General features: G+C 40.9%; 1 protein-coding gene across 1 annotated transcript; it reads left to right on the top strand.

The window, feature by feature from the left end:
- Positions 1 to 38,590: 38,590 nt before the first annotated feature.
- Positions 38,591 to 60,975, top strand: LOC148525063 (carbohydrate sulfotransferase 11-like). Its single transcript, XM_088471188.1, has 6 exons — positions 38,591 to 38,864; positions 39,088 to 39,202; positions 47,849 to 48,684; positions 58,079 to 58,155; positions 60,132 to 60,336; positions 60,917 to 60,975. Exons 1-6 carry the CDS (start codon positions 38,591 to 38,593, stop codon positions 60,973 to 60,975), a joined length of 1,566 nt encoding a protein of 521 aa, XP_088327314.1.
- The last annotated feature ends 11,114 nt before the right edge of the window (positions 60,976 to 72,089 follow it).

Below are 72,089 nucleotides of genomic sequence, written 5' to 3'. Positions count from 1 at the left end.
CTAAAATTCCCTGTTGCAATAATCGCTCAATTATTGGAAACACCCCTAATTCTACCTCCTGTTTTAATGGGTATTGGCAAATTTTTGGAGCTTGTCTACTGCTTTTTAAGTTTACCATTACAGGGCTTACGTTTGCCATTAATCTAGTGTCCTGTCCATCTTTTGTCCAAAGGGAATTTGGAATTTGGGACAACATTTCATCTACCTGTGATGGATTTTCTTTTAAAACGGTAGAGTGATACATTATCCTTTGAGGAGTGTCTAACATATCCCGCACCTCGTATACCATTCTCTCTGGGATATCTAAAAATACACCATCAGGGGTGCAATATATAACACATCCCATTTTACATAACAAGTCTCTTCCCAGCAGGTTAGTAGGGGTCGCAGCAGCCAGACGAAAAGAATGTCTGGTATTCAACGGCCCAATAGTAACCTCTGTGGACTTTATTAAAGGATAACGTTACACTTTACCTGTTACACCTATTGTTGGTACTTTCTCGTTGGTCACCTGTAAATTAACGGGAGATTTTATCACTGATGTGGTCACCCCTGTGTCTACAAGAAAAGGATATTCAGTACCAGCTACATCAACCATCATGACCGGTTCTTCTCTAGTTCTTCCCGTTAACCTGACTATCTGTAGACTACAGGTATGACCTGACCCCTAGCTTTGGCTACCATTCTCCAATAAAGCATTTACGGCCACAATTGGAGCTGATGCCTGTTGAACATTTGCTGGTTTCTGTGCATATCCCTTATGGGGATATCCAGATCTTCACTGATTTGGGGTTCCTACTGTACAATTTCTACATAAGTGTCCTGTTTGTTTACAATTAAAACATGTCCATGAATCAGGTGAAAACATGTGTTGTTGTGAGGTTTGAGCAGAGGGTAAAGGTGGTGGATATGGGTAAGGATAGGGAGGGTAAGGATATTGTGGGGGATATGAGTATGGGACCTGTGGTTGTATTGGGTTAGCGGAATAGAGCTGTGTTTGTTGTTGTGTGGGGTTAGTGAGGGCAGGTGTAAGTGTGTGGGCAGGTGTGAGTGTGTCTGTTGGCTGTGATTACAGTCATTCCCTCCAGAGCTTGTATACTGACAGCCATTAGTTTTTCGCTCTGGATCTCCCTCTTTTTTGAGATGTTTTTGTCATGTTCTATGGCAGACTCTATGAGGTTATCTATTGTAAGTCCCCTCCAGCCAGGCTGTGAGGTCTGAACCCGAGTCTTTAAATTTTCTTTCAGACCGTCCATGAGTACCGTGACTGTCATTCCCCTGTGGTGAGTGCTATCTTTAATATCTTCTATCCCAGTGTACTGGGTGATAGCCTGCAGAGCCCGGTCGCAATAGTCTTCTGCAGTTTCACTCTCCTTTTGCTTGATTGTGAAAATTTTGTTCCAGTTAACTACTACTGGAAAATATATACCCAATTGAGTCACAATGCGGGAAATGTTACCTTGGTTTACTTGGTCTGTTAAGGTAACGTCACCATCCAATACACAATCTGTGATAAATTTTGTCACGTCGGTATTGCATGGCAGACAGGCCCTTAACACCAACTGTTCGGAACAGTTATCGTCCGAATGGGATGCAGACCGGTAGCGTTGCTACCGCTGACCTGGTTACCTAACTGGGGGTTTAATCTGCTGCTACGTATGGTATTAACAACTTCCTCTACGGGTGCAGAGTGTGTTAACACTTCCCTTGCTGTTACCGATGTAGATGGCGGCACCACTCGTGATTGTGGAGATGCAGCATCTATCATTTGCACAGCATGGGAAATGGCAGACATTACAATAGGCTCATCATCCACATCATAAACATTTTCTTTATGGTTACTTAAGAGGGGGTACAAATTGCTTGTTACATTTTTATGGGTATTTTTGGTAACTGTACTTGCACCTTCATCCACATAAGGTGGGGGAGATGAGCGTGAACTGCTGTCAATACTCTCCACAATGCTACCTAGCCGCACGTGCAAGCCAATTTGCGGCTCGCCCGTATTGCAATTTAGCGTCGCAGATGTATTTTCTGGCAATGCGCTCGCAACGCTAGTTTGCGTCGCTTGCACATTTTTAAGCCACGCATCCCCTTCATGCTGCCACAATTTTAAACATTCAAAATATTTGACCTTTTTCTCTCGGGAGCGCATCAGACTGATGTGATCCCGGACGTTATCTAATACATCCTTATCAAAACTACCAATTCTTGGAAACGGTCTAACACTCTTCGTCGTCATTTTAAACCATACATCACAATACCTTATTGCATAAGTACCGTACTTAGTATGCATAATACGACGGGCCGATCCCATCGGCGCCTCCATTAGCAGCACATCATTGTCTAACATCTCTACTGTTTGCATAGCTCCCATTCTGAGACAAAATTCTACGCTTTTCAATAAAGCTTTAAACTAGTGAAAGACAATCAAGATACTTTCACTTACCTGTGGACGATTTAAGTCGGCGGCACCCACACACCTGGATAAGATTTGAAAAAGGCAACTTCCACACCCGGATAAGATTTAGTAAGGCAACTTCCACACCTATGGGAGTTTATATGTCGGCCACTCCCACGCACCTCTCTACAACAAAGAGAACATGTACACCTGCTACTGTGTATAGAACGGTAAAGCTACTTACCGAGCGGCTAGACTAACCCTTGCACCTAGCCCTTAAGGATCATACGATACCCTTAACTTTGTCCAACAAATATTCACTGTTACACACTTTTTTCCTGCGCAGAAAAATACACGTTAACCCAGATATTGATAACAATTGAAAAAGGTAAACCTCAACGGCTTTGTTTAAACACATGGCAGTAGAACTGGAAGTACGTATACACTATTGTGCGACCAGCTGCATACACAATTATGCGACTACCACACAACCGTATAATGACTTTTTAACTGCGTACGCAAAAGTGCGTCTTTGCTGTGCGCAAAACTGTGACTCAGCCACGTACTCAATACTGTGGCACCCCTTTAAACGCTATCAACAAAGGAAAACAAACTTTTTCCTTTCTTGTCCCTGGTTTCTAGTCAGCGTCCTTGGCTCACACGAAAATGGATAGCGATTTTTCAGCACAAAGCGGCTACAGGAAAACCCTGTATGTGGCCACTCCACCCTTTGCTGAGATATCGATAGCCGTATGTGCCGTGTGAGTAGGTAAGTGACTTCACTCAATGAGCCCCCAACTAAGGAATCTATATTTGAACCTCTATATAATGCTACCTATAAACCTCTAAGGATGACGCCAATTTGCATACGCAGTCATACAGTAAATAGAGACTCCAGACTCAGAACATGTGGTTCCGAAGCACAAAGTATTATTCAAGTAAAAGTACAGTCAGTTACACGCTATGATCTGTGTACAATTTAGCGCAAAGGAATTATACAGACCCAAGTACAGTATACATACGCAGCGCCTCTGGTCCAGATGTTAGGTATCAGCAAGAAACCCCGTCGTCATTCAGCATTCAGCAAGAAGACTAAAAACCCAGCATTTGAGCACACATATTTATAACCCCCCAGAATAGACAGGACAATAGAGACGTTTGTTGCTGATATCATTGGTTCCCAGGGGAGAAGCATCTGTTACAGTGCATTTAACAGGCTGGTTCAAATAGACTCGCCCAACCTCCAACAACTGGGGGTCTCCGCCCCCCCCCACCCACATGCTACATCCTAACAGTTGTTCCTAAAATATACATTTTGTTGCTTGTAGTCTCTGCGGTCCATAAGTTGGGAATGCATGATGCGATCTCCACACCGATAGTACCGGAATTCTGTTGAAAGAGTACGCATCAGTATGAAACCAAACACGGCTGTCTTAACATGTATAAAACCTTAGTTATCAAATATCTTTATTTCACAGCATTTAAACTAACTGAACCAACTTAAATCTTATACTTTAAAGCTTATTAAACCTTATGTGTGAATATGTAATGTGTAAGTGTGCGGGGTTTGATATAAGGATGCTAGTTAAATTGGGGCACATGCGTGCGCATAAAGCTAATAAAACAGCGGTTTCATACAAAGTCCTATGCATTCCTTAATATGCGACTAGTTAATAGCGCAATTGTGCGTATTAATGTGTGTATGAGAAATGATGCACTTAAATCTCACTAAGTGAAATGTGACATGCTGAGCCTGATAGTTCCACATGCCCTCTCTGTCAGCAGGCCCCCACCTTTCCCAGGCTTCAAAAGAAAAACTCTTTATTCTCCCAGTCTGTTGTGTTAATGCAAATAGCCCAACTAAAAGAGACAGACCTAAGATAACACTCTAGTCTTTGAAGTCATTTCATTGCAGGAAGCTTGCTAATGTAAGGTGTGTATTCGAGCCAGACCACCTGTAGTGAGGGCAAACACTATCCAGGAAGCTTATCTGCACAAGCTAGTTGTCACGTGGCCATTTGCTCTATTCATCTAATGCAATCAAATTTTGACATACTGTAAAGCCATTTCTGAAATATATCCTTTATAATACGTAAAGTCATGAAATAGGCTTTTGGTGAATCGCCGTAACTTATGGCGATGGTCACAGATGCATTCGCATGGTGCTAATAGTATTATCGCCACATGTACTAAAGTGTGAGTTTTTCTAAAATGGCGCTTAGGTGGCCATTTCGCAAAATGGCGTCGCTGCGATTCAATTTTAACCTGATCTTGTCTTAGCCAATAATCCAGTTTCGACAGAATAGAACCAAAACACACCAGTGGAATAAGACTCAAACACACCAGCAGAATGGAACCCAAACACACCAGGAGAATAGAACCCAAACACACCAGGAGACTAGAACTCAAGCACACCAGCGGAATAAGACTCAAACACACCAGGAGAAGAGAACCCAAACACACCAGGAGAATAGAACCCAAACACACCAGGAGAATAGAACCCAAGCACACCAACAGAATAAGACTCAAACACACCAGGAGAATAGAACCCAAACACACCAGGAGTAAAAAGCCTAAACACACCAGGAGAATAGAATCCAAACACATCAGGAGAATAAATCCAAACACACCAGAAGAACAAGACCTAAACACACCAGGAGAACAAAACCCAAGCACACGAGGAGTATATAACACAAACACACCAGGAAAATAGAACCGAAACAAACCAGGAGAATAGAACCCAAACACACCAGGAGATTGAGACCCAAACAAAAATCCAGGGCAAGCAGATGAAGTATAATTATAGTGAGGGAGCAAAGAGTACCTTGTGGTCTCACACAGGCCAAGGCAAAACATTTATGAACATGATATATAATAGCTGAAACACAGTTGACAGACTCAGGAAGAAGTATGGGGATGGGCTCTAGACTGCACACCCTAATAGTAATGAAAGGTGCTATCATGCAGATTTTAAAGTAATATACACAGGAAAAGAAATTGCAGATGCACTATGTGATCATTACTGTTCTAATTTAAATGTATTTTGAAATTAAATATAATTTCAGAGGTAGTTAGCCTATCAGTGGCCAATGATATGGGCCTGCCCACCAGCGTCAGGTCACCTAGTCGAGCTGGTCACTAACACTCTGGGGTTCACATCTGGGGTGCAGGGCACCAAAAAAGACAGCCCAGCCACACCCTGAGGAAGCCCTATCGGGTAAAATGCCCACCCTATTCACCAGTCCATCAACCAATGCCCTAAAACGCTGATACCCGGAAATAGCCCTCGGACTGGAGCGCGAACAGCTGCAGCCTGCACTCGTGAACAGGACCCACAGGCTGGGGAAAAGGAAAGAAGGCAAGCATCCAGCAGCGCCGGGAAACGGTAATGGAGCCAAAGACGCAGCACAGTGCCAGGAGAAGACCAATAGCGGCACCCTGTATAGCACTCCTGCAAGACAGTACTGTCAGCGCCGGGACCCACAGGCTGGGATAAAGCAAGACCGCAGAAACGTCCATCGGTAAATCCACCTCTCATTAGAGAATTTTCCACCTAAAGGACTGTGACTGGTTTGGGTGAGTGCTATTCACATTTGTTTTCAGAAGCTTCCACATGCCCAGACATTGCTAAAAAACTTGTCATAAGGTTTAGACACTCTTCTGATCATTGCAATAAGCACCACATGAACTATGCAGTATTACTGAGTGTGATATTAACAACATCATCTCATTTGGACAACATAGGGCGGTGTTCAATTAGTTTCGCGTCCACAATAAAGTTCCACCCGCCTGACTTTTCGCCTACATTGCGTGTTTTGGACACAGAAACTTATCGTGTGCGACCATGCTATACACCGTATTCAATTTCAAAACAGTCAGAAACAGCAAGTGGCGAATGTAAAACAGGCGGAAAGTACTTTCAGAATTGGGGTAATCACTCTGTACCTCAGAAAGAGATGGGCAGACTTTGGAAATCATTATGGTAGTTTAGTATTAGCCCTATTTTAACTAGTTAGGGTACATAAGTGATGGTAATTGCTTGCTATTAGCGTCTTGGTAAAAGTGGTGAAGAATGGCATAAAGCAATGTTTTTTGGAGAAAATAAGTTCCATCAAATTTGGGGTGCTGGAAAATGGTTAGTAGCATATTTTAATGTCTCGAAAGTGAAGTTTTATACAAAGTAAAATTCCTCCTGCACACAAGTACCTGCAATCCCCAAAACACTTGGCCCCTTCTTAGAGCACCCCTAGAACCTTATTTTGCTAGTTTTTGAAGTTGTCCCCCCACTTTTTTCATTTTAACCCCAAATTTCAAAGGCATTTTTGGGTGTTTCTGTTACCCCACCCTTTTTGTTTTGTTTTGGTGAATTGTCCTTTGGGGGGGGGGTGTATCAAGGGTTCTGAATGGTTTCCCAACTTCTGCACCCCAAAATAAGAAAATTGCACTTCTTTTCACCTGCTTTTCTGAGGCAAATCTTTTTCGCCTATTACATTGCATTGACTGTCCACGTACGTGAAACCCGGATGGAAATGAATTTGGAGATAAGTTCCAACCACGAGAAAAGCCGAAATCAGCAATACTAATTGAATACGGACCATAGTCTGAATCATCCCGGACGAGCATATATTATTGCTAATTGTTGCTGGCATCTTAATTACATACATTGTTTTTTGTACATATGTATATTTCTAGATTTTACTATTATTATCCAATCAATGTATTTATTTGATGTTTTTATATTTGCATATTTATGCTAATTTTAACATTTAAAATAAAAAAATATTTATCACCGATCCATAGTCCTACACATATTCATAATCAGTGCGCCGGATAAAAACATCTATTTATTAAGTCCTATTTATACTTATATAATGTCAGTTTATTTGGGGTGAGCGTTTGGGCGTGGGGCCCCCTGAGCTGTTCTGGCTGGGTCTCTTTATGGCATCACCACTTAATAAAGCCAAACAAAAACACACACTGGACTTGCACTACTAGGAAATGATGACAATATTTAATATATATGTATATATATTGTGATAGGATCACTGGTAAAGTGGTCTGTGGCAGGGACATTTATCCCAGATTCCTGTCCTATGTGTTTAAAATCCCCAGGAGAAAGTCTGCAGTGTAGCAGGCTTGAGTTTCGGCTTTTTAAAAGCTGGTTTGGGACCTGGGGGTTCTGGGTGAGAGGAGAGGGAGGGCTCCACCCACGGCCACTCCAGGTTTTGGTTCTCGCAGCCTGGTAACAGGTTGTTAGGGTTTCCACCTGAGAGTGGCCAATATAAGCCTAGTGTGTTGAGGGCTGATTGTCTCACCTGGGAGAGCAGACAGGGAGTTTGCTCAGAGACACTTGAAAACCTAACTGTAAGTGTTGTGCTGTGCTTTTGTTGCTGGTGAGGGCATTAGGCCCTGCCAGGTTCTGGTAGTGAGGGAACTACCTGTGAAGTTAGTGCCCCGACAGGGCTAGGATTTACGTTTATATTTTCTTTGTGTTATTTCTGACATTGCACAATAAAGACTGGCGCCGACCAGCTTGTACTTGCATACAGTCTGGCGTACTGTTTCCCAGCTGCTGTGTGTGAAAGGAAGGAGTCCTCTACCCAGGAGAGGGACCCCCTAACCTAACTGTGTCACAACATGGTGGAGAATGCGGGCAACCACACACACTGAAGTTGCAGCGAGAGGAAAACTTTCCATTTAAAAATTAAAGGGACAGACACCCAATTGGTGAGTGTGGAAATAACACTGTGTCCTTGGAGTCCCATAGAGGAGGTGTCAGCCAATGCTCAGAGAGGCAAGGTTCAGCTTCCAACCTACACCCCAGGACAAAATGGAGGACATTATTAAGGCCTTGCTCCAAGCTACAGCAGCTCAGCAGGAGACAAACAAACTTCAGCAGGAATCTACCAGAGCTCAGCAGGAGACGAACAAACTTCAGCAGGAATCTACCTGGGCACAGCAGGAATCCACCAGGGTGCAACTGTTGGCCTTGGAGACAGCCCAGAGGCAACAACAGGTCACCATCGAGGAAACCTGCCAGGCCATAAAAGAGGTGCTAAAGCACCTGGTCGCCCGGCCCAGAGATGTTGCTACTGGTCCTCCCACCCCCACTCACTCCGTACGAGCCAGTCACTTCCTTCAAAAGATGACTTCGGGCGATGATGTGGAGGCCTATCTCGCCGCATTTGAAAGAACGGCCGAAAGGGAGAGTTGGCCCCAGGAGCAGTGGGCAAGTCTGGTGGCACCTTTTTTGTCTGGGGAGCCACAAAAAGCCTATTTCGACTTATGCCTGGCTGATGCCAAGGACTATAAAAAACTAAAACAGGAGATCCTAACTCGCTTGGGAGTCACCACCTTTGTTCGTGCCCAACGGGTCCACCGCTGGGAGTTCCATATGGACAAGCCTCCACGTTCACAGAAGCATGACCTCGTCCATCTGTCCTCAAAATGGCTACAGCCCAAGACGCTGATGGGACCACAGATCGTGGAAAGGGTCGTGATGGACCAGTACCTGCGATCATTACCCGCGACTCTGCGCAAGTGGGTGAGCCATGCAGACCCTAAGACCGCGGACCAGTTGGTCGAGCTAGTGGAGAGGTACGTGGCGGCTGAGGAGCTGAGGAGTATGCAACACCAAGCCCCGATGGCGCACCGGCAAACTCCCACAGACACTGGTAAGACTGTTCCAGGGGAGAAGGGTGCTGGGCGGTGGGATGTACCTAAGACTGAGGGTGTAGAACCTGGAGACAGGCCTGCCAGGCCAGGAAGGTTCTTGCCCCGTAAACGACTAGACATTAATATGATTCAGTGTTTCCGGTGTGGTGACTTCGGCCATATTTCCCCTAATTATTCACTTACAACTGAACCTATGCAATGTGATACTGCTCATGTCTACCGCAGGGGGTCTTTCTTTGCACAGACAGCCTGTATGGCTGACCGGCAGGCTTAGTCTGATAAGCACATGTGTGTACTCACTGTAGATGGCAACCGAGTAGAGGCACTGTTAGACTCTGGTAGCTTGGTGACACTTATAAAAGCTGTGCTGATGAACCCCTTGAAGTATAAGGGGAAAACTGTTGGTGTGACCTGCATACATGGGGAAAATCGATATTATGTTACTGCCGAGGTGAACATCGAGACACCATGTGGCTCTGCTATAGTTTCTGTGGGTTTGGTGCCTGGTCTGATGTACGATGCAATATTGGGGAGAGACTTTGCTCACTTCTGGAAATTGTGGGAAAGCTGTTTTGTTCCAGAAGTGAACAACCCCGGTCCACTTGAGAAGGTTGTCGATGTAGTGGAGGAGGGAGTTTCTTCTGAGTCAGAGTTATTCCCTTTTTCTACTATGATTGGCAAACTAGAGAATGCGGAGTGTGACGGTGGCCCGCCAACTGATGTGCCTCCCATTGAGGTGGGAAGTGTTGTTGGGCCAGTTGATCGTCTGCCTGATTTAGAGGTCAGAAGAGAGGTCTTTGCCGTGGAGCAGTTGAAAGACCCTACTTTGGTAAAAGCCAGGAAGAATGTAAAGGTAGTTGATGGTAAACCCGTAGACCCTGATAGTCCTTTGTCCTATCCCCACATGGCCATGTGTCAGGATTTATCCTGCCCTGAGTGTCAGTATCATGCTCCCAGACCACGTTTTAAGGGTCCACTAGTTCCATTGCCTATTGTAGAGGTGCCAATAGTGAGAGAGCACCTCAAACAGGCGCAACAGGCACAGCAAAGGGTATACAACCGCAATGCTCGGTTACGCAGCTTTGCTCCTGGGGACAGAGTGTTAGTGTTGGTTCCCACTGTGGAAAATAAACTTTTGGCTAAATGGCAAGGGCCCTTTGAAATCTTAGAAAGAGTGGGACAGGTCAATTACAAAGTTTACCAGCCGGGGAAAAGAAAACCGGAACAGATATACCATATAAATCTGTTAAAGCCCTGGAAAGATAGAACGGTTCTGTCGGCCGTCCGAGCCCCTCCAGTAAGTCCAGGGCCCTTAGTTCCCGAAGTGACAGTGGTAAAAACCCTGTCGGCAATTCAACAACGAGAGGTCAAGGAGTTTCTGGTTAGAAATAGGGTGCTGTTCTCTGACATACCTGGGAAAACCTCGGTCGTTAAACATGACATCATCACTGACCCAGGGGTTAAAGTTAATCTAAAGCCCTATAGGTTACCAGAAGCACCAAGAGCATCGGTGTCGAAAGAAATTAAAAATATGCTAGAGTTAGGGGTTATTGAAGTATCATATAGTGAATGGTCAAATCCCATTGTGTTGATTCCAAAGCCCGACGGGAGTGTGCGTTTCTGCAATGACTTCCAAAAGTTGAACAGTGTTTCAAAATTCGATGCCTACCCGGTGCCACAGTGGAGAAGGAGGCGTTGGCCATAAAGTGGGCATTACAAACTTTTAAATTTTCGGTGGAACACAGGCCAGGGGGCCTGTTGTTTAAAGCAGACGTGTTGTCACGCGTTCATTGTTTGGGGGCTTCAGTTGTTCCGCCCCATAGGTCAAAACAAAGGGGGGGGATATGTGATAGGATCACTGGTAAAGTGGTCTGTGGCAGGGACATTTATCCCAGATTCCTGTCCTATGTGTTTAAAATCCCCAGGAGAAAGTCTGCAGTGTAGCAGGCTTGAGTTTCGGCTTTTTGAAAAGCCGGTTTGGGACCTGGGGGTTGTGGGTGAGAGGAGAGGGAGGGCTCCACCCACGGCCACTCCAGGTTTTGGTTCTCGCAGCCTGGTAACAGGTTGTTAGGGTTTCCACCTGAGAGTGGCCAATATAAGCCTAGTGTGTTGAGGGCTGATTGTCTCACCTGGGAGAGCAGACAGGGAGTTTGCTCAGAGACACTTGAAAACCTAACTGTAAGTGTCGTGCTGTGCTTTTGTTGCTGGTGAGGGCATTAGGCCCTGCCAGGTTCTGGTAGTGAGGGAACTACCTGTGAAGTTAGTGCCCCGACAGGGCTAGGATTTACGTTTATATTTTCTTTGTGTTATTTCTGACATTGCACAATAAAGACTGGCGCCGACCAGCTTGTACTTGAATATAGTCTGGCGTACTGTTTCCCAGGTGCTGTGTGTGAAAGGAAGGAGTCCTCTACCCAGGAGAGGGACCCCCTAACCTAACTGTGTCACAATATATATATATATATAAATATATATATATAGCATAACCAAATTCCACATCACCACTTAATACACAGAGTCACTTTCTATATCACATTTTATGTTTGTTTAATATTATATGTATTTTTTCACATATATTTTTTACCTTTATTACTATTTCCAACACTTATTAGCTACCTTCACACACCTGATACTTTATAACACATCACTGTCACACTTTTTTTCATGTGATGCCTTGGGGAGGTCTTTGGCTGGGCTGTCTTTTGGGGTGCCCTGCACCCCAGATGTGAACCCCAGAGTGTTGGGGATCTGCTCAACATGGTGACCTGAACACTGGTGGGCAGGCCTGTACTATTGGCCACTGTTAGGCTAACTACCTCTGAAATTATATTTAATTACAAAATACATTTCAATTTGAACAATAATGATCTGCAATTTCTTTTCCTGTGTATAAGACTCAGGAAGAAGCAATGGACCTGGGTTAACAGCAGAAACTTCAGCCATTTACAGGGGCTGGTTGCCAAATTTTAGCCTGGGGGGCAAGCAAACAGAACTGGCCCACGAGGAGTTGCCTGTCCTTGAAAGGTAATTTTAGTTACAGAACAGAGGGGCTGATATATAAAAGGGGGTGGCAATCATGCAAATGGCTTGGCTATCATATTTGATTGTGCTAAACCATCCTCTATCTCCTTTAAATACACAGGTAGTGCTGCATGCACTGCTGTGAGGTGCATGCAGCTCTGCTTTCAATAGCAGAACGATATGAACCATTTCATACCTTTCAACTTTCAACACAGTTGATGCAAAGTCCTGACTGGTTGGGGCAGTCAAACAAAATTCTGATTACCCCAACTGAATCAGGACAGTTGGCAGAATGTCCTGCTATCTCCCACCTGTTCTTGCAGTTTCACTACTTGTTGCTGCTGCCAGTGCAGGATTAACAATGGGGCAGGTGGAGCTGCATATCCAGGCCCCCATTAAAATAGGCCCACGGCTACAGGGTCTGTTTTGCTGCTGTAGATAGGAAAAAATGTACTGCTGCTTCAGCAGCCTGCCAGTGGCCGTCCGACGCCCTACCCCCAATCCTGGGCCATGAGCCCCCGTGCCCTGGCGAGCAAGGTATTAAACACAGTCGTAAATCTGTGACACTCACTTGTGCAGTAGAAAGTTTCCCTGTGCCGCACACACAGTGTCTAGACGTCTATTCCGTGCCATGTGATGACACGATGTGTGATGGTACAAAGGTACCACCCCATCACCGATCTGTGCCGAAAACCCGGTGCGAACAGTGAGCTCCGTGAAGGCCAGGGTGACTGATTCTCCAGATAGGTGCCAGTCCTACTGGGTGCATAGCTGCTGCTGATTGGCACAGAGTTGTTTCCTGCTGGCTGATCACTCACTGGAATCTTGATACTGACAAGAGTTATTTATATATATGTGTATATATATATATAATATATATATGTGTGTATATACACACAGAATGTCTGTGGGTCCATGGCTGCCAGTGTCTTCGGGAAGATGGCACTGTGCAATGAAGCAAAGACCCCCTCGCAGTGTAGCCAGTTCTCCCAGCAGCATGTGCTGTTCTCTGCAATCCAGTACAAACACAACCTCTCCCGCAGCTATGGCCAGTAACTCCCAGTCACAGTGACAGCAGCCTCCACACCGCAGTGTAGCCAGCTCCCTCTGGCAGCAAGCGCTGACCTAGGCAGCCCAGTCAAACAGAACTCAACCCTGGACCCACCGGCAAGGGGTGCCGGGGATAGCCCCGGTCTGTCAGCCTAGGCCTGGGATACCCTGGAGAGGGGGACCCTGACTGGGCTGACCTGCAATCAGGGGTAATGCTTTGGACGGGGTACCCATGAAAGGGTTTCCCTGGCTGTGGCCTTAACCCCACGCTAGAAAGTCCAGTGCTGTTTAAGGAAATTACAGGGGCCCCCTACTCGTTTTGTCCCCTGTTTTTCCACAACCAGGACAAACTCAGAAAAGCCCTGTGCTGGTACTTAATACACAGGGGCCCCCTACGCATTTTGGCCCCTGTTTTTTTTGAGCCAGTTCAGGCTGTACAGAGCCCGAGGCTGGTTATGCTTCTGGGGAGGGGGTGCACGGCTTTTTTTTAAAAACACACAGACGCCTTCACAGATCTCACTGATCTGTGATGGCTTGTGTATAACTCACACCTTTTAATGCTAGTCACATTAAAAGGTGTGTTTACATAGGGAAAAACTCGCACAGATTTGCATAGTGTAGTAGCCTCGAGCTGAAAAGTTTGCAGGCTATTACACTTGCGAGTCCCAGCACCAACTCGCATCCTAAAAAAATGCAAGAAGGTGCAAATTGGATTTTTACTTTAAAACGCAACCTATTACATTTGGCCCTATGTGTTTATACAGACTATATATATATATATATATATATATACAGTATATATATATATATATATATATACATATATATATATGTATATATATATATTCACCAAGTAACTAGCTTTTATGTAGGTATTTCTTTTCTCATCTGATCCTCCACCTTCAGTTTTCTCCCTGTTATTCCCTTTTTCCTTCTGTCTCATCATGTTCTTCCCCAAATTCCTCTCGTCCCCGTCCCATTTCCTCCTATTTCCTTCTGTCTGCCCCCCTTTCCTCCCATCCACCTCTGTTCGGCCCACTTTCTTCCAATCGCGCCCTATTTTTCCCACTTTCCTACTGTCTCTCTCTTTGTCCCCCTTTCCCATGTATATATAAATATATAGATAATATAATGTGATCTAACAACACCTACTATAATAATAATTGTGCATATATTACAGTAGGTGTCCCCTGGAGCAACATATACAAATCATATTACTGTGTATCTATCTATCTATCTATCTATCTATCTATCTATCTATCTATCTATCTATCTATAATGTATGTATATAATATGATGTGTGTATTTTGCTCCAACAAAACCTACTATAATACACAGTATGAACAGAATTGTTTATTGGAGGGGGCCCCCAAACTGGTATCTTGCCTAGTGCCCCATGAGGTCTAAATCCGGCTCTGTAGTGCACATTTTCCTGAATATCACTGGGAAGATGGTGCCATGGAGGAGGAGGGACCAGCTTGCCATAGCAAGTGAAGATGCATGGTCTGGGGGTGGACACTGCTGACATGAGACAATCTTTGTCTTTTAGAAGATGTAATGTCTGAAAAATCCAGATTGCTGTCTGTTTTCCTGTTTAGTGTTCTCAGACATAGTGTGTCTATAAATATGATTAGAAACACTAGATCACATGACTTTGCATTATTTCCCAATGACTGCACGTCTCACACCTGATCTACTTTCTGCTGTCACCTAACCTCATTACAAAGCCACAGCTGTATCACTCCACAAGTATAAACACAAAAAAACTGCTCACAGAGTAGTAGCACATCACTGCCGGAAATACACATCACTGCCTCATTGCCAGATATACACATCACTGCCTCACTGACATAAATACACATCACTGCCTCACTGCCAGATATACACATCACTGCCTCACTGCCAGATATACACTAACAATACTGCCTTTGAACCTTATAAATATCGCTGCCTATACCTTCTAATATCCTTCCTATAAACCTCTAAGGATGATGCTATTTTGCGTACGGAGTCATACAGTAAATAAATACTCCAGACCTAGATCCTGTGGTTCCAAAGCACAAAGTATTATTCAAGTAAAAGTACAGCAGTTACACGCTATGATCCTCATATAATCTTAGCGCAAAGAAATTATACAGACCCAAGTACAGTTATACATACGCAGCGCTCTCTGGTCCAGATGTTAGGCATCAGCAAGAAACCCCTCGTCAATCAGCATTCAGCATGAAGACTAGGAACCCAGGGTCAGAGCACACATATTTATACCCCCCAGGAATAAACAACACAATAGAGAAGTTTGTTGCTAATACCATTGGTCCTAAAGGAGAGGGCATATGTTACAAGGAATTTAACAAGTTGGTTCAAATAGACACAGTCCAGCCTCTAACAACTGGAGGTCTCTGGTTTCCCGCCTCATAATTTGAGAATGCATGTTGCGATCTCTCGATCGATATTACCGGAATACTGTTGAGAGAGTCCGCATCAGGACAATACCAAACATCGCTTACTTATCACGTATAAAACCTTAGTTACGAAATAATCTTTATTTCATAGCAATTATAGTAAATGTGCATACTTGAATCTTATACCTTAAAGCTTATGGAACCTTGTATGTGAATATGTAATGTGTGAGTATGTGGGGTTTGATGTAAAGACGCTAGTTAACTTGGGGAAGATGCGTGTGCATGAAGCTAATATTCAGCGTTTTCATACAGGATCTTATGCATTCTCTAATATGCGACTAGTTAACAGCGCAATTGTGCTTATTAAAGTGTGTATGAGAAATGGTGAAAGATGCAATCGCATGATGCTAATAGTAATATCGCCACATGTACTAAAGTGTGAGTTTTTCTAAAATGGCGCTTAGGCGGCCATTCGCAAAATGGCTTCTTGCGATCTCATTTCCAAGATGGCATTTTGCTGACAGTTGCAAGATGGTGTCACTTCAATCCAATTTTAAACTGATCTTGTCTCAGCCAATTATTCAGCTTCGACAGCCCACCCTTTGATAGCGAACAGCATGCTATCACAATCTGATTTTAAAATATAATTTAGGCTTACATTTATACACTATTTAGTGTTATTATGGGATGGCACAAGGTGGTTCTTAATCCATCAATAATGTGTCTCTGAGTGGGGACATAAAACTACTATTATACGCACACCGCGGATCTTGGAAGATCATGCGAAAGGTGTGGGGATACACCAGTCCTATAAAGGCAGTCTTGAAGGGGAAATTTGAGACTTTACATTATCTCAGGTGTTCTGAAATAACATTTCAATAATACATCCTATGCATGTCTAAATATAATACATTAAATGATGGTATGTCCTAGTTCAGGGTTGTAATGCAGTTCTGTATTTACCTCGGTATTCATACTGTCCACCATCATAATTTTGTTCTTTCTTTTTACTCTATATTTACATTTTCCACACTTCAACACAATAGGAACACACCGGACACATATGCCAATTATCATGATGACAATCAGTATAAGGATCAAGAATTTGCCTATGCTGGCGATTACTTCCTGGACCCATTCCCCTAGACCTGAGAACCATTTCACAAGGTTCAGCCATGAAACTCATCCTTCTATCTTCTCCCTTACTTCAGCCACTGAAGCATTATGGTTCTTACGAAATTCCCATTTTAGCTGCAGAATTTCATCCATCTTCCGGTCTATCACTTCCTTAATGTCGCTGGTATCATTGGTGACATAGGTGCAACATTTTACTCCAAATTGGGTGGCCAACCTTACACAATACCCTCCAGTAACAGCAGTTAAATAATTTAACACTAGCCTGTGTTGCACCAGTTCTTTCTTGTACACTTGCAATTCTCTCCCTGTATACTTGAATGTGTCATCGTACATCTCGGTGATATTATCTATCAATTTAGCAAGTTCCTGAATATATCTAAAATTTAATGTACCCCGAGTGATCCTGGTGGGATCCAATGCGACTAAAACTTGAAAGCCAGTTGTCTCACTAATTAACTGAGTGGCTTTGTGCACGTCACCAGGTATGCCTCTGTGTTCATATTGTGTGTGGTGTGTTTTTATGTATACCAAGCATTTCAACATGTGTGAGGGTCATAACTTCTGGGACTACTCTTCCCAGGTAACAGAAACATTCGGAACTCGGGGAGAGCCACTTATACCCTTTTCTTCCACATATAAAATATACATTATCAGGGAGAACATAAGGAATGGTATGCATCTTTATCATTAAGCACATTTCCCCTGCAAACAATCTTATTTCTGGGTCTTCCATCTGGTACATGCAAGTTTCTGGCTGTATTATTTTAGAACAATAACCATCTGGCACCTTACCAATAATTTCTTTGGTGGAACTCAATGCATACCGGTACCTAAAATGTCTCCCACTAGATTTAATCGAGCATAACAGATCATGGTTTATAGACTCATTATCAGCTCTTTGTGAGAAGGTCATCATCTGATTATTCCTTGTCACTTCCCAACTCCCAGGTTTATTAGGGTTGGTTATGTTTAAACACAAAAGTGATGTATCTACTTGAAATTGATAGAGTTTGAAATGAGGTGGTTTGGATGAGAGGAATTTTCCATCCAATGTTTTCCCTTTCTGTAATTCTAAAATTTCTGTGATTTTCAGCGGAAATGGCACCAACCCTACATTATGTTGTCCCTGTGGCACATGTGAACACACCCAGCAATCAGTTTGATTTAACACTTTGCCTACCATGCTATGATAATCCTCTAAAGGATACCCACCCCAGTATGGGTTATATTTAGGCTGGCACCACTGGATACAATTCTCATCAACTAGGGACCCACAAAGCTCACAAACACAGGAATCTTTAGACGATAAACCTCCACACCATCCCCGAGTATCCAGAATAACAGCTCTCTTAACAATAACAATACTAAGATTGGTCAGACACTCCCCTGATTGGCATTGCACTCCTTCTGACTCCACTCCATCAGCGCTGCCATCAGCTCCCATCTCCTCTATCGGTCCTCCATCACAGAAACTGGGTATCCCCAAACAGATCAGCACGACAAAAACTCTGGAAGAAAGAACTAGGATGACCACAGCAGACCACTCCATTGCTGGAAGCACTGATCTACACATTTCTTTAGCTCAGGTATCTCATCATCACCTTTTTAATCCTTCCGACACAAGCTCACGATTGACAGGTCCACGTTATCGGCCTCGTCTCCGCCTTGTATCTCCACCGGTTGGTTAACCTCCCTATAGTGAGTGGAATGGACCCACGTATTTTCCCCGGCCACCCTTTGAGGATGTGGTACTTTGTCAACAATCATCAGATATGGACCTTTCCACCAATCAGTCAAACGACCTAAGCTAAAGAAAATTCGGATCATAACAAATTCCCCAGGTTTGACATCATGACAGTTTGCATTAGACATGTTAGTTAATAACACTTTCAATTTCTGTTATTTTTATTAATCTTCGTATCTCAAAGGGGGGACAGATAAAAGAAATGACAGTCTGGAACGATCTTGGTTTTATTACCCATCACCTTACACATGTTCTGGGAAACATACCTGTAAAATGAGTCCCCCTATCACTTTGAATAATTCTAGACATATAGGCCCTCATTCAGAGGTGGTCGGAGGATGCAAGCGGTCGCTCAGAAACTTGGCGGCCGCTTGCATCCTGACCAGCCGCCTCTGTTTCGTTCATTAGGCTGTGGGTTTACACCCACAGCTCTATCAACCACTAGGGTGATGGTCGCGATGGTCATAGACCATCGCGACCATCGGGGCTTACGACGAGACCCTAGGGTAGGGTCTCACTTGTCGTAAGCCCCGGAGAGCTTCTGGCTCTGTCAGAGCCGGAAGCTCTCCACTGACATCACTAGTGATGTCTGTGGTGCCTCCCCCAAATGGCAGGCGTTCCCATAGGAATGCCTCAGTTTGGGCTGCCACCCCCCCGGGCCGCCTTCCAAATGGGGCAAGCTGTCAACCAACATCGACAGCTCACCCCCTTTGGAAAGAGACCCACTACGACCGGCGCTGTCGGTCGTAGTGGGTCTCATGCATGTGCATGAAGGAGCCGGCTCCCTCGTACGCATGCGCACTGGACAAACATCGAGGCGACCGTGCAGTCGTAGACCGTACGGCCGCCTCTGAATGAAGCCCATAGTATCTGCATACAGGTTCCTGCAATTAAATCTTGTTATTAATAGCTACTGTTATTAATATCTTGTTAATAATGCCTGGGCCCCTGGGTTGGATAGTATTCCGAGTATTTGACCTTAGCCTGGCATGGCTGCCATTTATCCTTAGCAACCTTGTGTCCTGTGTGTGAGAGATAAAGCACAACAGTTAAATATCATTTAAACATTACCTAAATACAACAATAAATCGTCCACATTTTACATTAGAACAGATCCATTGGCAGGTTGAAAAGATTGTAAACAGTCATATAAGGCCTGGGAGAAGATAGTGGGATTGCCTATGAACCCATGGGAAACCCGTGTTCATGTGTGGTGTTCTTCACTTTGCAGTACTTACTTATGTGTCCCACTTGGTGACAGTTAAAACATCTTTTTGAATGGGGTGGATGAAAGGATTGTTGTGGGAGTTGAGCAAGAGGGAAAGATGGTGGGTATGGGTAGGAATATGGAGGATAAGGGTATGGTGGGAGGTATGAAATTTGTGGGTAGCATGGGACCTGTGGTTGTGTATGATATGTGGGGTAAGGATGTGTTTGCTGTGGTGTGGGATTGGTGAGGACGTGTAATTGTTCAGGTGCAAGTGTTAGTATAGTGCAGGTGTGTCTACTGGCTGTGATATTACAGTCATTCCTTCCAGAGCTTGGATACTGACAGCCATTAGTTTTTCGCTCTGGGTCTCTCTTTTCTTTGAGATGTTTTTATCATGTTCTATGACAGATTCTATGAGGGTATCTATTGTGACTCCCCTCCAGCCAGGCTGTGAGGCCTGAAACCGGGTAATATTATCTTGGTTTACTTGGTCTGTTAAGGGAACATCACCATCCAATACACAATCCATGACAAATTTTGTCACATCGGTATTGCGTGGTAGACAGGCCCTTAACACCACACGCCAATCTTTATTAGTTGACTCATGAGAATTACCCAAATTCCTCAAAAATCTCTGACATTTGGCTAGTTCCTTTTTGGGATCGGGGAAATCATTTATGATGAAATTTAGTTCTGCTCTTGTCCAAGGACAATGCATTACCACTTCCCTTGAGGGCACTACACCGTTCGCATCTGCATTTCCATTCGGAACAGTTATTGTCCGAATGGGATGCAGACCGGTAGCGCTGCTACCTTTGACCTTGTTACCTGGCTGGGGGTTTAATCTGTTGCTGCTACGTATGGTATTAACAACTTCCTCTACGGGTGCTAAGGGTGTTAGCACTTCCTTACTGTTACTGATGGAGATGACGGCACCACTCATGATTGTTGTGATGCAGCATCTATCATCTGTACAGCATTTGAATGGCAGACATTACAATAGGCTCATCATCCACATCATGAACATTTTCTTTATAGTTGCTTAAGAGAGGGTAACTGTACTTGCACCTCCATCCACATAAGGTGGGGGTGGTGTGCATGAACTGCTGGCAATACCTTCTACAGCGCTACCTTGCCGCACGTGCGCGCCATTTCGTGGCTCGCCCGCATTGCAATTCAGCATCGCGGATGTATTCTCTGGCAATGCGATGGCAACGCTAGTTTGTGTTGATTGCGCATTTTTAAGCCACGCATCCCCTTCATGCTGCCACAACTTTAAACATTCATAATATTTGACCTTTTTCTCTCGGGAGCGCATCAGACTGATGTGATCCCGGACATTATCTAATACATCTTTATCAAAACTACCAATTCTGAGAAACGGTCTAACACTCTTCATCGTCATTTTAAACCATACATCACAATACCTTATTGCATAAGTACCGTACTTAGTATGCATAATACGATGGGCCGATCCAAACGGCGCTTCCATTAGCAGCACATCATTGTCTAACATCTCTATTGTCTGCATGGCTCCCATTCTGAGACAACTCCTATGTTTTTCAATAAAGATTTAAACTGGTGAAAGACAGTCAAGATACTTTCACTTACCTGTGGACGATTTAACGGCAGCACCCACACACCTGTGAAGATTTGAAGAAGGCTACTCCACCCACCCGGATAAGATTTAAGAAGGCAACTTCCACACCTATGGAAGTTTAAGTCGGCTACTTCCACGCACCTCTCAACAACAAAAACAACATGTACACCTGCTACTGTGTATAGAACGGTAAGCTGCTTACCGAGCGGCTAGCACTTAGCCCTTAAAGGTCATACGGTACCACTAACTTTAGGGAACAAGTTACCCCTACCAACAAATACTCACTGTTACACACTTTTTTTCCTGTGCAGAAAAATACATGTTAACCCAGATATTGACAACAATTGCAAAGAATGTAAACCTCAACGGCTTTGTTTAAACACGTGGCAGCACGACCGGAAGTACGTATATGCTATTGTGTGATCAGTCGTTTACACAATAATGCGACTACCACACAACCGTATGACAACCTTTAGCTGCGTACACGAAAGTGCATCTTTACTGTGCGCAAAACTGCGACTCAGCCACGTGTTCAATACTGCGGAACCCCTTTAAATGCTAGGTTCTATCAACAAAGGAAAACAAACTTTTTCCTCTCTTGTCCCTGGATTCTAGTCAGCGTCCCTGGCTCACACGAAAATGGGTAGCGATCTCTCAGCACCGAGCGGTTGCAGGTAAACCCTGCATGTGGCCACTCCACCGTTTGGTGAGAAATCGATAACCGTAAGTGCCGTGTGAGTGGGTAAGTGACTTCACTATGAGCCCCCAACTAAGGATACTGCCTATGAACCTCTATATACCCCTGCCTATACCTTCTAATATCCTGCCTATAAACCTCTAAGGATGACACTAATTTGCGTATGCAGTTATACAGTAAATAAAGACTCCAGACCTAGAACCTGTGGTTCCAAAGCACAAAGTATTATTCAAGTAAAAGTACGGCAGTTACACGCTATGATCCTCATATAATCTTAGTGCAAAGAGATTATACAGACCCAAGTACAATTATACATACACAGCGCTCTCTGGTCCAGATGTTAGGCATCAGCAAGAAACCCCTCGTCAATCAGCATTCAGCATGAAGACTAGGAACCCAGGGTCAGAGCACACATATTTATACCCCCCAGAAATAAACAACATAATAGAGAAGTTTGTTGCTAATACCATTGGTCCTAAAGGAGAGGGCATATGTTACAAGGCATTTAACAGGTTGGTTCAAATAGACACGATGCAGCCTCTAACAACTGGTGGTCTCTGGTTTCCCGCCCCATGCAAATCCTAACAGTTGTTCATATAATGTGCATTTTGTTGTTTGAAGTCTCTGTGGTCCATAAGTTGAGAATGCATGTTGCAATCTCTCCATCGATATTACCGGAATACTGTAAAATAAGTCCGCATCAGTACAATACCAAACATGGCTTACTTATCACGTATAAAACCTTAGTTACGAAATAATCTTTATTTCATAGCAATTATAGTAAATGTGCATACTTGAATCTTATACCTTAAAGCTTCTGGAACCTTGTATGTGAATATGTAATGTGTGAGTATGTGGGGTTTGATGTAAAGACGCTAGTTAACTTGGGATAGATGCGTGTGCATGAAGCTAATATTCAGCGTTTTCATACAGGATCGTATGCATTCGCTAATATGCGACTAGTTAACAGCGCAATTGTGCGTATTAATGTGTGTATGAGAACACCTAGCAGTGTGGAATGCTGAGCATTATAGTTCCATGACTTGCTCATGCCCCAGCAGCCCCCACCCTTTTCAGGCTCCAAAATACTGGTCTTTGTTCTCCCAGGGCCTGTGTGGATGCAAATTAGCACAGCTACAAGACCCAAACCTCAGATAACACTCTTGGCTTTGACGGTATTTTATTGTAAGAAGCCTGCTAATGTAAGGTGCTACAAACAACCCTCTTGCTGTATTCGAGCAGGGCCACATGGAGTGAGAGCAGACGGTATGTCCATGAAGCTTGTCTTCACAGGCTAGTTGTCACGTGGCCATTTGCTCTGTTTAGCTAATGCAATCCAATTTCAACATACTGTACAGCCATTTCTGAAATATATCCTTTAGGGGAATTATAATAATACACACATTTTATCCAGAGCACCCAAACTACGTAAAGTCGTGAAATGGGCTTTTGATGAATCGCCGTAACTTATGGCGATGGTCACAGATGCAATCGCATGATGCTAATAGTAATATCGCCACATGTAATAAAGTGTGAGTTTATCTAAAATGGCGCTTAGGCGGCCATTCGCAAAATGGCATCTTGCGATCTCATTTCCAAGATGGCATCTTGAGGCCAGTCGCAAGATGGAGTCGCTGCGATCCAATTTTAAACTGATCTTGTCTCAGTCAATAATCCAGCTTCGACAAACCATAGAGGGACTGTAATTGTTATAGCAGCCTGGTATCAAAAACTATATACCTTAGTGGAGTGTTGTGTAATGGTAGGCGCTGAATCCAACCAATAAATGGTGCTGTGGCACAGGCGGGTAGGACAAGAGCCGGATTAAGACCTCATGGGGCCCTAGGCAAGATACTGGTTTTGGGCCCATCCTCCCTCAAACAATTCATATACTTTGTTAGGTTCTGTGAAAACCTTGCGGTGCCATATAAATGAATGATCATAAACACACACATATATATATATATCACAATATGCCCCATGGCGGTGGGTGACAGGGGGAGGCAGAGGGTGACAGGGAGAGGCAGAGCATGACAGACAGAGAGAGGAGGACAGGGAGAGCCAGAGGGAGATGGGGAAAGGGTGACTAGCAGTGAGTGACAGGGAGAAGCAGTGGATGACAGGGAGAAGATAACAGGGAGAGGTAGAGGGTGATGGAGAGTGGGTAAAAGGGAGAGGGTGAAAGGGAGAGGCAGAGGATGACGGAGAATTTGTGAAAGGGAGAGGGTGTCAAAGAGAGGCAGAGGGTGACAAGCAGAGGGTGAGAGGGTGACAAGGAGAAGCAGTGGGTGACAGGGAGGGGGGGACAGGGAGAAGGTGACAAGCAGAGGGTGATAGGAAGAAGCAGTGGGTAACAGGGAGAGGGTACCGGAGAGAAAGAGGGTGACGGAGAGTAGGTGAAAGAGGGTGACAGGGAGAGGCTAGTGAAGAACTGACCTTTCATGCAGTCCTTGTGAAGCTACAGCAGGTAAGTATTATCCCCTGGCCAACACAGCAGGAGCCCAAATAGAGACGGACCGGCATGCCTGACTTTAGACCTAACGCTGGCTGTAGAACTCCTCTCCTCTGGTTTTTATGCCAGTGCCAGTCAGTAGATTGTGACATCGGACCCCTGGTAACAACAGTCTCAGAAGCAGTGGTCGAAGTGAAAATTTTGAAGTGGGGGTATGGAAATATTAGGGGGGCTTTACTTAGGGAGGCCCAAATCCTGAGCCCCTCTTATATTACCATACCCCCACTTCCTCCCCTCACAGAACACCTCCCCGCACCGTACCTCCCCACACCACACAGAACTGCACCTTCCCACACTGCACAGCACTGCACCTCTCCACACAGTACAGAACCTCTCTCCACACCACACTGCACCTCCCCACACCACTGCACCTCCCCACACAGCACAGCACTGCACCTCTCCACACCACACAGCACTGCACCTCCCCACACCACACAGCACTGCACCTCCCCACACCACACAGAACTGCACCTCCCCACACCACACAGCACTGCACCTCCCCACACCACACAGAACTGCACCTCCCCACACCACACAGCACTGCACCTCCCCACACCACACAGAACAGCACCTCCCCACACCACACAGCACTGCACCTCCCCACACCACACAGCACTGCACCTCCCCACACCACATAGAACTGCACCTCCCCACACCACACAGCACCTCTCCACACAATACAGAACCTCTCTCCACACCACACTGCACCTCTGCACACCACTGCACCTCCCCACACAGCACTGTACCTCCCCACACCACTGCACCTCCCCACACAGCACTGTACCTCCCCACACAGCACTGTACCTCCCCACACAGCACTGTACCTCCCCACACCACTGCACCTCCCCACACAGCACTGTACCTCCCCACATAGCATTGCACCTCCCCACACCACTGCACCTCCCCATACAGCACTGCACCTCCCCACAAAGCACTGCACCTCCCCACACCACTGCACCTTCCCACACCACTGCACATCCCCACATAGCACTGCACCTACCCACACCACTGCACCTCCCCATATAGCACTACACTTCCCCACACCACTGCACCTCCCCACACCACTGCACCTCCCTGCTTCACAAAGCACCACTACAGGCACACACAGGCTCACCTCGCTGTGCTCCAGTAACCGCTTGCACACCGTTCCCTTACCAGCATAACTGGCTGCTCCTCAGGCATTCTCATTTTAGCTCCGCCTCTGTGACAGCTCACGGACTGACAGCCAATTAGAAGCAACCTCGTGGCCGCCGCTGATTGGCTGCCAGGCTGCGAGCTGTGATTGGCTCTCGTAGAGGATGATGTAAGAGGAGGTGGACATGATAGGGGAGAGGAGGCGGGCCAGACCGCCCCTCCTTCTTTGTTGTTATGGCTGTCCGCAGTGTACTGTAATGAGTCAGTGTGACTCATTATTAGCACGGCTGTCAGTGTCGCTGTGGGCTCCTTCATCATTTCCGCGGGCACCGGTGCAATGCACCGCCAATATGTCTACCGGCGAGATGGTCAGGGCCGGATTTCAGGGAGCCTGTCTGCGGGCCGCATGAGACCTACCGGGCCCTAGGCAGGTGCCTAGGTTGCTTGCGGTAAATCCGGGCCTGGGTAAGATACATAGGTTATGACAATGTACAGAAGCTTCAAAGTGATATGGCAAATGGGATGTCAATTCACAGTCATGTAAGACCAGCATGTGAGAGCTATGTGAAGTGAAAACAAACACATTGCACCTTTCCTAAATTTGCATCCAGAGCACAAGTGCTATTGGAGTTAGTGCATACAGATGTGTGTAGATCAATGGAGGTAGAATCCATGAGTGCGAAACATTAATTCATGACACTCATTGATGATGCTACAAGGATGACCCGTTTATTTCCTAAGAAACAAAAGCGACGCAAGAAATAAGTTCAAAGTGTACAAAAGCCTCATAGAAAACCAAACGGAAACTGATCGTACCAAGATCTGACAATGATGGAGAACATGAGAATAAAGATCTAGCCAATAAAACATCAGCTAATTAACACCACTACACTGGAACACAGGGCCATAGCTAGGGTAGTGCGGCCGGTGCCATCGCACAGGGCACCACAGGACAGGGGGAGCTGTTTGGGCCTGTAAAATTTCTGTTTATTATCATTCTCACTTGTAGCTTCCTCTTATTTCATCCCCAGCATCTCCTGGCCTACCCTACCTCTTCCCTGGCCCCTCCCCATGAGGCCATTCCCCTTTTTTGGCTGCATTATGTCCCTTTGAAAAATGAGGGGGGCGTCAATGCTCTTTCTGGCACAGAGCACCAAAAAGTCTAGTTACGGCTCTGCTGGAACATAATGGTGTAAGTGAAGGAACAAATAGTACAATAGTTGAAAGAACTCAAGCTATGCTGAATGATTCAAGTCTTGACAAAAGATTTTGGGCCAAATCAGTACAAATAGCTGTTTACGTTTAAGTGAGTGGCAGTCAATGACAAAACACCACTGAAGGCATGGACTGGTAAATTGCCAAATATCAGTCTCCTACGTGTATTTGGAAGTAGAGCTTATTGTCGAAGACGGATAATTGGCTGAGACAGGATCATTTTCAAATTAGATCAGGGCATTGCCATTTTGTGAATGACAATGAGGCGCCATTTTGCGACTGGCTGCCCAGCGCCATTTTAGTGAAATTCGCCATTATAAGTACATACGGCGATGCTATTATTTAGCGTCGTGCGATTCCTACGCAATAGAAAGAAGTTAAAAGGTCCTCACCATACATATACAGTCATTAAAACATATAAAATGATTATCCCTGCAAAACACGTACCATGGTGTACTCCACAAAACACATAGTCTTACAACGCTAACTAGCGTCTTTTCCCAAATCCCAATACTTACACACTGCACACTTACATAAAAGGTTCCCTAGCATTAAAGTGTAATATCCAAGGTTTATGCAGTAATTATTAATGTTGAGTAATAAAGGTTATTTGATATCTAAAGTTTAGTACATGGTAAGCTGACCGTGTTTGGTGTTGTACTGATCCACTGTGTCTCCACATATTTCCGGTATCATCGGTGAGAAGATCGCAACATGTGTCTGCAAACTATGGACTATAGAGAGTTAAAACACTAAAATGTACTCTGTAATGTTAGCAGCTTAGATTAGCATGCAGCGGGAAAAAGGACACAAAGGGTTGTTAGAGGTTGTTTGTGTCCATTCAAATTGACCTATGAACTATCCTGTAACAGAAGCACCTTTAAGAAGAACCAATGGAATCATGTCAAACTTATCTATTGTATTGCCTATCCCTGTAAGCGTATATATGTGCACTCTCTGACCCCAGTCTTGAGTCTACTTGCTGTGCTGTTGACGGAGGTTTCTAATGCTGATGCCGGTATCTGGGCCCAGAGCGCGTGCGTATATACCAACTGTACCTTGGGTCTGTATGATTTATTTGCGCTAATTGTCTTTAGAGCACAGCATGTAACCATCTGTTTTTATATTGAATAATAACTTTTTTGTGCTTTGGAACCACATTCAAAGTCTGAAAGCATTTATTTATTGTGCGACTCATTACGCTAAATAGCGACAATTTTAGAAAGTATAGGCAGGATTTTAGAAGGTATAGACAGGATTGCATAGAGGTTTTAATTAGGAATTGATAGTTGGGGACTCGCAGTGTGAAATCATGCTACCGGTCACTAGGTAACACTCGGTAGCGATCTCTCAGCAAAAGGGTGGAGGCCCTAGCAGGAGAACACTTAGGAGCGCTGATTGAGAATCCAGGGACGAGGGAGGAAAAAGTTTGTTTTCCTTCATTGATAGTTTTTTTTGTGTTAAAAAGGGGAAGTCGCATTATTGTGTATGCGACTAGTCGCACAATAGCGTATACATATGTCCTGTATTGCTACCACGTGTTTTGAACAAAGCCGTTGAGAGTGCACGGTGATATTGAAAGATAGCATTGTTGTAAATACATTGATCAGTGTTGCCATATTCTGGGAAAATGTGTATTTTTCTGCAGAGTAAAATGGTGTGTAACAGTGAGTATTTGTTGGTAGGGACAACAGTTCCCTAGTTAAGGGTATCGTAGGACCCTTAAGGACTAGGTGCAAGGGTCGACCTAGTAGCTCGGTAGTAGATACCGTTCTAACACATAAGCAGGTGTAGTTGCTGTCTTTGTTTTAGGTTCGGCTCCCAGTGTGATTACAGTATTCAGTGATCAGTTAGGGTTATTTGAGCATTGTAATTGAACCGCACAGTTTTGGCTAAATTGTGATTGTGAACTGGGTAGAGGGTGGACGAAATCACTGAAAAGGGTAGGTGTTATTGGAATTCCTACATGCTAGCAGTTGAAAAGTAGTCAAAAAAGGAATAGGTGAGTGGAGACATCTACACTTTCTTCCATAGGTGAGTAGAGGCATCTCGACTTTCTTCCATAGGTGAGTGGAAGCATCTAGACTATCCTTCCATAGGTTTGTGGGCGCATCCTGTTAAGATGTCCACAGGTAAGTGAAAGTATCTTGATTGTCTTTCACCAGTTTAAATCTCCATTGAACAGCTTAGGGTTCTCCCAGATGGGGGCCAAGTACGGTAGAGATGTTAGATGATGTGCTGCTGTTGGAAGCGCCACTTGGTTCAGCACACCATATTATGCATACTAAGTATGGTGCTTATGCAATTAGGTACTGTGATATATGGTTTAAAATGATGATGAAGAGTGTTAGACCGTTTCCCAGAATGGCAGCTTTGATAAGGAGGTATTGAACAATGTCCGAGATAGCATCTGTATGGTGCGCTCTCGAATGAAAAAGGTAAAATATAACGAGTGTTTAAAATTATGGCAGTGTGAGGGGGATGCGTGGCTTAAAGGTGTGCATGCGATGCAAACTACCGTCATGAGCATATTACCGGAGAGTACATACGCAGTGCTAAACTGCGGTGTGTGTGCGCCACGAGATAGCGCGCATGTGTGGCAAGGTAGCATTGTGGAAGGTATTGCCAGTGGTTCACACACACCACCGCTGCCCTATGCGGATGGGGGTGCAGGTACAGTTGTTGAAAAAACCCATAAAAATGTAACAAGTAACTTGTACCCTCTCTTAAGTAATCATAAAGAAAATGTTTAAGATGCGGATGATGAGCCTATTGTTATGTCTGCCATTTTCCATGCTGTACACATGTTAGATGCTCCACCACAACAAGCACAAGTGGTGCCGCCATCTTCATCAGTGATAGTACAGGAAGTGTTAACATCCACTGCACCCGTAGAGGAAGTTGATAACCCTATATGTAGCAGTAATAGACTAAATCCCTAGCCAGGTAACAAGGTCAAAAGTAGCAGTGCGGCCGGTTTGCATCCCATCCGGACAATAACAGTTCTGAGTGGGAATGCGGATGCGAACGGTGTAGTGCCCACAAGGGAGGTAGCAATGCATTGTCCTTGGACAAGAGCGGAGCTAAATTCTATAATGAATGATTTCCCTGACCCTAAAAAGGAATTAGCCAAGTGCCAAAGATTTTTAAAGAATTTGGGTAGTGCTCATGAGCCAACCAATAAAGATTGGTGAGTGGTATTAAGGGCTTTTCTTCCACGCAATACCAACGTGACAAAGTTTATCACGGATTGTGTATTGGATGGAAATGTTCGCTTAACAGACGAAATTAACCAAGGTAACATTTCCCGCATTATAACTCAATTGGGTGTATATTTTCCAGTAGTAGTTAACTGTAGCAAAATTTTCACCATAAAACAAAAAGAGAGTGAATATGCAGAGGATTATTGTAACCGAGCTCTGCAGGCTATCACCCAGTACACTGGGTTAGAGGATATTAAAGATAGCACTCATCACAGGGGAATGATCGTCACTGTACTTATGGATGGTCTAAAAGAGAACCTAAAGACCCGAGTTCAGACCTCACAACCTGGCTGGAGGGGAGTCACTGTAGACACCCTCATAGAATCCGCTATTGAACACAATAAGAACATCCTTAAAAACAGAGAGACCCAGAACAAGAAGCTAATGGCTGTTAGTATTCAAGCTCTAGAAGGAATGACTATAACATCACAGCCAACAGACACACATGCACCTGCACAGCTACATGTTCTCACCAATCCTACACAACCCTATCCCACTTATCACACACAGCCACAAAACCCATACTATCCACAACCACCATATTTCCCTCAATATCCTTACCCACACCCACCATCTTTCCCTTCCGCTCAACCCACAAAGCAATCCTTTCACCCACCCCACTCACAAAAATGCTTTAACTGCAACCAAGTGGGACATGTAAGTAGGAACTGTAGGGTGAAGAAGGTAGGACCGCCTATCCAGGGAGTACCTGGATATCCCCATAAGGGATATACACAGAGTACAGGAAACCCACAACAGTCACCAGTTCCAATTGTGGCCGTAAATGCTGTATTGGAGAGTGAGTCAACGCTAGGGGTCAGGTCATACCTGTAGTCTACAGATAGTCTGGTTAACGGGAAGTACTAGGGAAGTACCGGTGATGATGGTTGATGTAGCTGGTACTAAATATCCTTTTCTTGTAGACACAGGGGCGACCAGGTCAGTGATAAAAGCTCCTGCTAACTTACAGGTAACCAGCGAGACAGTACCAGCAATGGGTGTAACAGGTAAAGTGCAACATTATCCATTAACAAAATCCACGGAGGTCACTATCGGGCCATTGCATACCAGGCATTCTTTCCTCCCTGCGGCAGCGGCTCCTACTAACCTACTGGGAAGGGATTTGTTATGTAAGATGGGATGTGTCATATATTGTACCCCTGATGGTATATGTCTAGAGATCCCAGAGAGAGTTGCGCACGAGGTGAGGGATATGTTGGACACTCCCCAAAGGATAATGTATCACTCTACTGGTTTAAGTGAAAATCCATCTCAAGTAGATCAAATGTTATCACAAATTCCAGATTCACTTTGGACCAAGGATGGACAGGATACTGGATTAATGGCAAACGTAAGTCCCGTAATGGTAAAGTGGTAGGCAAACTCCTAAAATTCCCCAGTGCCCAATAAAACAGGATGTAGAATTAGGGGTTTATCCCATAATTGAGCGATTGTTACAGGAGGGAATTTTAGTTTGTACAGCAAGTGTAGCCAACAGTCCCATCTTTCCTGTAAAGAAGAGTGGTGGGAGGGGTTATAGGCTGGTACAAGACCTTAGAGGGGTTAATAAGGTGGTAGAGAGCCAATTTCCCATAGTGCCAAATCCTTATGCAGATGCCACCCAATGCAACCCATTTCACTGTCATTGACCTCTGTTCTGCTTTCTTCTCTGTACCTCTTCATCCTGACTGTCAGTACCTATTCGCCTTTACATACAGGGGTGTACAATACACATGGACACGATTGCCCCAGGGTTTCATAGACAGCCCCAGTATCTTCTCCCAGGCCTTACACGACTGTTTACAATCTTTTCAGCCTACCAATGGATCTGTTCTAATACAATATGTGGATGATTTATTGTTATGTTCTGATTCGTTTGTCATGTTTAAATGACACTAAACTTTTGTTGCTTCATCTCTCACAAACAGGACACAAGGTTGCTAAGGACAAGCTACAGCCATGCCATTCCAGGGTTAAATATTTTGGACACTGCCTAACTCAGGGGTTACGACATCTCACAAATGACAGAATCCAGGCCACACAGAACATGACACTGCCGCAGAACCAACAGCAAATTCGTACCTTCTTGGGAATGTTTGGATACTGCAGAATGTGGATCCCATTCTATTTTGGCCTTGTCATTACAGTACTTAGGACCTCATTCAGAGTCAGTCGTTGCGGCCGCACAGTCGTACGGGAAAAGGGGCCGGATATGCAAATGATGCACTCGCATGTTGCCTCCCTAAGTTCGGATCGTTAGCCGCCCGTCCAAGGGGAGGAAGCGGCCGGAAGATAAAAAATACGCCCCCTTCTCGTATGCATTACACGTCATCTTTGGCCATATAAGGATTAATCGAGACCATCGGGAACCATCGGAACTGGTCATAGAGCTTAAGGTTGACCATACCCTCTCTCAAGCTCTACGATCATGTCAGTGTAAAAAACACCCATGTCACGTGTGCCATGACACTACTTTGTTAATTATGCACTCCCATAAAACGCCGTTTGCATAATTAGGCATGCCTGCATTTGGATCTCCACTCCCCCGTTTTCAAGCACCTTCCCCTGTTACCACCCACAAACGCCTCAATCTGTCACTCAAACTACCGACCTGGCTGTGTTCAAGGAGAGAGAAATTTCTGATCGTAGCGGCTAGTTTGCGCACGCGCATTGCAAACTTTACGCATGCGCAGTTTAGCGAACATAGGTGGCGTACGACTGTGCGGCCGTAACGACTGACTCTGAATGAGGTCCTTAGTCTCTTCCTCAAAGCCCGATCGTGTAATACATACAGAGGAATCAGAGCAGGCTTTCCTTAATCTTAAGGATAGTCTGACAAGAGCACCTGCATTGGGAATACCTGATTATGAAAAACCTTTTGATTTGTATTGTATGGAAGCCAATGGTTGTGCAGCAGGTGTCCTCACACAAAAACATGGTGATGCCAGTAGGCCCATAGCATACTACAGTGCACAATTGGACACTGTGGCAAGATCACTCCCAATGTGTTTAAGAAGTGTAGCAGCAACTGCTCTATTTGTCAGTAAGAGTGAGGATGTGGTACTAGACCATGATATGATTGTCTATTCACCCCATGCTGTATCTGCTTTGCTAAACACTGCCCAAACCAGACATGTCTCCTCAGCTAGGTTCACAAAATGGGAACTAGCCTTAATAGCACCTGCAAACATCACCATCAAAAGGTGCAGTACGTTAAATCCATGTACGTAGTTACCATATGTGCAACATAATGCACAAAGTATGGAGAGAGGTGAGCCGCTGGCAACAGGTGAGTTCGGCAGGTATATTGATGCACATGATTGTATGGAAAATCTGATTCAAACCTTTACTGCAAGACCTGACATACGGGATACACCTTTAGAAAATGTAGATGTGATATTTTACACAGGTGGGAGTTGTCATAGACAAACTGACACTGGAGAGTTATGTACAGGTTATGCTGTGGTAAATGACGAGGACGTTATAGAAGCCGAACCTTTAGGCCCACCACACTCGGCCCAAGTGGTGGAACTGGTGACACTAAAGAGAGCGTGTGAATTAGCGGAAGGTAAATCTGCTAATATCTACACTGACTCTAGGTATGCCTTCAGGGTAGTACACGTGTTCTGTGCCTTATGTCGTCTGAGAACATTTATGACAGAAGCAGGCACACCAATTGCACATTCCAAACATATAAAAGGACTACTAACAGCAATCCAATTGCCAAAGGCAGTGACAGTAATTAAGTGTAAAGCTCATACATGTGAGGATGATCCGGTGTCACTGGGCAACAACAGGGCAGATGAAGCTGCAAAATGGGCAGCAGGGTTAAAAATTAATGTACCAACTGAACAAATGATGACTTTCCAAACAACTGATATGCTGAAATTAATTGAGATGCAAAGTTTGTGTTCTATCCAGGAAAAGTCAGTCTGGAGGTCCGAGGGATGTGGGCAAGAGTCCTCTGGACTCTGGAGAGATGGACAAGGTAAGCCAGTGGCTCACAATGTATACTAAACAAGCCTGACTGAGGCAGCACATGGTCTGACTCATATGGGAAAGCAAGGTATGTGTAAATTGGTGAGAGCATACTGGTTTTTCTTCTCAAGCGGAAAAGAGAGCAATGTCCTGTCTGACCTGCTTGAGGAAAAACATTGGGAAAACGATCCCTACTGTACCATCCCACATACCTCCAACTGACAGACCTTTCCAGGTAATACAAATTGATTTCATCCAATTACCACCTTGCAAGAATCTCAAGTATGTATTAGTGTGCACTGATGTGTTTTCCAATTGGGTTGAGGCATACCCAGCTGCCACTAATACTGCTGCGTTTACTGCCAAGAAAATTGTTCAGGAATTTGTATGCAGATACGGTATCCCTAAAATTATCGAGAGTGATAGGGGTACTCATTTCACAGGTGATGTTTTTCAAAATATGTGTAAACTGATGGGTATTAACAGTCGACTTCATACCCCCTACCAACCACAAGCCAGTGCCAAGGTGGAGAGGATGAACGGCATTATTAAAAACAAATTAAGTAAAATCACGGCAGAAACTGGACTAGGATTGGCTGAGGCATTACCGTTAGTCCTACATACCATAAGGACCACTCCTAGACCCCCCTCTAAATCTGTCCCCTTTTGAAATACTGTTTGGCAGACAACCTCATTTGATTATAAGTCTGCAGGAAGATTTGAAAGGTAACAACTAGGTAACTGTAAGGTATCTTCTAACAATGAGTAAACAGTTAAAACAGCAACAGCAGAAACTGAAATTGTTGTCCCATGATATGCCTGAAACAAACTGTCATTAAGTTGAACCTGGAGAATATGTTATGATCAGAAATTTCTTGCGTTCAGGTTGTTTGACTGTTCGTTGGGAAGGTCCGTATCAGGTGTTGCTGACGAGTACCACATCTTTGAAGGTGGTCGAGAGAGATACCTGGGTCCATTCCACTCACTGCAAGAAGGTCAACAAACCAGTGGAGAAACAAGGCAGAAACGAGGCTGATAACGTGGACCTGTCAATCGCGAGCTTGTTCCGGGAGGGTTAAAAGGTTGCAGTGAGATATCTGAACTAAAGAAATTTTCAGGTCCTTGCTACGGCAATGGACTGGTTTGCTGTGTTAATTTTTGTATTCTCTTCCAGAGTTTCCATCATCCTGGTTTGTTCAGGGATCTCTGGTTTCTGTGATGGGGGACCGATAGAGGAGATGGGAGCTAATGGCAGTATTGATGGAGTGGAGTCAAGAGGAGGAGTGCTATGCCAATCAGGGGAGTGTCTGACCAATCTTAGTACTGTAAATGTTAAGAGATCTGCTATTTTGGATACTCGGAGACAGTGTGAAGGTCTATCATCTGAGGATTATTGTATGGGTGAGTTCTGTGGGTCCGTAGTCAACAAGAGATGCATCCAACAGTGTCAACCTAAGTAATCAGTATTGAGGTGGGTATCCTTTAGAGGACTATCACACCATGGTGGGCAAAATTTTGAACCAACCAATTGTTGGGTGTGTTCTCACGTACCCCAAGGACAGCATAATATAGGATTAGTGCCATTCCCATTAAATGTCTCTGACATTATAGAATCACAAAGAGGACATGCACTAGATGGAAAATTTCTTAATATCAAACCACCCCATTTTCAACTCCACCAGTACCAAGTAGATAAATCACTTTTATGTTTAAATATCACCAACTCAAATGAACCAGGAAGTTGGGAGGTGACCTGGAATAATCAGACGATGACCTTCTCACTAAGAGCTGATCGTGAGCCTATAAATTATGAACTGTTGCGCACTATTAGGGTAGGTGGAAGACACTTCCGGTATAAATATACACTAAGTTCCACCAAAGAAATGATTGGTAGGGTACCAGAAGGATATTGTGCCAAGATATTACAACGAGAAACTTGTATGAGTCAAATGGGAGAACCTGAAGTAGGATCACTTGCTAGGGGAATGTGTGGGTTACTGATGTTCACTATTCCTTATGTTCTCCCCGATGATGTATATTTTATATGTGGAAGGAAAGCGTATAAGTGGCTCTCTCCGAGTTCCAAAGGTTTGTGTTATTTGGGAAGAGTAATTCCAGAAGTTATGACCCTTACACATGGTGAAAAGCTTGGTACTCATAAAGACACACCATCACCATATCTTCACACACAGTATGAACACAGAGACAAAAGAAATACCTGGTGATGTGCATAAAGCCACTCAGTTAATCAGTGAGACAACTGGCTTTCAAGTTTTGCTAACATTGGATCCCACCAGGATTGCTCGGAGTACACAAAATTTTAGATGTATCCAAGATCTCGCTAAATTAATAGATAATATCACCGAGATGTATGATGACACATTCAGGTACACAGGTAGGGAATTGCAAGAGTACAAGAAAGAATTGGTGCAACACAGACTAGTCTTAAATTATTTAACAGCTGTCACTGGAGGGTATTGCGTGACTTTGGCCACCCAATTTGGTGTAACATGTTGCACTTATATTACAAATGATACCAGCGATCACAAGGAGATGATAGACTGGAAGATGGATGAAGTTCTGCAATTAAAATGGGAATTTCGAAAGAACCATAATGCTTCAGTGGCTGAAGTATAGGAGAAGGTAGAGGAATGGGTTTCATGGTTGAACCCAGTGAAATGGTTCTCAGGTCTAGGAGAGTGGGTCCAGGAAATTATTGCAAGCATAGGTAAACTCCTGATCTTCATACTGGTTGTCATCATAGTAATTGGCATATGTGTCAGGTGTGTTCCTACTATGTTGAAATGTGGAAAATGTAAGATAAGGTAAACCAGAAGAATTAAATTATGATGGTGGTCAGTAGTAACAATATGAATACTGAGGTAAATTAAGGACTGCATTACAACCCTGAACTAGGAGGTACCATCGTATAATGTATAAGATTTAGACATGCATAAAATGTGTTATTAAAATGTTATTTTTAAATAATGTAAGTCCCTATTCCCCCTCAAGACTTCCTTTATAGGATTGGTGCATCCCCACATCTTTCCCATGATCTCCCAAGATCCGCGGTGTGCGTATAGGGGTAGTTTTACGTCCCCTCCTAGGGACACATTATTGATGGATTAAGAACCACCTTGTGCCATTCCATAGTATAACATTGAATAATATGTCATAATGTAAGCCTAAATTAATTTTCAGATCACAGTATGATAGCATATTGTGTGCTATCAAAGGGTGGACTGTCGAAGCTGGATAATTGGCTGAGACAGGATCGGTTTAAAATTAGAACAGGGCAACGCCATTTTGCTAATGGCAATGAGACGCCATTTTGCGACTGGCTGCCCAGCACCATTTTAGGGAAACTCGCCATTATAAGTACATAAGGCGATGCTATTATTTAGCGTCGTGCAATTCCCACGCAATAGAAAGAAGTTAAAAGGTCCTCACCATACAAATACAGACAGTCATTAAAACATATAAAATGATTATCCCTGCAAAACACGTACCATGGTGTACTCCACAAAACACATAGTCGCACAACGCTAACTAGCGTCTTTTCCCAATTCCCCAATACTTACACACTGCACACTTACATAAAAGGTTCCCTAGCATTAAAGTGTAATATCCAAGGTTGATATCTAAAGTTTAGTACATGGTACGCAGACCATGTTTGGGTGTTGTACTGATCCACTGTGTCTCCACAGATTTCTGGTATCATCGGTGAAAAGATCACAACATGCGTCTGCAAACTATGGACTATAGAGAGTTAAAACATTAAAATGTACACTGTAATGTTAACAGCTTAGATTAGCAGCGGGAAAAAGGACACAAAGGGTTGTTAGAGGCTGTTTGTGTCTATTCAAATTGACCTATGAACTATCCTGTAACAGAAGCACCTTTAAGAAGAACCAATGGAATCATGTCAAACTTATCTATTGTATTGCCTATCCCTGTAAGAGTATATATGTGCGCTCTGACCCCAGTCTTGTCTACTTGCTGTGCTGTTGACGGAGGTTTCTAATGCTGATGCCGGTATCTGGGCCCAGAGCGCATGTGTATATAACAACTGTACCTTGGGTCTGTATGATTAATTTGCGCTAATTGTCTTTAGTTCACAGCGTGTAACCATCTGTTTTTATATTGAATAATAACTTTTTTGTGCTTTGGAACCACATTCAAAGTCTGAAGGCATTTATTTACTGTGCGACTCATTACGCTAAATAGCGACAATTTTAGAAAGTATAGGCAGGATTTTAGAAGGTATAGACAGGATTGCATAGAGGTTTTAATTAGGAATCGTTATTATGCTCACATACCTAAAGAGAAAATGCAAAAAACTTGATCATAATTCCTTTGAGTTGGGATACTGTAAACACAGAAAAAGCTACCATCTATGGGACCCTAACAACAGGAAGCTCATACTATCACAGGACGTTTTGTTTCATGAGACTACTTTAGCTAATGTCAACCAGAGAATCATACAGCTACAGAGACATGTGTTGCTGGATATGCCTGCAGCTGAAAGCATGTTAGAAAGTGAGACAACAAATGTACTCAGTCATTCTAGGAACAGGAGTTCCACGAGGAGCATCAAGGGGAAATCTCCAAGAAAGTAGTGAGAAGTTTGCTGGACTCATTCATTATGCACCCCAGAACCTAAACCAAATTGTGATTGGCAAGAGTGGAAGTCTACTATGGGTCCTGAAATTCAAAACAAATGTAAAAAACAGCATGAAGGAATCAAGTGTTGTGTACCCAACTGCAATGGAAGAAATAGGAAAGAAGAAACTTGCAGTTGCACAACTTACTTTTGGGACTAAGTGTAATTTAAAACATTACTAGTTCAGAGAGGCCCATCAACATTACTATTAAATACCTCTTTATCGAGGAACTTATAGAGGATGCTTTATCTTATGTATCCAGTTAAATTTTGACCGCAAGTCATTTTCAAGCTCAAAATGTTTTCTTGTAGGAATGTGGACAGGAAGATATTTCAATTATTAAATATTGTTATGTTTGCATAATCTTCCATTTTCTGATTACAGGTGAGATGTCATTGTGTATGATGCTCACATTATGTCGTGTGATGAGAGGCAGTCTTGAGCAAGGGAGGGGGATGGTGTTGGATGAGGAGTTCTCTGGTGCAGCCTCCATCCTCAGGTATACTGAGCAGGTTGTCTCTAGGATATGTTGGGGCTCAGTGAGAGGTCTATCCTCTGACAGGCGCTACTGTCTGGGGACTACTACATCTAGCATTGCTGCTGTGCACTGTACTGTTACACAGTTATACTAATACAGTAGGTTATGGGCCAAGTAGTCTCCTGCTAATAAGCTCTGCATCCCCCATAACCCAACCGGTACTCTGCTAATAGTGACAATATTATACCATGTCAGCATTGTTTGCAGGAGTTGGGCACTTATTCATGGAGCTGGAGTACTGGCAGGCAGCTGTGGTGGCTGTGACTTAGTTCTGCAGCTAGATGGTGGTCAGTGAGTGGCATGGCTGGCACTAAGTCAGTTGGAGCATATTTGGCCTGTGGCTACATCAACCGCTACATAGCCGACAGTGTGGCAGTCCTAACCACTGAAGAGGGGTCTGGCCCAGGCCACCTGGCCTAGCCCACCCCTGTCTGTAGTACTGTCAAGTAGTCATGTATTAACTCAATAAAAAGTGCAAGCGCTTAACAGTAAGAAGGAAAAATGTCCATTATAACAGTGGTGAGACCATATTGTAGCATTTGTTACAAAAAAATTGACTTGTCAAAACTTAAGACAAGCTTCATCAACATAAAAAGATAATTCTCTTCCTTATGTGTGTTTGGAAAAGTACAGTTGTTTCTCTTTGTCTGCTCTAAATAATGGTACAAATCTGCTCTACAGGTACAGGTGTGTTCAATGCTTCAGTTCAGTGCAGCTGGGCTGTGTGATGTTTAAAGTTGGTGAGAGGGGAAGGGAATCTCCACACAGGATTCCAGTATAATATATAAGAAATTCATAAGATACCAACAATATAGAGAAAGTGATATTTTTATATAAATGCATCAAAAACAATCTTATGTGTTGGTGATGCACCCCGGAATCAAAAATGTACATCAATTATAGACGTTAGGTTTTCTGCTAGGGCAGAAAGAGGAGAGTGATTCCTTTGTGGGGACACTCTTTGCTAGTTCATTTACATTGTATTTAAGACATAACTTTAATAGTATAATTAAGAGTAGATTACAACATTATCCCTCCATGTAACATATACAAAAACATATACAAAAGACATCAGAAAAATACATTTGTTTCTGTGGAATGCTGTTCTGTTCTGATTCCAGGGAACAATAGCTTTGGATTTCCAATGATAAAGCACAATAAACACACAGTGACATTAGTGTGAGTTGTGGGTGAAGGCACTGCTGTCACCTATCTGTGTAGGATGCAGAAAAGGAAAAAGGATTTGTTCTTTGCGGTGCACAGGAGAATTGGTTATTAAAATATAACTTTTATTGGGTCTCTTTAATAATAACAAATTGGTTAAAATCGGTGATATAAAATAAATAAATAGCAAGTGGGGCAAGTAGGAAGGTTGCAAAAATACATAGAGATTATTCCTCCATAGCGAATAGTCAAATTGTAACAGACTTCATAAATATAGAGTCCGATGTGTATAAACCTTGTTTTTATGTAAATAGTAAAGCAGCAGTTATCCTCAATGATACTCATTGACTTCGGACCTCAATAGAAGAATCACCCCGAGGTACATATTATGAATATCCGTTAGCTGTACAAGCGTGCCGGGTGTTATGGAAGTCTGGGAGAAAGGACAGGACTCCAGTGGGTATTCAAACAAGCCATGACTTGGCTGGTGATCAAAAAGTATCCACAGTGAGTTAAGCCAAGTGGGCCATCCAGAGGTAATACGACTGTAGTAGTGGTAAATGTTGGAGGGCCAAAGAGAACATCCAAATGCAATGGCCATCCTCAGTTCTTGAAAAATTGTGTTCCCAGGCACATTCGCTATGGTGGACACAAGACAAAGCACTAGAAATAGCACCTGTAACTTCAACGCGTTTCTACATATAGCACATCTTTCTCAATAACTTTACTATTTACATAAGAACTGTTCCCTTGGAGTTGGCAATCTTCACAGGTTGCTGCTAGTTGGCAGCTAAGGAATCTATATTTAGCACATTTTCAGGGTTGGTGCTTGGTATATCTGCCTCTTGCTTATTTTCTATCAGATGTAGCAAGCATAAAAGAACAGCTGGCTTCACTTTTGTTGGGTGATTGTGCCATTCATGCATTATGATTTTGCGTATGTAACTCCCAAAATAAAATTTTGACCTTGTAGTACCAGTACTGTCCAATTGGACTTTTGCACACATTTAATGTAAAGCTAAAAGCAAAACAGCATGTCCCCTGAGTCACTCAACTAGCCCCAGTGGCATAATGGTTTTGTCTAATTAACTATAAACCAGTGAGCATAGGGTTCCATTGGTTTAGTGAAATCTAGCCCTTGACTGGCAAGTGCAAGACTGGCACCTCCATGTGGGTAGGGCTCCCTGCTAGTGACGGTGCTGCCCACAGAGGCCTGCACTCTCTTCGGGAGCACCGGTCACACAACAATAATTACGGCTATGCTCGGATCTAAAAACCAGATCTTGTGTATTTTAGATTTGATTTCAGGTGCTGTGAGGTGGTCAAAACTGTCTGGAAATGACTGGAAATTAATGTTATTGGTGTTAATAACACTATAGGAACAAAAACAGGTCCAAGTTACATGATTTTAGCTATTTTTATCAATTTTAAAGCAATCCAAAATCAAAACTGAATCCGAACCTAAACATGATAATGATTTGGAAGTTGAGCACTGCTCGGATATGCAAAGAAGAGATGTGCGTGGACCCCCATTGGCAAAATCACTCTCAAGTGAAGGTTACTCAGATGCCCGATGTCCACGCAAGTGATCCGATAGCTATGCCCTCGGACGCAGCAGCAGAGGCGGAGAGAGGTGCAGGGCCAGGGTACTATAAGGGGCATGGCCTCATTGTGGAGGTGTGATCTCACCCACTACAAAAACAAAACATGAAAAAAAAAGTATTGATGCACCTCTCAGCCTGGGGCAGATCCAGGGGGAGAATCAGTGTTTTTGTTCCCCCCCAACATCATTCAAGCAGAGGAGCAGTGTGAGCTGAGTCGGGGAAAGAGGTTGCTGGTGCTGCCACTGACAGGAATGGAGCTGACCGGCCCATGTATTTCTGAGCCGCGGGCTTCAATGTCCCGCGGTGTGTGGTGAAAGTAGAGAAGCACACGCTGCTGCTCAGCATGGCATCTAGAATGTGTGTGGAGAGTCTCTGGGGACAGCCCAGCATCTCCGGGAGAGCTGGGGACGCCGCCAGAGTGATGGAATGGGGGGCGAGGCCAAGATACCTTTACGCCCCCTTTTGGGAGCGCACGCCATTGGCACGCAAGTTATCCCTCTTCCAGGATCTATAATGTTGGGCGGTATACAATAGTGCCAGTGTATGTAAGATTTCCTGGTGTACATGAATGAGAGAATCCTAATACTACTATGTGTCAGCATGTGGATGTATCTGATGTGTTTAAATCCCCAGTGTCCAATAAATGTCTCTTGTAAACAGAAATTATTACTTAAATGGCTTTGCACTGTACAGTAAACCTCTTGATGTACTCATTATGTTGTAATCATATTTCTCGCTCTCATACATTGTTTTTATACTCTCGTGTGTGTTATTTTGCATTTTCTCCAAGTAAAAACAGCATTTACCATATGCCACTTCTAAATTTCCACTTTGACCACTGCTTATAGCCATGCACAAATATGCCTTTGCATCCCATGCGCCATCTTGCTGCTGCGTTTACTGGAAATGCATTGACTATGCGCCCTGGTGTAGCACACATCTTTTCTGGCACTCTCATTAACCCTTCATACCACCTGGTAAGAGAGCTATCAGTAGATGTTGGGGTGTTTGCAGACGGGGCTCTTCTTTAATACAACTGTCCATTTTGTGCAAACACTGATAATCTGCACAAAATCCTTTTTGGTAGAATGTTTTTCATGGGACTAAAGCGATGGTAATTCAATGCAAATTGGGCGAGATGCATCAAGGGTAAAAATGCAGTCAAGTGAATAAATACAAATAGGACTGTGCTAATTTATTAGAACCAAGTTGTGAAATGGCAGAAAATTATATAGCAGTCAGGTTTCCTAATAATAATAATAATAATAATAATAATAATAATAATAATAATAATAATAATAATAATACTAATAAAAATAATAATAATAATCACATATAAAAATAAAATACAAATATACAACAATACACTTCCTTGTATAATATTAGGAATATTCGACTATAATTCATAGATCAAAATAAAGTGATCTATATAGTGTAAAATTCAATACATTTTATAATAATGTCCCATAAGAACACCTAATAGAAATAGCACATACTGTACTGTTCATCAATGAATTAATAGTGCTCCACCTGAGAGTATATCAAATCAATAGGAAAATCCGTGAGAGATGTTCCGTAAAAGTCATATATGGTCTAACTGTCCCAAAAGGTATAAGACCGTAATGGTGATAAGTGAATAGCTTAATTGGTGTCACAAGCTTTGACCGCACTGGATATACCTGGTCAGCGCAGTTGCTCTGGAAAGTAGCCTAATTGGGGCAGCTCTGCTCCAGCAGTCTTGTTTAGCTCCTGTGTGTTCCAGCATGATTCGGCCGCATACATCCACCGGGTCCACTGCATACACCGTGGTGTTATTGTGTGCACTTGCTGTGCCTCCTCTGCAAGGTTTGTATTAGCAAGACATTCCGGTGTCTCCGTCACAGATCAAAGTGCTGCCAATATGGGGGTCCTCTGATGTGTTTCACTCTAGCATATGAGAGCTTTATCAAAGAGTAATGATAGTTAGAACTTACTGTTCTTATATATCAACATCAAAGGGCAGTGATTGGAGCAACCATTCTTAATTATTAGTTCTATCAGGTGAGTGACACCTGTTGTTCCTAATCACTATATGCATCCAAAATACATGGGACAATACTCAAGACGTTTTGTCTATATAATTCCTATAGCATTAAAAAATGTATAGCTCAATATGCTTTACATATATAAAAAATATATAAATAAACAAATACATATATAAAACATATGCATAGAAATCGGGAAACATCTAACTGCTATAATAAAACCCTTACTATCTATGTCAATATTACATACTGGAATTAATCAATTTCCCATCTGGAAATCGAACTCCTGACTCTAAACATATCTACCACTCTATCTTACTCTACACTACAGGAGAGTCAGATATAATTGCATATCATTAAGTATCTCATGGCTTAAGAAAAATAAATTTTAAGTTTAATAAATTTCCCATCCGGGAATCGAACCCTTGACTAGGTACATCCATCACTCTATCTTACCTCTACACCACAGGGGATTCAGAAATGTTCATACATCATAAGTAACTCAAAACTTATCTGTGTTTCCACCATTATTTACGAGAAAGGATGAGGAATATTGTTCTAATATTTTTCTTCATACAGAAAGAGATAAAGAAATATATAAATGATGATTACTCAAAGTCCACACTTATAAATGGGCACACTAAGGCTCACAATCTATATTATTCAAAATGAATCTCTATTTTTCTGTAACTAATTGTTTTTTCACCTATTTTGCGAAGTTTGATACTCCTATTGTACACCGATATCAATAACGCACCTCAGCTATGTTGCGGATGTGTGACAAATTAATAAGAAAATAAACTCACTTCTAGACCAAGTATACACCCCTAATTATATATAATCCTTAACATTATATTTAGATTTTATGATAGTGACCACATTTATTGCATAATTACTGTTAACATTATTTGTGTTCATTAAAGACTATAATTATACTAACGAAACACTCTTCATAAGCTTCAAACTCCCTATCTTGTATTAGTTCGAGCCTATAATGATGTAAATATCTTCTGTTGCTATTATAATATTAGTATTGGATAAATCCTGTTATATAAAGACACTTAATACAGCAAAATTATGCAAATCACAAGTTATAAAAGTGTATTAAAAATGTTCCAAAATCAGACAAGGAAGTTATAATATATCTGTATCTCTAGTTAACAACTTAGATACCTCTCAGTCCAAGAAAGCTCCATAATTCTAGGCGTATATATTAACTCACTTATATGGGGCAAATCCCCAATAAACATACTGTACATGTATTAATAGGACCATAAGGCACATTTGGAGTTACCTTTACATAACCACCAAAAAAATATAATTATTATTTTTTTTTAATATAATGGGACAAAGGATCCTAATTTCAAAAATATGAGAACAAAATTATTCATCCTATACATCTATTGATCACTAGGAAAATAAGCTGACTATAAGTCCTCAAGCAAAAGATTCAAAATCAATGTTCTCATTGAGGCCGCTGGGGTAAAGAGAATGTAGCCGAAAGATCCAGATTGCAGGTTTGACCGCTCTTTTCATATGCACCAATCCCCACTCCGGGACTTGGCTGCGGTGGGTAACCTGATGGCTTTACCTATAGAAGCCTATGAGCTTCTATAGGTAGAAGCTGATAAAGGGATCCAACCGGATCCCTCCCAGCAGCCCCCCCCCTGCCGAATGCACACCCTTCCGCGCATGCACAGAAGGACGCCGGAGGGGCTTTTGGGTCATAGATCTGGAACTCTCAACCGCAAAGGGCTGCTCTTACCGACAGAGAGGTCCGTTGCGGGGATCATCATGCATACCGGCGTTACCAACGCCGGCATACATGCAATGACCGGCGGAATGCATTGCATCACGAGTGAGATGCGTTATGCATCCCGCCCATTGAGTCGTTATGACCATAAAATGTGATATGATTTGATCCTAAAATTTGTGCTGAAGTTTTAAGTGCAGATATTACTCTCTCCCACGCTTTTTGCCTCCTTACCTTTCCTCTGTACTCTCACTGCCTGGGACCCTCACAGCCATCCGGACCCCAGCCAAAAGCAGATGCAGGACTTTTTACATATTACTGCACAATCAAATTGGCCCTCTCTTTGGTCGTCCAAGGTCCATTGACAAAAAGACCAAAAGTAGACACCAGATTTTGCACTATATGTAAGCTCCTTTCCAACTACTTTTATACAAGGAAAATTGATACATTTAAGTGAAGCTATTTATAGGAGGAGTTTGGAAACATTTGATGTGAGGCTGAATATGTAATTGTGATCAGGCAACTATACAGCTTGAGTGTCATTAAGGGTTATCATGAAATTAACCTATTATTGTGCCACTATTATTCTTTCTGTGTTTTGTGAGTCAAGTTTCATATTATTAAAAGTTAAGTTAAGCCCCAGCAACAAGAGTTTTCTTTTTATGTTTGAATTTTGATGTTAATTTAACTCTCGGATGCACCACCGGATATGATGTGAATTCTCTCCCCGCTGTTTTCCTATATGCCGGTTTCTGTATGTATATATCTACATCAGTGCACCATCCTAAAACCCGCTTTCTGCAATTCTAAGCTGAGGGTTACTCAGCTGGCTGGTGGCCCGGTGCCGTCCACTATTGCGGCCTTTGACCACCGATGGTCGCGATGGTGATCCCAGTCTGTGACCTCCGTCACAGTGCTGGGATCGCAAATGCAGCAGGGGATGTCATACATCTTCTGCTGCATTTGTATAATAGCAAGGACGTAATTACAAAGCTGCCTGCGTGCATACATCATATATCTATAGCCTGCGTGCAGCTTTGCAATTGCGATCCTTGCTAAATTACCTCCAATTTGCAACTTCCTTTCACAAGACTTTCAAATATTTGATTGTTAATCATTATGCAGTAGTATGAAACCATATGTATACATTTCCTTATAATATAGGTATATTATATATACAAACACATTCATGTAAACATATAGTTAAAAACTATATGCATATAATTTGTATCTGCTCCTGGATTAATTATCCATTATCACAGTTGAGCATATAATGGAAAGGCTACTATTGTACATTTGCCATTGATATGATCTGTAATAGCATTGCTCCTATTAACTTAAAACAACCTTATATAAGGCATGTGGTTACATTAAATACAAATCTGAGAATAATAAATTAAAATTTCAAAATAATACATCCATTACAAAACCACGAAAACAGGTGCCTGAACTCACCTAAAGCTACACATTGAGGATGTTCAAATCAGCGGCACAGACTGCAGGGTGCCTGCCAGGAGCATTTAAAAGATGCTTCACCGGCACCACAGTACATATCCTTGCTGGAGGGTACCATTCTAGGCACCCTGCTAGCCAGAAACAAAGGCTGTGGGGTGGCGATGGTGCCGGCCACTGACCTCTGCTCTCTGAGTGGTGGCTCCGGTCACACACCCCTAGTTAGGGCACTGGTCAGAAGCTTAACAATGCGTTTAGATTACAGGCACTCTGCTACAGCAGGTAAGACTATAAACATAATTCCATCAAGAGATGCCGTTATGTTTGGATGAAAAAATAAGAGAAGCTTCTGTCAGCCATTCCTGGAGCTACAGGTCATTGAGCGGTGCTGTTACTTATTGGCTCTTACAGAAATTGTTTTAAAATCTCACTGATTGATTTTTCCCCTTGTACCATCTGTACTGTACATTGTACATTGCCCTGTTTGTACGTACAGTAAAATTTTAATTTTCTCTGTAAGGCTCGGTGGACACTTGGTGACATATAAATAGAAGAAAATAATACATGTTTTAAAATAAGTACAGTACAGTATGTCTATGTTTATGTTTAGTTACATTACTGACAATGAATATCTTTATTTTGCAGCCAGTTTTCAAAACGAAGTTGCTCGAGAACACCGAAAGTCTATTGTGAAGTCTTTTTGTGAAAGAAACAATCTCACCAAGTCTGACTTTTCACTGGACAGTAGAGTCGCTGCTCAGTTGTACGTGGAACACAGCCACAAATTCATATATTGTGAGGTGCCAAAAGTGGGCTGCTCCAACTGGAAGAGAGTAATACTTCTATTAAACAAATCTTTAGGGCTCACAGTAACTGAGCTTAAGCATTACCAGGTTCATACCTCTAGTTTACTAATGAAGTTAAGCTCGTACCCTCGTTCTATGCAGAGACAGCTTCTTGCAAATTATACCAAAGTCATGTTCACTCGAGATCCTTTACAGAGGGTAGTTTCGGCCTACAGAGACAAGTTCCTCCATGAAGATGACACATACTATAGTAAAACGATTGCACAGTCAATTAAAAAAGCTGTTAGAAAGAATAGCAACTCCACAGAACAAATTACTTTCGAAGAGTTTGCTCGCTTCATTGTTACAAAAAAGCCGCACTATAGAGATCCTCATTGGAGACCAATGTATAACCTCTGTGATCCATGCAATATCCATTATGACGTTATCGGCAAGTATGAAACAATAAAACAGGATGCAGATTTTGTTTTGAAGCTCATTGGGGCCCCCATAAATCTGACTTACCCCAGCATGAAGCATCATTCTAGTGATGCACGTACAAATTATGAAATAAGCAGAAGCTATCTGGACTCCATTCCTCCGAATCTGCTTACACAACTTGTGAATGTTTACAGTGAGGACTTCTCCATGTTTCAGTACAGTCATTACAATTATACAAGTCTAGAATAATTTGGTTGTTTTAATTTTGTTCTATGTAGAAGTTCCATTAACACCACAATAATTCTTCAGCACTTTGACAAGAGCCAAAAGCACTATTGATGTTACAGTAACACTGAATGCATAGATTTGCTACATGTTGCCCAAGCCCATCATGCTTCAAACTTTCCTACATCTGGAGATGAAGCAGTTTGTGTCAAGATACTATAATATGTTATAATGCAGTGATTGGCTGTATGCTATTTTAGTCCTGCCCCTTCCCATCTTCTGCTGTCTGCGTGCACCTAGACTTGAAGAACGACTACAGTAGCTGCTCTGATCCTAGTGAAATGACACCAACAAAGTATAATCTTTGCATGACCTGAACTCAATCCTATTTCATATTCTTCCTTGCAAATATTTGTGTTAATATAGTAATGTATTTGTAAATTCAATTACTTATTTATGGTTATGACGAGACTTTGAATAAAGTATATTTTTAAGAAAGCTATTTTTCCATGCATACAGTATGGGGTGCTAAATGTTAGAGAGATGCCCTAATAACGTTTTGCCAGATGCAGAGCAGAAATAATGCAGAGCACACTGCAGTCAATTAATTCCATCAGCTCAATTCATGCCATTCAAGTAAATTAATTTCTTACCACCCTCTCACTCACTTCAGTTCTCCCCCTCCACCGTCCCAATTTCTTCCCAGCACCCTCTTCTTCAATTCATTTTCTCTCATTACCCTCAAATTATTTTTGACCAGCACCTTCAGATCCTCTTACCTCCACCGCCCTCTGATCACTATATTTCTCACCATCAGCCATCATTAATTTCTCCCCACCACCATCACTTTTTTCTCCCTCAGCACCCTCTGCTACAATTCATTGCTTTGTGTACCCTCAACATATTTCTCTGTCAGCATTTTCAATTAACTTCTGCCCTAGCTCTCACCCCTTGATTTATTTGCCATGTGCATATCCACCATACTTACCTACTTTCATCAAACCCCTCCAGGGGGCAATGGGCAAGGCCCCTGCATTCTCATCATTCTGGCCCTGTCTCCAGCTGTTTAAAGCCACAATTTGTGGCATGTTACTGCCAGGTTTGGGGCTACACAGCATTATGACACCTCGTCCTACTGTTCAAAGTCGCTATTTATCACAATTTTCAAATTGTGTCATCAAACCACCTGGCCAGCCACTTTAGTCAGGGAGTGGACGGCACCGGGAGACTGGCCAACTCTATTGTTAGGCCAAGAGAGCAGCTCCAAATTTGTGACTCTTCTGGACCTTCCAGGAGAGTTGGCAAGTATGATACACACACAGGGGCTCATTTAAAGATAGAAGTAAATCCACTGAGAAGCTGTAATTTGGCACCTGGTAAACCATGTAATACAGCAGAGGGGTAGGGATTTAAAAGGGTTGGATAAGGGATCCCGGCGGTCTGGATTCCCGCAGTCACAATCTGACAGCGGTATGCCGACAGTCAAAATCCCGACCAAACTAGGTAAGTACACTAACCCTCCCCTGCAGCCTAACCCTAACCCCCCTGCAGCCTAAACCTTACCTCCCCTAGTGCCTAACCCTAACCCTCTCCCCCACAACTTAACCCTAACTCTCCCCTTAGTGCCTAACCCTCCCCCTAACCTTCCCTCCCTGCAGCCTAACCCTAACCTTCCCCCCCACAGCCTAAACCTAACCCCCCTGCAGCCTAACCCTCTCCCACACAGCCTAACCCTAACCCTCCCCCTAACTGTAATACTTACCATTGGGATGCAGCTTGGCGCCGGGATTCCGACTGCTGTCTGGATTCTGGCACCAGTATTTTGAACGCTGGAATTTCAACCGCCAGGATGCTAACTACATCCTATTTAAAATGTGTGGACAATTTAGAAAAGATGGTGGTAGTAGTGGGGTGTCCTAGCTCCACTATAAGTCAAAGTTGTACAATACAACTACATGGGTGTTTTTTTCTGAATGTGAGATAGCATATTTATCCCATATGCAATAGACAAGATTTAATTTTGCAGGATAATATTTAAAAAAGATTCAAAGGTGAAGAGTATACATTTTAGGGGCTTTCCCTCCTGGTCACAGAAAGGCTTGATTGCACATGCTATCAGTGATGAATACTAGACCAAAGCCTATATTTTTAATGCAATAAATTAGAACCTCAAAACACGATGCATGATAATATATCCCTTTTACCGATGTACAAAGATGCTGTCATATTTCATACAGTCATATTCCATACAATTATATTTCATAAAATTCTTTATATATATATATATATGTGTGTGTGTGACAGAGCAATGCCTACAGTGTACCAATCTTAAGTTAGGATCTCTGTGGCAGATCTTTCAACAAGTGTCCACACAGTCTTGATTATCCCAAGGTATCTTCATATACCAGTCCCACGATGTTTATCTAAAAAAAAGTGAAAAACAAACAGAAACATAGTGTAACCTGATAAAAATATATATACAGTGTATAGACATTTAGCAGTGTTCTCATGCAACAGAAAGGTGATTGACAAAAATAATAAATAACTGTGTAAGAAGCACTCCACTCATGCTATTAATAGATGTATTAAAAAGCACCAGCACCCATTTATAAAAAAAGCCTCATACCAGCTGTATTCTTTCTATGGGTCAGCATAAATGAGATCTTTCCATACAGGTTTCCATTAAGCTCCAATTCATAGAACCATACGTATATGCCATGTAGAAACAGAAAGAGAGAAAACAAGCCTCCAATAGTGTAGTACTTTTTAAAAACACATACACTTTAATTAAAGACACAAAAAAGACTTGTACAATGTTAAAGTAAACAGTAAGCTTATCTATCCAAACGTAATGGAGGTATATCATGAGGTCCAATTCTCTGTCTCAACGCGTTTCGTCCCTCTGGGTCTCTGGGGACTTCTTCAGGAGTTGAATTAGCGATGGGGATAGTCCAGTGTGACCCATATATTTATACCCATATCTATGAGATTCATGATCCATTCCAGGTGATTGTCAACGGTCGTGAGCGCGATTCACGCATGCGCGGGAGTTCTAAGTTCCCACGTGAATACGATAAGCATAGTGCAGTCTTGCACTTTGCAGACCATGAATATGGCTTCACCTTTCTATATTAAATTGTGTCTGAGGCGTCACTTTAGCCTCTAGTGTGACTCTTTTCTCAGGCACTCATATCTTAGATGATGTGAAGCCGGTGGCCATATTTGTGTAGATCATGGAGGCTGCCATTTTTGATAAGTTCAAAATAAATATAGGATTATTGCTGGGCAGCGCTATTCCAGAATGGACAAGAATTTACATACGGAATAAAACGATTGTACAGTTAGTGTTCAAAAGACACAAAATTGACTAATGCCAGTATTAATAAATATATAAAAGCAGGACTAGTGTAATTAATAAAACATATAGTGAACCCAGGTTATTTCATAAAGGTAAATAAACAATAAAGATAAATACTTATGAACCTACAATTAACAAATCTGGTTTAAAATTGCCATCCAAATTCTACCCCTTGGAATCTAAAAGTAGCCAAATAGAAATGTTCTATAAGCTAGTTAAGAAGGATATATGTAAGGACTTGGTATGTCCAAAAATAAGAGACAATCTCATGAATTTTGAAAAACAGGCTCTTAAACAGCTGAGACAAGATTTATCCATAGTTATAAAACCTGCTAACATAGTGGGGTGGACTTGAAGCCATGAACCGTGCTGATTACGAGTTAGAAGCACTGAGATTATTGAATGACAAAAATTGATATAGAACTCTTAGGAAAGACCCCACTCCCGAATTTATATCAGATCTCAGAGATTTACTTTTAGAAGGACTCAGAAACAGTATTCTAAGTAAAGATGAATTTCAGTATCTTATTATTAATAATCCGAACATTCCAATTTTCTATTTCCTGACAAATATACATAAGACCCTCGAGAAACCACAAGGCAGACCAATTATTGCCGGCATTAATTCTGCTACAACCCATATATCAGAATATATTGAAATCTTTTTGAATAAAATGTTAAGAGTTTGAAATCATATGTAAAATATATGACAGCTATTTTATAAAAATTAGAAGGTTTTATTTGGCAGGATGATATTAGCTGGGTTACAATTGATGTACAATCCTTATATACCTTATACATACCAAAGGTATAGAATCTAGTCGGGAATTTATGAGATTGGATCCAGACTTAGAGGAAAATCATAGGAATTTTATTGGTCAGTTGATGGAATTCATTTTAAAGCATAACTATTTTAGATTTTTAGAAGAGTTTTATCTGCAAACATGTGGTACCACAATGGGGACAGTTTTTGCACCTAGCTTTGTGAATTTGCACATGGGAAGTTGGGAGAATGAAAATATATACAAAAATAGCCCTTTTCTGGAACACATAATACTGTATCAAAGATACATAGATGATATCCTAATTGTTTGGAAAGGTCATAAAGAAGTTTTTGAGAATTTTATCTTACATATTAGTAATAATACATACAACCTCACTTTCACTTATAAATTTGACAGTGAAGAAATAAACTATTTGGACCTAGTATTAGTGGCCCAGAATAATGTAATAGAGACCAAAAATTACATCAAAAAGTTCAACAAAAATAGTTACTTACACTATAAAAGTGGTTACCAGAAAGGTTGGAAAACCAACATTCCCTATTCACAGTTCTGTAGGATTAAAAGGAACTGTAGCAATCAAGAATCATGCAAAGATCAATTGGATATATATGCATCCAGATTCATAGAAAGGGGTTATCCTCAAGATCTTGTCCAGCAGGCTCTAATCAAAACTGATTCCACAGAGAGATCAGACCTTCTAATTTATAAGAATTAAAACACACAAAACAACAAAGAGAATTTTTGTTTCATCACTACATTCAGTCAAGGAGAAATAAAAATAAAAGCCTAATTTCTCAAACATTGGAATGTTCTACAAATGGACGAAGTCCTGAATACTACATTACCACCAAAGCCAAAAATAGTTTTTAAGAAAGCTAGGAACTTGAAAGAAATACTAGCCCCTAGCATGCTCAGTACTGTTCCCAGTATGAACGAATCAGGTTGGTTAGTAAAACCGAAAGGGTTTCATAAATGTAACAATTGTATCTGCAAGTTCTATAGTCGAGAGAATAAACTCTTTCGTAGTAAAAAAGGTGAAGAATATAAGATCAAAGAAATCATTAATTGTTCCACCACGTATGTAGTTTATATGATTGAATGTTCCTGTGGTTTTGGGTATGTAGGAAAGACAAAAAGACCTTTGAGATTACGAATTCAGTAACATGTAAGAAGTATTCACAATAAGTTGGAGAATCACTCAATACCCAGGCATTTTAATATGTGTCATGATTCTGATGTGAACCATTTTAGCTTTAAAGGTACTGAACATGTGAAATTGGGAAAAAGGGGCAGAGATCTTGACAATGCATTGGCCAGACGTGAAATGTACTGGATATACATGCTGGATATGCTCGCTCCAAATGGCCTAAATGAAGGCTATGAAATTGTTCCCTTTATCTGAAATATACTGCATATGTTCCTTTCATTTATCTTTTTAGCATCTGTGCATTCCCCATTATTAATCGGTCCTTCTAACTTGTTTTTAATGATTCTTTTAGCAACATTTTAGAAAATATTTTTTTATTAATTTCTATTATCCTGGGTCCTTCTTATTGATTTTGTAATTTTATGTATATATTTATACTATTTTTATGAAACAACATAAGTATTTATCTTTATTGTTTATTTACCTTTATGAAATAACCTGGGTTCACTATATGTTTTATTAATTACACTAGTCCTATTTTTATATATTTATTAATACTGGCATTAGGCACTTTTGTGTCTTTTGGACACAAACTGTATAATTGTCTTATTCCGTATGTAAATTCTTGTCCATTCCGGAATAGCGCTGCCCAGCAATAATCCTATATTTATTTTGAACTTATCAAAAATGCCAGCCTCCATGATCTACACAAATATGGCCGCCGGCTTCACATCATCTAAGATATGATGAGTGCCTGAGAAAAGAGTCACACTAGAGGCTAAGGTGACGCCTCGGACACAATATAATATAGAAAGGTGAAGCCATATTCATGGTCTGCAAAGTGCAAGACTGCACTATGCTTATCGTATTCACGTGGGAACTTAGAACTCCCGTGCTTGCGAGAATCGCGCTCGCGACCACTGACGATCACCTGGAATGGATAATGAATCTCATAGATATGGGTATAAATACATGGGTCACACTGGACTATCCTCATTGCTAATTCAACTCCTGAAGAAGTCCCCAGAGACCCAGAGGGATGAAACACGTTGAGACGGAGAATTGGACCTCCTAATATACCTCCATTATGTTTGGATGGATAAGCTTACTGTTTACTTTTACATTGTACGTGTATTTTTTGTGTCTTTAATTAAAGTGTATGTGTTTTTAAAATGTACTACACTAGTGGAGGCTTAATTTCTCTCTTTCTGTTTCTACGTGGCATATACGTATGGTTCTATGATTTGGAGCTTAATGGAAACCTGTATGGAAAGATCTCATTTATGCTGACCCATAGAAAGAATACAGCTGGTACGAGGCTTTTTTTTATAAATGGGTGCTGGTGCTTTTTAATACATCTATTAATAGCATAAGTGGAGTTCTTCTTACACAGTTATTTATTGTTTCTGTCAATCACCTTTCTGTTGCATGAGAACACTGCTACATGGGAATACACTGTATATATATTTTTTATCAGGTTACACTATGTTTCTATTTGTTTTTCACTTTTTTTTTAGATAAACATCGTGGGACTGGTATATGAAGATACCTTTGGATAATCAAGACTGTGTGGACACTTGTTGAAAGATCTGCCACAGAGATCTTAACTTAAGATTGGTACACAGAAGGGATCACTCTTTCACTTTTCTACAGACAATTTTTTCCAATGGCTTCTCTGAATAGACCATATCTAGGAAGGATTGGTAGCCACCTTACGAGGGAGTGTTTTTGATGTTACATTTGTTTGTGTTTCTGTTTGCTTTTAAATAATCTTCTGGTATTTAAGCTTAGTGCGCCACTTACACTACCTTGCTCATATATATATATATATATACAGTCAGGTGCATAAATATTGGGACATTGTCAGAATTTTCATATTTTGGCCTCTATTCACCATCACAATGGCTTTGAAATGAAACAAACAAGATGAGCTTTAACTGCAGACTTTCAGATTTAATTTGAGGGTAATTACATCCAAATCAGGTGAACGGTGTAGGAATTACAATGGTTTCTATATGTGCCTCCCACTTTTTAAGGGGCCAGAAGTAATGGGACAAACTAAACAATCCTAAATCTAACTTTCACTTTTTAATACTTTGTTGCAAATCCTTTGCAGGCAATTACAGCCTGAAGTCTGGAACGCATAGACATCACCAGACGCTGGGTTTCATCCCTGGTGATGCTCTGCCAGGCTTCTACTGCAAATGTCTTCAGTTCCTGCTTGTTCTTGGGGCATTTTCCCTTCAGTTTTGTCTTCATCAAGTGAAATGCATGCTCAATCGGATTCAGGTCAGGGGATTGACTTGGCCATTGCATAACATTCCACTTTTTAGCCTTAAAAAACTCTTTGGTTGCTTTTGCAGTATGCTTCGGGTCATTGTCCATCTGCACTGTGAGGCGCTGTCCAATGAGTTCTGAAGCATTTGACTGAATATGAGCATATAATATTGCCTGAAACACTTCAGAATTCATTCTGCTGCTTTTGTCAGCAGTCAATCATCAATAAATACAACGGAACCAGTTTCCATTGGCAGCCATACATGCCCACGCCATGACACTACCACCACCATGCTTCACTGATGAGGTCGTATGTTTTGGATCATGAGCAGTTCCTTTCCTTCTCCATACTCTTCTCTTCCTATCACTCTGGTACAAGTTGATCTTTGTCTCATCTGTCCATAGGATGTTCTTCCAGAACTGTGATGGTTTTTTTAGATGTTGTTTGGCAAACTCTAATCTGGTCCTCCTGTTTTTGAGGCTCACCAATGGTTTACATCTTTTGGTGAACCCTCTATATTCACTCTTGTGAAGTCTTCTCTTGATTGTTGACTTTGACACATATACACCTACCTCCTGGAGAGTGTTCTTGATTTGGCCAACTGTTGTGAAGGGGTTTTTCTTCACCAGGGAAATAATTGTTCTGTCATCCACCACAGTTGTTTTCTGTGGTCTACCGGGTCTTTTGGTGTTGCTGAGCTCTCCGGTACGTTCTTTCTTTTTAAGAATGTTCCAAACAGTTGATTTGGCCACACCTAATGTTTTTGCTATCTCTCTGATGGGTTTGTTTTGATTTTTTCAGCCTAATGATGGCTTGCTTCACTGATAGTGACAGCTCTTTGGATCTTATATTGAGAGTCGACAGCAACTGATTCCAAATGCAAATGTCACACCTAGAATCAACTCCAGACCTTTTACCTGCTTAATTGATAAAGAAATAATGAGGGAATAGCCCACACCTGTCCATGAAATAGCTTTTGAGTTGATAGTCCCATTACTTTTGGCCCCTTAAAAAGTGGGAGGCACATATAGAAACCGTTGTAATTCCTACACCGTTCACCTGATTTGGATGTAATTACAGTACCCTCATATTAAATCTGAAAGTCTACAGTTAAAGCACATCTTGTTTGTTTCATTTCAAAGCCATTGTGGTGGTGACTAGAGGCCAAAATATGAAAATTCTGTCAATGTCCCAATATTTATGCACCTGACTGTATATATATATATATATATATATATATATATTAGGGGTGTGACCTTAATAAATTTGAGCGTAATCTAACGGTTCAAAGACACTTCTAGAAAAATCTGGTCCCCAAATTTGACTATAGACCTAATAATAAACTGTTAGCTTCTTTACCTTTATGGCAATTTATGGCAATTTAAATCCTTGTGAACAACAAGCAATTAAACAACTTAAGAAAGACGATAGTTTGATAATCAAGATTGCTGATAAGGGGGGTGGTGGTTGTTCTACAGGACCGGGAACTCTATCTAAAGGAAGCCTATAACATACTCAATGATTGTAATATCTATGAAAGATTGGAGGTCAATCCAACAGATCAATTTCAAGATGATTTGCTTAAACTACTTAATGAGGCAAGTAAAAAGGGCCTCATTTGCATGGAAGAATTTCACTATATTTATATTAAAAACCCTAGGGTATCATTGTTTTATAATATTCCCAAGGTTTATAAGAATAAGGAGACTCCCCCTGGGCACCCTATAATTTCAGGGGTTCAATCCCTAACTTGTAATCTTTCAAATTATTTAGATCTAAAACTACAGCTTTATGTAAGGAACTTGAAATTTTTTCTTAAAGACTCTACTTCCCTTTTAAGACTTCTAAAGGATTTTAAATGGTCACCCACTTATAAGTGGTTGACGATAGATTTGCAGGCACTTTATTCTTCTATCCCACACTCTAAAGGGTTAGAGGCAGTTTACAAAAACACTCTCCTGTTCCTCAAGTATGGACATTGCAGAAAGAGAATTTATTTTAGAAGGTATCAAATTCGTCTTAGAGCATAATTTTTTCGTTTTTGAAAACAAGTTTATTTTACAAAGACAAGGTCCCACTATGGGTACAAAAGTGGCACTGTCTTATGCCAATTTACTAATGGGACAGTGGGAGGATCAATTTATTTACAACTCTGAGTTTGAAGAAAACAATATTATAGTATTTTGTTGTTATATTGACGATATTATATTTATCTGGGATGGAGATTTAGATAGTTTTGACCAATTTATAACATATATTAATGATAACAATTTTAACCTGGTTTCTACGTTTACACAAATAATAATTGTATTGAGTTTTTGGATTTAGTATTAGAAAGTGAGTCAGACTTAACAGTTAGTACAAAAAAACATTTTAAAGATGTCAATGCAAATAGATTTATTCCAGCTTCTAGTTGTCACTTTCCTGCTTGGATTAAGAATGTGCCTTATGCAGTTTTTAAGATTAAGAAAAAATTGTAACAATACAGCTCAGTTTCAATTCCAATCAAAAATGTTAATGGATAGATTTGTTGAAAGAGGTTATAGGGAAGATGAAGTTGAAAGTGCAGCCATTAGAGCTTCAAATTTAAATAGAGATGATCTTCTAAAAGAAAGGATTAAGGTCCCTGATGACAGGTTTTCTAAACATCAACCATTTCTAACACAATTTAATAGAGAGAATAAGTCAATAAGAAATATTTTAGATAGACATTGGAATATCTTATTGAAGGACCCTATTTTAGGCCAGACTTTGTCACAAAAACCTAAACTTGTGTTTAAAAAAGCCATAAGCATGAAAAATATTTTAGCACCGAGTAAACTTAGATCTAAGAATAATCAACTATTTACTCAAACTAATCATGGATTTTTGTCATTTAAAACGGGCTGCTTTCCTTGTAGAAAGTGCATCTGTTGTAAGCATAAGGATAACTTACCTTTCCATTGGGTAGATGATAAGGGTAAAAAGTATGAGATCAAAGAAAAAATTACTTGTGATACAGATTTTGATGTTTATAAGATCACATGTGGATGTAATAAAATTTATGTAGGAAAAATGAAAAGATGCCTGAAAATCCGTATTCAAGAACATCTTAGACATATTAAAAACAAAATCTGTACTCACAGTCTATCAAGACACTTCCAGGAGGTGCATGAGTCTGACACTAGAAACCTCACATTCACAGCTTTAGAACAAATTAAATTTGATCCAATGGGTGGCAATAGGGAATTGGCATTATCTAGGAGAGAATCTTTTTGGATTTATTCATTAGACACCCTTGTCCCCAAAGGCCTTAATGAAAATATCAATATTGTGTCCTTTTTGAATATCTGATGGGGGCCAGTATTGAGGATGTATATCGCTAATACATTCGAGATTTTTGTATGATAATATTGGGAGTTTAGGAAGGTTGCTTCCTATTGAAATTAAGTCTCTATGGGTTTACAATTTATTTTTATGGTTTTTTGTAAGGCTGAGATTCTAGATAGGGAGTCTCTTATATGTTTATGCACTTCACTAGTTATGTCACTTATTATTTTTTTTATGTCTAAAAGCTATTTTTATAGGTATATTCTAAATCACGTGCTCTATAAACAATATTAATATGTCTGTATGCAAGTGTTATACCCCATTCTTTTTATTGGGGTACATCTATTCTAATTAATTTCACTTCATGATAAGGAAAGCACTATTATTACTTTTTTGACCCTATTTAATATCTTTATATATTAAGATAGGATCAATATCACATTATGTATTTAGTTATTATTAAGGGTTAACTTTCCCTTAGAGTTTATCCATATGTGCTAATTGTATCTCCTTTTTGTAGCAATCCATCAACGCTGTATGCTGATTTCCATGTTCTGCATTCCAGTTGGTGGAGCGCAGGCCCCGGGTTGCTAGGCAGCTAGAAGATCAGTCCGCTTCTGGCCCATGTCTTGTGAGCCGGAAGGTGGTTGCCGGGGAGTTGACCACCCAGGGTGGCGCTTCGTGCCATTCAGCTGGCACGTGTGCTATTGCACACCAGCCGGATGAATCTGGCAACTTCCGAGTTGCGTTCCATGAGGTGGAATGCGGAAGTCAGTTTGTGCGGTCAACGGAGGTGGTTTGTACACCTCACAATTTGTTTTTAGGTGTGGACATTTCCCAGGGCATTCTGGGTTATACAGTAATTATCTTTATCATGATGTCCCTGTTAAGCTCTTTTGGAGCCCTTCTATATAGAGAGTTCTGTTTGACCCTATGTATGGATGCCCTTAAATTAGCATGGGTTTAAATATTAAACCCATATGGTGTATAAATCTCTCAAAGGCTGGATGACATCATTTCCTGAGAAAGAGGTATATAAGGCCAACATCTCAATAGCTGACTTCACTTGCAGCATGTTGAGCTAATAGCAGTGTCCTGAAGGAGTGATATGTAAGTTAAATTTATACCATCTTGATGTTTTACCTTGAGACTCCCTACTTAGGATACAGCTAGTCTTATTATGGTTGTTTATTTTTGTAGATAGGAGGTATAATGTTATGTCCACATTATGAGTGATTTATTATTTTGATCTAATTTTAAGACCAACGGCAGTTAGATGTATTATGTTAGATTGTTTTTATGTATTATATTTTTTTCTTAACACCTGATATGTATTATGTGTTATTATAGGAGCTTTGGTGGAAACTAAGTGTAAATTTAAGCATGAGTTTGTTACTTATGATATGTGAATATGTATAGGAATCATCTATCTATTTTTATCATATAGCCTTTGCTATTTTATCTACATATTTGCTAATACCGATTAGTACTTGTTCGGTTAAGAATAGCGTCTTCTTGAGATACCATCTATAGCGTTAATCAATTAGCCTTAGGATATGATTTTTATTCTTCTTTAGAATTTCTATATGTGATTAATTAACATTTATTATCCTAATGAGTTTATTTAGATATCACCTGCATTTAATTATTGCCAGTTAATGGAGTATTATTAGGTTAGTATGCTAATAGAGGAGGACTGCTGCCATATTTAATTTAACCTCATCAGATAATGGAGGGATTATTTACATATACTATGTCTTTTCATAGGCAATATTGGGTTTAAGCACATCTTATCTGTGTATTTAAAAGTTAATTGTGCCTATTCACCACGTCTCCCAATAGCTGATTGCTGTGCCGTGGTTCCTCTGTGGTTAACAATAGGACTGTAGATTCAGTCACATGATGGTATGTATGGCAAATGTTCCCATTTAAGCTCTGTAAGTACAAAATCTGAATGCAATAAAGATGTTTTTTGTACCCCTCACTTATGTACACTCATTCATTTTTAAGATGTACCCCTGATGAAGTCCCGCTTTAGGGACAAAACGTGTTGGATTTTCAGCTATTTCTGTGATTTTATAAATTGATGTAATCAACTCCATACGGAATTTATTGTTCTTATAAAATAAATATTATCTCAATTTTATAATTGCCGGTAAACTTTCCAACTCATTTAATTTTAATAGAAGCATATTAGAGTCTTTCAAGTATGAAAAGGTGTTTTTCACACATGGCTGCAAACATACATCTAGGTAAATAGCTACCGGTTTGCATAGAGACCCCCAGGCAGAGATAATGGGTCCACCTGGTGGGTTCTGTGCATCCTTGTGTACCTTCGGCAAAATATAAAACAGAGGTACAATGGGGTACCCAACCGATAATTTTGTCAACAATTCAGCTGATAAAAGGCCATCAAATTCTGCCTGCTGAAGAATCAAATCTAACTCATTTTTATACCTTACAGATGGATCAGTATCTAACTGTTCATAGGTATCAGAGTCACTGAGTAGGCAAACACATTCAGCTATATATTTATCTGTATCTTGTATTATAATGGAACCCCCTTCATCAGATGCACGGATGATTATAGCCTGACATTTGCCAAGTGACACAAAAGCCTGTCGTTCTTCCAAGGGGAGATTATGATGAAAGGGACCATGATGTAGTTTACCGGTATCTTCTAAAAGTCTATGAAAAGTTTTCAATTATGCGTTGTTAGACAAGGGATCAAAACAGGACTTGGTACCCAGTTTCTGTACCTTAGCAGGTAATGAATTCTTGGCTTCCATGGCCAGGATTTTGGCAAAATGTTCCTTCAGTTTGAGAGATTTGTGTAATTTAAACATGTCAACCTTCCATCTAAGGGGGTTGACTTTATTAGTAGGGACAAAAGGTAGACCCTTGCATAAAACCTTTTGTTCTGCTGCTGAAAGGGTGGCTGAAGACAGATTAAAGATCAGGTTCTCCTGAGTTTTGACATCTGCTTTATTACTTTGCCTTTTATTCTGCCCTCCTCTGCTGGTGTAGTGGCTCCTTGGGCTGCTCCTCCAGTCAGAGTGCTGACCCCTAAAGGTATAGTGGGTTGTTTAGGGCGGGCATCAGCTGATCCAGTTGATGAAGCTGCAGTGAACTGATTATCTTTGGATTCACTTGCAGAAGTACTGATAAAGTGTACTCTAAAGGGGCGCCTTCTCATTTGATTAGGGGGGCCACCTCTTTGTGTACTACTGCTATTGCCCAACCAGATGTACACTGTGTTGTGCATAATCTGCTTGCACTTTCTTTAATTTGTTTTTTTATATATTTCAGGAGGTCTGTCTTGTATTGTTCCACTTGTTTAGCAAGTTTAGTTATCCAATCAGTGTCCATATCAGAGGATAGGTTAGTCAGAACCTCTTTTTCTAATTGTATTATTTTATCCCTTGTGCTTTTTAATTCTCTGGTGGATTCCTCCACTACTAGTAGAATAGGGTCCATAGAACATTTATTTAATATAGACACCCATCTTTTACAGAATAGCACATTATAACACCCGATGGTAGGTATGTTATGTATCCGGAAATCCACATGGGATTTGTTTGGAATGATGATAATCCGATAGGTTTCTGGCATGCAAAAGAAAATCTAATTCCCTTTTCTTTAATTTAAAAAGATCTCTGAAACTCTCAAGATTTGATTCAACAGGTTCTTCAGTTGTTGTGGATTCCTTGTGTAAAATTTGTTCAGCATCTTGATCAGAAAAACTCAGGGTCTCGTAATTATCACACTGAAGTAAAAATGATGAAAAATCACCTTCAAGATCACTTGTGGCCATTTTGAATAATAAAGTGCTTTAAATAGTGCAGTTCATAAAATATGCAAAGAATAAAATATCCTTTCTTTGATAAAGTGACAGTGCAGACCATAATTGTGCAAACAAGCTTCCGTGCAAAATCCTAAAGTAAAAACATCCTCAATGTGATATACCATTAGGAGGTGTTTAAAATTACCTTTTACCAGGTGTTGTTCCATAATAAGTAATATAGACTCCAATCCAGTATACTTAAACATTTGTTATTTTATTAATTAATTAAATAAATAGATCAAGCCCTTAACTTGGAGAATAATGTATTCCCCAGGGTTAATGCAGCAATCAACACCCATGGACATTGTCCCACAGTATTTACACCCTATTACAATATTCAGATAATTCCCCTCCCCTGTACACCCACTGACAATATCAGATAGACAAAGCTTGTTCTTGCTAGCTCCTCCTTGGCAATCAAAATAGAAAGTAGATTCCTTTATGAGATACTCATTGCTTGGGGTATCTCTGGTCTTATTTTCTTGAACACAATTATACATAAATGGACAAGCTCTTGTACACTCTGTTAGATAAACAGTTTTCCTTGGGAGCGACCTTAAAGACACACACTAATTTCCATTTAAATGTGAGTTTGGACAGAGAAACAAAATGGACGTGCAAATGCCCTATTGAATCTCATGAACTGCTTCATTATACAGCATAAAGCATATGTAAATATGGAATTATGTAAATAGTCTTTGACAGCTCCACCCTTAGATAAGCATATTAATTACATGTGCTGTATCTCATCTCCATTTCTTGTATGTTTTCATTCATTTTTTTAAAGTAGCCATCTGAATACAGCATAGGCCAACTACAAAATAAAAATCAGGATTAAGATTTCAAGAATAAACTTTGTCTGTACATAAAATATGTTAAAAAACATTTCTAAACCTGAAAATCAAAAATTAGTATCTAATCATGATCATCATAAATCACTTTAGAGTCTTTATCATAATGTATTCATAGAAATTCTTCTTTTATAGTATAAGCCTCATTTATGTAATTGGTAATAATGGCTTCTTCATCTGTAGTATCAGTGGTCAAATAACTTCAACAGTGAATTTTACTATTTGCATAAAAAGCTCGACAATATCCTCCAGTCTGTACAATTAAGCAATCAATTATGGGTGGTGTTGTAGTAACAGTTCATTCCAGAATATTTTTAATAAATGTCCAACATATATGAATGTCTTATCATATAAAATCCAGTATCATTGTCAATAAATTTGTCCAGTTCAATAATTTTTATGTTGATTATCCAAATATCCCCAATTATCATACGTAAGGATGTTAGCAAAGGTTGTACCAACATGATGTCTCACTGAAGTATCAATCAGGGAAATTTATTTTTATTCACTGGATCAATATCTCTTGTAAAATGTCTGGCATCCTGCAAAATAACTTATCACAAATTATTATGAGTTATAATATAAAATTGTAGTATCAGTTTGCCTAAAAAGGAAATATCTTCTGAATTAATTGGCAATAATCTGTAAGCATACTTTCCTCATAGGTAATAAAGATCATCTGGTACCAAGAAAATAACATCAAACCCAAATATCATGGTAGTAACTAACATTCCTAATATGTCTGAACTATATGATCTGTATCACTATTTGGAACACTCACTATTGGAACTAATTACTAGCACTGTATAATCAAATGCCTCATTGTAAAAATACATTGTACATAAATAAGCATCTAGTTTTTTAAAAATCTTCCTTACATTGTTCAGTATAGCAAGGAACTTTAGGTTTGTACACAGTAAAGATTTTATTACAATATTCTGATTTAACATTTTCTACTTGTGTTGGGCTAGTAAACATTCCTGCAGTTATTCAAATCTGATGTGTAGTCTGCTTCATTTCATATACTTTCTTATTAAAACAAAATGGAATGCGTTCACTTACATATGAGAATAACACAATTACTAGTGGTTTTGTCAAGTTATAGTTATCAGTAACCCCTTTTCCCTTTTTTTTTCAACTTTTAATTACATAATTCTCACATGGTTTTATGTTAGTTATCTTAGTATTTTCAGTATATTTCAACTCAAGAATGGTTCTGGCACAAATTCAACAATTAGTAGCATTTAATACTTTACCCATCAATGAATATTTTTGAAGAATTGGATACTCTTTTGAATAATATCCATACACCATAGTATATACCTTTCGTCTGGTTTAGTACAGTAAATGCAAATGCACTATTCAATAGATGATAAATCAGATTTCTGTTACCGATCATTTAACCTGCTTAGAAAAGAGGAAGGAAAGGACTTATTAGAATAACCCCATCATCCACACTACTGGATGTGTAGTCATACCAGACCATGAACCCTTGCTCACCTTCTCCCAAAAAAAATAAGTCTCAATGTTGCAATAAACACGATTGTTTCCATCACGCAGCTAAGAAAAATTAAGTTTCCTTTGTCATCAGTCTATATCATAGTGTATTGTAAGCAATAATCTCCATCTTGATTGAAGAGTTCTCATAAATGCAACTTAGTTAGTCTTTATATCTCAGTCTTTATATCAGCACTTGAATATGAGTCTTTATATCTCAGCACTTGAGTCTGAGTCTTTAGTCCCCTTTAAGCGCAGATCTTTCTGACCTTTTTTAATGTGAGCAATGGATCCAGGTGTCCTTCTCAGCAACCTTTATAGCTGTATCTGTTGTCAGCATTACTTTGCCATGCCAAGGACCATCCCATTGATCTGTAAGGGAACCAGAATGTAACAAACTTCTCATTATACCAAAATAGTCTCTAGACTGTATTTCATCTTCTGCATCAAATGCTGATGTTGGTTGAATATCCTGTTGAGCTTCCCCGAAAATCTTCTTGTTGTAGCTGCTTAGACAATTGTATAAAATATTGAACAGTCAAATCATGTTGTAATCTCAAATCAGTCTTTGGTTTAGTAACACATCTTGATTGTAGTTAAAAAAAAACAATTAATAAGGAAAGATTGAGATAAGGCTCAGGTGTCATTCTATTACTATGAAGCACCAAATATAGGCCTTCAAACAATGCCATTCCTGTCTCTTTTGTAAGTTTAACTAATCTATTTCTTATAACACCATTGTGTGTAACTTTGATTCTATTACCATCATTTCACTTATTTGAAAAACTTCCTCTGTAACTTTCAATAACACTTACAGTAAGCAAACTATACCTTACATACAAATTCCTCCAAAATCTCTTCTCTTAGCATTACGGAGCTATAAATTCAGTAAACTCCAAAAACATGCTAACACTATATTTTAAAACATCCTGAAACCTTAACAAGAACAAACTTTAATCCTCTTTTTAATCAACATGCTTCAATCCTTTTTTTAATCGACATACTTCAATCCTTTTTAATCAACATAATTCAATCCTTCTTTTTTCTTCATTGGTAACTGAATAAAATCAATTATCAATAGTACTTGTAAATGTTTTAGTAGGTACCATTTTCTCTACATTATTTATCAACCAAATTACATAAACATTCACATTATCACTTTATCTCTGGCTCGAGCATACCAGTAAGATTGTACAATGCGATTCATATTGTCTGCTCTTAAATGTACTAACCCATGAACAACCTCTATAAGGCTTGTAATAATTTCAATTCCACTCAAATACCCATTATCATCTTCTCTTGTAACAATGCTTTAATTTCCAAACATTGACCTCATTGTGAGAAGTATTTTCCTGATATTGTCTTAATTGGTCAAATTGTGATATTCTTAAACAACGTCAACTGAGTTTCTATAACTGGCTCATCATATGTACTTAAAATTACCTCTCATACTAGCCTGTCAGCTAATATGTTACCCATGGAAATAATATCAATCTCTTTCATATGTGCCCGACATTTAATTACTACAACTTATATTTGGTAAACATATTGCTTCTTTCAGTTCTTTAATTGTTTGTACATGTAAAATTGTAGTTCCCAGATGCTATGCGGCAACCCCTATGCTATAATCAATTCTGTACATTACATTCAGCTAACTACGTTGAATGTGGTAGTTACTGTAATGCATACCCTGTAACCAAAAAAAAAACCCATTATATATCTGTCTGAAACAGCTATCATCAGTAAGGAGAACTAAGTCAGGATTATCTAATGAAACTTTCCATTACTGAAAAATATTTTTATATTTCATTATTGCAAACATATTAATTGTCTTCCTTTTTCCTCACCATTAACCATAATCAACCATATCCCCCCCCCCCCCTGGTGAGGATAAAGAAGATCAATGTAGCACAATTGAAAATATGACATATGTAAGATTGATATGAGTCTAAAATATTATCCCCCATCGAAAAAATCTGGCTGTAGGAATATGTTTAAGTTGAGCATTATTAAATATCTGAATAACAGTATGTAAAACAAATGCATGCAATTCAACATAACAATAAATGCCACCCTTTAAGGATATAAATGTGTTCAACCTGCTGGAAAACAACATCCTGTATATTTAAAATTATCATTATACAGTTGGATTTTGTCCCATTAAACTTTTAACTTGCTTCTGCAAAAGAAACACAATTGTTTGTTAGTATCTCTTATTGAAGTTTAAAATATCTTTGAATATAACTACAGATCACTGTTCGGTAAGGACTGAGTCATCTGTAAGAACAAATAAAAAAATTGCAGATTATTCATCAAATATTGTAAACTGTTTGTGACTTTTTCTTTTTTAGAAAATTACCCGTCTTTTTAAAACACTAAGTAGATACAGCGTATCTACTAAAAAGTATGTCTCATAACCTTCTTTTATCAGTACCCTGGCTGAGGTACAAAAGAAACCTATGATGCAAGATAGTTAAAGCATTTCCTTGAAAACTTTTTTTTCCTCCTCGGTGCAGCTTTTCAATCTAGGAGGGGTATACAGAGAGAGTGAAACTCGCACTGACGCACAAAGTACACAGACAGATAGTTTCTCATTCTGAAAATATTGAAAGATTAATTTAAACAGTTATCATTACAAGGCAAACTAATTAGCTCTTTTCGTTTTCAGTATCATTTATATGCGGACGATACTCAAATTTACCTATCCTCCCCAGTTTTGTCACCGTTTATGCTGGTTTGTGCCACTGACTGTATCCAAAACAGAATTCATGCTATATCTACCAGCCAATAGTAGTTACCAATCTGATATCTCTATAACTATTGACAACTCGACAATCAAACCCACTTCACAAGCTTGCTGCCTAGCTGTCATCCTTGACTATAAACTGTCTCATGTTCCTCACATTCAATCTGTCTCTAAATCCTGTTACATACATCTAAAAAACAGCCAAAATTCGACCATATCTTACGCAAGACAATGTAACAAATATAACACATGCAGTCATTATTTCCAGCATTAACAATTGTAATAGTCCCATTATTGGACTGCCCAAAAACAGTTTCTCCCTACTACAATACATTGTGAATGCAGCTGCGAGGTTGATCTTTATCACCAAACATTCAGTGTCTGCTAATCCACTCTGAAAGTCCCTTTATTGGCTGCCGGTCTTCTACCATATTCAATTTAAAATACTTACACTCACGCATAAAGCTATTAACCAAACCACACCAACATACATCTTTTCACTTATCTCAAAATATCTTCCAACCCGACATCTCCGCTCTGCACAAGATCTGCATCTGTCTTCCCCTTTTAAAGTTAACAATTATGTTAAAGGATAGTTCTTCCCACTCTAGATATTAAAATGTTACCCTATTACGTTATGCATCATTCAACCTATCCTTAAAAAGTCCCTTAAGCATGTAATCATGTTGAATCCTTTATGATTATCAGCAACTGTCTCAAATATTTCTTATTTAGTCTGGTATTATGTAGCATTAAACATATGACTTATGGTCAGTAATAATATCAGTACTATTTATCTCAAAAATCACATTTCTAAAAATTAGCTGTTTTCAAACTTTCTCTATTGGTTTATGTAACAATGATAATGTAAGAACTTTATAGTTCTCTTGCTTTTGTAAACTCTGTCTTTTGTCTGGGACATTCTGAACTTCTAAGCACTTTTTTTCTTGGCAACAATAACGTAATACATTACAGACACAATCATAGGAATAGCAACAACAGCTTGCAGTCTGTTGTGCTCATCTCAACAACATACATTGTTTAAGAAAGTGTAGAGTTTAAGGACATGAAATATGCAAGCATGCGGGCTGATCTCTGCACTTAATAGAATTCCTTATACCAATTATGTAAACATTAAAAATTCACACTTTACACTGCGCTTTTTATTTCCATCCACTGGAATACACATTTTATCATCTCTTATCATTTTAACACCATTCATAGAACAGAATAAGGCCCTGATTCAGAGCCGGACAGAGCGTCCGGCTCTGAATCAGGGCCTTATTCTGTTCTATGAATGGTGTTAAAATGATAAGAGATGATAAAATGTGTATTCCAGTGGATAGCGCTCGCTCTGAATCAGGACCCACCTCCATAATTATGGAGCGTCCTCCTGGACGCTCGTATAGCTGTGGGTCAACACCCACAGCATATACGAGCGTGCAGGATGATGGTCGCGATGGTCTTGACCATCGCGACCATCGCCACTGCGAGCCGAAGCCTGCGGTTGAGTTTCTCAACCGCAAGGCCCGGAGTGATTTTGGCTCTATCAGAGCCAAAATCACTCTCACTGACATCAGTGGGGCCGGCTTCTGACGGTAGGCGTTCCCTTGGGAATGCCCCCGTCTGGGAGGCACGCCCACCAAAGGGGGCGTGCTGTCAATCAACATCGACAGCACGCACCCTTTGATCAGACACAACGAGCGAAGGAAAGTCCTTCGCTCATCGCGTCTCGCACGCGCACGACGGAGCTCCCTCCGTCGTGCGCATGCGCAGTGCACACCATTGACCCACTTGCGAGCGGACAGCCGCTCGCGAGTGAGTCTGAATGAGGCCCTAAGCTTTCTATGATCACCTGTTTTTCTCCAAGCAAATACGAACACATTTCTAAAGTATTACCTCTTGCGACACGTCTGTCTGATGAAAAACAGGTACATCTCCACTTTTCATATATTCATGATTCCTATATTCTTCACTACACAAATATTAAATATATAATGTCTAAATACTTTTTTTTCCTTTTCAAACTGAACTGTGGGTGATCAGTCCACAGTTTAAAATTATTAAAGTATCTTAATACAGTTAACTCTATTTTTAGCAATATTACTTAAATGAACAACACACAATATAAAATCATCTCTGAGTTCAACTTTAGATACACCCCCTCGCCACCTGGTCACCTGTTTCCTCTCATTCTTACATAATACCTCAGAGCACAGAAATATACATATATATACACATATTATGTATATATAATTAATTCTGATACTCATGAAGATTTTGGAGATTGAATGTCCCAGCTGCTGACCAGACAGCAGGTACGGCCACTCCTCTCCCATTCTTGAAGTAGTGAGGAAATCTGTCAGGTGCATTTGGGATGATGGGTGTCGTAAAGCAATAGGCAGTGCCGCCAGCTGTTTAAATTTACCTTTTACCAGGTGTTGTTCCATAATAAGTAATATAGACTCCAATCCAGTATACTTAAACATTTGTTATTTTATTAATTAAATAAATAGATCAAGCCCTTAACTGGGAGAAATAATGTATTCCCCAGGGTTAATGCAGCAATCAACACCCATGGACATTGTTCCATAGTATTTATACCATATTACAATATTCAGATAATACCCCTCCCCTGCACACCCACTGACATTATCAGATAGACAAAGCTTGTTCTTGCTAGCTCCTCCTTGGCAATCAGAATAGAAAGTACATTCCTTTATGAGATACTCATTGCTTGGGGTATCTCTATATTTGGTCTGAGTATTTTCTTGAACACAATTATACATAAATGGACAAGCTCTTGTACACTCTGTTAGATAAACAGTTTTCCTTGGGAGCGGCCTTAAAGACACACACTAATTTCCATTTAAATGTGAGTTTGGACAGAGAAACAAAATGGACGTGCAAATGCCCTATTGAATCTCATGAGCTGCTTCATTATACAGCATAAAGCATATGTAAATATGGAATTATGTAAATTAGTCTTTGACAGAGGCATAAATCCAAAATAAAAAAATTTGAAAAATATAAAAATGGGTATGCTGTATGAGGTAGTACAAAATATGCAGGAATAGGTGCCTTGGATTAACACTCAGACTCACCAGAGTAACTGAGGTAAATAATGCAAATGATACCCGGCACTCACCAGTCCTTTAGGTTGTCAAAGCTCTGGTTCCCTCCAAAGGGGCATTGCTCCCCACAAATAGTCAACAACTGCAAAAGGCAGCACTCAGAGACTCCAAAATATGGTGAAGAAAGACCCTCTCCGAGGTAACTTTATTATGTCATACAAAGTCAATGTTTTGGGGAGCATGTCCCCTTTCTCAAGACAACATAAATACAAACATTGCAAACATGACAAATAAATAGATAAAGCACTCACCCCTTACCCCTGATCAGGTGTGCCAGGCTCCGTCCACCGTCAGCGCCGCTTGTCACAACCCAGAAGTGCAATCAGCATGAACCGGAAGTGACGCTGTGTCCTCCGGCAGCAGGAACCATGGCAACCTGAAAAAAACATAATAACAGTGTAAAAACAGACTGTGTAGGGCTCGTGCATGGCCCAGCACAGATTAAGTGAAC

This window comes from Taudactylus pleione, unplaced genomic scaffold (genome assembly GCF_031769625.1).
Source record: "Taudactylus pleione unplaced genomic scaffold, aTauple2 ptg000113l, whole genome shotgun sequence".
Lineage (NCBI taxonomy): Eukaryota > Metazoa > Chordata > Amphibia > Anura > Myobatrachidae > Taudactylus > Taudactylus pleione.
This window is presented reverse-complemented; position numbering and strand designations above follow the sequence as displayed.

Bases quoted from the DNA above. Each gene is read 5' to 3' on its own strand.
- LOC148525063 (XM_088471188.1), top strand. From the start codon at position 38,591: ATGTACTCAGTCATTCTAGGAACAGGAGTTCCACGAGGAGCATCAAGG. The intron at 38,865-39,087 runs GTAATTTAAAAC...TTCTGATTACAG, and splicing joins ACTTACTTTTGGGACTAAGT to GTGAGATGTCATTGTGTATG. The intron at 48,685-58,078 runs GTCATTACAATT...TTTTTCTTAAAG, and splicing joins CTTCTCCATGTTTCAGTACA to ACTCTACTTCCCTTTTAAGA.